The 72,089-nt window shown below is 33.6% G+C and overlaps 4 protein-coding genes across 4 annotated transcripts; 2 read left to right on the forward strand and 2 right to left on the reverse strand.

The window, feature by feature from the left end:
* Positions 1–19,816: 19,816 nt before the first annotated feature.
* LOC132279053 (peroxisomal membrane protein 11A) lies at positions 19,817–20,981 on the reverse strand. Its single transcript, XM_059780975.1, has one exon. It carries the CDS (start codon positions 20,858–20,860, stop codon positions 20,069–20,071), a length of 792 nt encoding a protein of 263 aa, XP_059636958.1. The 5' UTR covers positions 20,861–20,981; the 3' UTR covers positions 19,817–20,068.
* A 6,599-nt stretch (positions 20,982–27,580) lies between these two features.
* Positions 27,581–36,097, forward strand: LOC132278667 (uncharacterized). The gene is made up of 4 exons (XM_059780510.1): positions 27,581–28,153; positions 34,441–34,582; positions 34,664–34,805; positions 35,176–36,097. The coding sequence occupies exons 1-4, from the start codon at positions 27,769–27,771 to the stop codon at positions 35,491–35,493; spliced, it is 987 nt and encodes a 328-aa protein (XP_059636493.1). The 5' UTR covers positions 27,581–27,768; the 3' UTR covers positions 35,494–36,097.
* Positions 36,098–37,653: 1,556 nt separating this feature from the next.
* Positions 37,654–39,805, reverse strand: LOC132278668 (protein BRASSINAZOLE-RESISTANT 1). Its single transcript, XM_059780511.1, has 2 exons — positions 39,291–39,805; positions 37,654–38,671 (listed from the first exon to the last, which is right to left on the reverse strand). The coding sequence occupies exons 1-2, from the start codon at positions 39,546–39,548 to the stop codon at positions 38,000–38,002; spliced, it is 930 nt and encodes a 309-aa protein (XP_059636494.1). The 5' UTR covers positions 39,549–39,805; the 3' UTR covers positions 37,654–37,999.
* Positions 39,806–44,076: 4,271 nt separating this feature from the next.
* LOC132277479 (protein FAR1-RELATED SEQUENCE 5-like) lies at positions 44,077–44,924 on the forward strand. The gene is made up of 2 exons (XM_059779332.1): positions 44,077–44,580; positions 44,706–44,924. The coding sequence occupies exons 1-2, from the start codon at positions 44,077–44,079 to the stop codon at positions 44,922–44,924; spliced, it is 723 nt and encodes a 240-aa protein (XP_059635315.1).
* Positions 44,925–72,089: the final 27,165 nt, after the last annotated feature.

Genomic DNA, 72,089 nt, shown 5'->3' on the forward strand with positions numbered 1-72,089 from the left:
GTCTTCTTTGGACCACACTGATGAGCACTGAATATATGCATATTCGAGCCCCTAAATACATATACGTTAAGGCCTAAAGTGATACTTCTATCCATAATTAGACTAATTTATGTTTAATGTGTGTTTGTAGGTACTTTCCCAGATAAATGGTTAAAACCGGGACTTTATGATGATATCGAAGCTTACAGAATCGTTGCCAGACATTCAGAGCAAGCCAAGAGCTTAAATGGTGAAGTTTGAAGAAATTCAAGCCTTAGAGCTTGAGCCCAAGTGTTGAGGCTCGAGCATCACAACAAAGAAGAGAAGAAAAGTCAACAAGGCCTAATTGCTCGAGCCTTGTACCTTGATGCTCGAGCCTTACCATAAGGTGCTCAAGCCTTAACCAAGGGTGCTCGATCCTTAACCTTCAAGCTCGAGCATGAGGCATCGGAAATAAAATAGTTGATTTAATTGAAAGGCTATGCTCCCAGGTCTCGTGCCTCACCTCCAGGATCAAGCACCATCCACTGATGCTCGAGCCTTGAGCCCCAAATGCTCGAGCCTGGTACTTAGGCTTGGATCGAGCAATGTTAAAAGAGTTCAACCCTAAAAATATTCTAAGTGTTAAAGAAAAAGACACTTCGGAAAATAGTTGAAGAAAATTGGCTAAGTATCAAAGTGAAGATCGAGCACTATTTATTGAAGCTCGAGTAACAATCCAGAGAAACTCGAGCATTGTTCCTTATGCTCGAGCATGAACCCTAAAGCTCAAGCCTCTATTCCTGAAGCTCGAGCCTTCCATGACATGTCAGATTAATATTGCGGGATTACTCTCTTTATCAACTGTATCTCATCCCAGTTGGGCCAGAAGACCTAAAAGTCCACCAAATACTTATTTTCTTCTATAAAAGAAAGCATAAGCCTTGATAAAAGGGGTCCAAAATTTCAATCTCTTTTGACGGTGTTATTCAGAAGGCTGAAGGTGGGGTGGCTTTTAGGGTTCTTACAACCTTAGAAGTGAAGATCCTGAGAAGAGAAGTGTCGTCCGTGACGATGGAGATGAACTCAACACATATGATATTCTGCCTCGTCATGAGTAGCTAATTCCTCTCTTAGGGCATTGATGTAACCGAACCTAATATTATGGTTTGATTGTTTTAACTCTGGGAATTATTTTAATATATAATTATTTTCTTGATTATATGACTATGAGCACTTGAAACAATTCAAGTGGTTTTCACACTTTGATAGATTATAAACTGTTATTCCGTTATCTTAGATTTAATAGTTTATGTTCTATTTTCAACCTATTTTGTTGTGTGGTATCTGGCAGAGCCCTGCCGGACACAAGAATAGAGGTCATATAATGGTACTTCCATATTTTTTACAAAAGAATGTTTTCATAATCTATGCTTAGGAAAGATGGTTCATTCCCAACATAGTTAAAGTAAGTAGAGTAGGTAGGCGGATAGTCCACGCTAACCACAGATAGGTTATAGTTAGCTAATCTTGTAAAACATCTTTCTTTAAAACCCGAATTGAACGAATGTTATTGAGTTCAATTCTTTTCAAAAATATCATTGTTAAATTCCCAGATTTAGTATAATTAATCATAATATGATGGTTGTGGTGAAGTCAAAACCCTAAGACTCTCTCTTTCTGATCATTTAAATTAGTTTAATTCACTCTAGTTAAATATTTTGTTATAATTTTAATTTGTTAAATCGTGACAACCAACAAACTTTCCAAGCAAGTTACTTGTAAACCATAAAACGAAATTAAAGACTAATGCAAAACTCATATCCCTGTGGATTCGACATCCTCTTTACATAGAGCTGTCCTACACGATATCATTCTATTGCGAGCGGGTATTTTATTATTGTGAGATACACGAACACACACCAGCCCTTACAATATTTGAAGAAGATAAATGAAATACAATATAATCTCTCTCAGATCTGTAGTACAAATTTCAGCTCACTCTAGAGTATGTATGATAGATTAAAGCTCAATACATTTTAAGGATATGAAGTGTGTGAATGATGATAAAAAGGTTCTATGATTACAAGGATATGATTTCAATGGTTGTAATATCTTTTTATGAAGACCACAAGTCATTATATAGAGTTTCAGATGTATCTAATGTGTATTCTAGCTGTTAAGCACACATTTGGAGATAAAATAGCCGTTCAAAATATGAATTTGCGCTGGTTCGGTCGACCAACATGAAACACCATTGTGTTTCGGTCGTCCGAAATAGTTTAAGATTGGCTATCATTCTTTATTTCGGTAGACCGAAATGATTTACCCTTTTGTTTCGATTGTCCGAAATACCTTGATCCTTTGATCCAAAACTCTCTGTTAGAATCGGTCATCTGATTCATTTTCTCCTTTATTTTGGTCGTCCGAAATAACTAGAGGTAATCTTTCATTAATTCATTTTGGTAGACCGAAATGATTTGGTCTTTTATTTCGGTAGGCCGAAATAACTAGAAGCTTTGTTCCAAACTCTCTGTTAGGATTGGTCGACTGTTTCAAGTTATCCTTCCATTTCGGTCGACCGAAATGGAACTTATCTTTCAAGGAACACATTCTAAGTTCATAGATGATTTTTATTCTTTATGTTTCTTGATTATCATGCAAGTGATTAATGTATGATCCTAGATATGAGCTTCAAAATGTTCATACAAACTTTGACAATGGTTCCTAAAAGCTCGCCATCTTAGCTACCCCATTTAATAAGATCTTAATGACTTCTCTTTAGATCTTGATTCCTTTTGTGACCTTTTCCCTTATCTCCATGATGCTCATTTTCATTTGTGCTTTTACATGTAATGTCTTGACTTGATGAATGCTTAGATCTGTAATTTGCTCAAGGTAGACATTAGAATACACAGAACATCATTAATGAATTATAATCATCAAAAGCCTAAGATTCAAGGTCAACATTATTTTTCAGGTATTCGTCAGGTGTAGAGATTGTTCGTACTGAGCAGAGACCAGTCTACATTACTCTTCCGATTCTACGTAGGATTTTACTTTATGGTTTCTATTTTTAGTTTAGACATTTGTTTAGATTATTATTTCTGGTTTGGATTTATTTAGGGGTCCACAGTATGGATTCCCGAGTTGTAATCTAGAGGATTATTGGTATTAGAGTATTTGGATATTTAATGGAGAAGTATTATTATTTGAGGATTTAATATTAGTTTATTTTCAGCGTTATTATTTATTCTTTTATTATCTTTTGTATTCCGTGTTTGTTTATTACCTTAATTGTTTGATATTTCCCTCGGTGTCGTGTGCGGACCTGATCGACTCGTGTTCCGGAATCGAGGGGTATCACATATAACATTTAATAATTTGAAATACGAAGAATGGGAAGTTCAAAATGAGGAGTGTTGGTAAATACAACATCTAATAATTTGAAATAGGAAGAATGACAAGCTCAACTGTTGATCATTATGCCTAGATATACGACTCTCGCCACTCATCAACACTAAATAAAATAGCCATTCATCAACATCTAATATAAATCTAATCTTAACCCAATCAAGACAAGATTATCAATATGTTGGGATTTCGGCATGATTTCATTGATTAAATGATACAATTGTGGTAGTCAATTGTATGGTCGTGTGGGTGGCTTAATGCTCAAGCTAAGGGTTTGATAAGGTAATAAGCAAACTTTAAGGAAAGTAATTGATAAGGAATGAATTGCTTTGTGCCAATGACAAGCCAGGTATCCAAAGGCAGAAACTTTGGCCTATAAATTAGGCATAACATGCAGCAAAAGATATAAATCACGGTGAGATCCTTCAGAGATCCCAGAGAGATATTCTGATCAAGAGGGTAGAGTTAGAATAAGTTATAATGGTTTTTTGTGTGAAGAAATCCTTTTGTGTGCAATCTTCAAGAGAGATATATGAAGTTTGTCTTTGGGTGGGTTTTCTTCTTTATATAAACCACATAATTATTAGGAATTTTTCTTGAGAGCATTCGATGAGCTTTTCTTCATTTGGTGGGTGACATTTTGTTGTGAGAATAGTGATTATTGTCTGGAAGAACCAAAACGTTCTTCAATTTGTAATCTTCTTCTATATAGTGATACGCATCATCATCACCTGTGGATGTATCCCTATTTGTGAAGGTGAACCACGTATGAATCTTGTCTTGTGGTGTGTTTATTTTCATCTTTATTCTTATCTTTTTGTTATTTGGATTTACCATCATTGTGTGTATATTTGTTTGGGTCACTTCTACAAAACAGATTGGTAGGAGAGGTTTCCGTTGCTAGCCAACAAATTGATATAAGAAGCTTCCGTTGTGCCCAACACAATAAATATCAATAATAACTCAGCAATCTCAAATGTAGTAATACAATATATATAACTAATAAAATATTAATTTGTTTTGTTCGATTCTGACAAGTATTTCAGTTATTCATATTAGGTGGTGCATGTAGTGTATAAGTTATTAACTTTAACCTTCTTGTTAAAATGATTTTATTTATGTTTTATAATATACAAATGGTGTGTGTCGTGTGTCGTGCCAATGCACCAAAGTTGCAAAAGAAGTGTGTAGTGTGGTCAAGTTTAAATTTAGAAATTGTCACTACCACTTCTAACTAAAAATATAGCTAGAGTGAGTAGGGATCGTCCCAAGGGAAATGAGGTGTATTTGTGCCTAGAAATTAATGTCGGATTAGTAGGTCAAGTGATCAAAGATGGTTGGTGATTGATTAAATAATTAAAATGCAATTAAAAACAATGCGAGTAAATAGCAATCTACAAAATAGGGAAAAGGTATAGAAGAGAGGTCTTGGGGCTTAGAGTTACCACTAAGCTTCACTTCACCAAACACTAGCAATTACACATTAATAGGGAAATTTAAGTTGTAACTTGTGTGTGTGTGACACTAATTAAAGCTAAGCATGGATGGCAAATAAGTATAGATTGTTTAGCCAATTTTAATGAATAGCACAACCTATCAAATGAGACTAATATCCATTCAATTAAACTATAATTAATGCACACACAAATATCTAGAGACATACACTCTTTGCATGCATAAGTATGGAACATCAAGAAACAAGAATAGATTGTCCACCTACTTAAGAAATTAAAGCAATTACACTACAACTAGGCCAAAGACATGAAATTTAAACTAATACTAGAGATGTGGTACAATCCATCAAGAAACAAGTGTAAACCATCAAATAAATCACAAGAGTGTTCAATTAAGCACCATGCCTTTACCATCACTAGATTAACATCATCAACACACATAAACATACATCAATTTTATTAAATCTAAAGACAAAAACATAAACATCAATTCTAGCATACATAGACATATAAATAGAGCCAAATGATCAATTGAAAGCATTAATTCATACAAATCAAGTAGAATTCATAAGATCTATATTTATTCATAGTCAAAACATCTATTACAACTAAAATCCCCAAAAATACACAAAAGCTAGGTTTGAAAAGCAAGTCTATGGGCTATCTCTAGCCCCAAGAGAAGGATTTAGTCACTTATTGTAGTGGTCATGGAACCCTCAAGGGCTAGCTTGGAGGTCAGCATCATTATCTTCATATTTACTTTCTTCCTAAAACCCTAGTTCTAAAGAAAGGAAATATTTTTTTCTATATTTGGTAATCTCTATCTATCTTCCTATGATACCATATTGTTCAATAAATCAATTACATACTCCTTTGAGTAAGGACTAAGTCAGAATTACAGCCTATGATTGGAGGAAATTCGTTAGGTAGAAATCGGCACACTCGGGAATTGGACAGCTCACTATCAGCAGGCATTTCGATCGATTAAAGATTCTCGATCGATCCAACACTTACCTTCGATCGATCAAAGCTGACGTGGCTTCAAAATATCTTCCAGACCTTATCTAATTTGTTGAGCTGGCTCTGCCTTATCTCGATCGATTGTAGACCTCTTCGATCGATCAGGACTTCCCTTCGATCGATCGAAGCTCCTCCAATGCATTTTCTTAGCTTCTTTCCAATTTTGCTCCTTCTCCAAAATTGAGTTAAATGGCTCTTGTTAGCTTATTTGAACTTTATTAACCTGAAATAGGCAAAAACATAAATAAGTATCTAAGACATGAAAGTAAGATAGATGAATGGATTAAAATATTCTAACTTAGGTGTTAAAATGCGTCACATTTGAGCACTTATTACACCCCCAAACTTAGATATTGCTAGTCCCTAGCAGTGAACTACAAGGAAAATAAAGAGATAAGCAACTAAGCAATTATGACTAGAAAGCAATAAAAAGATAGCGCCACTTTCATAGGGAACATGATTGCATTTAGTGCATGCAACAAACCTTTTAAACCCCTAGGTTACCCCTAGTGGACGAGTGAAGTCTCGTGAGGGTTTCCATAAATGCTACCCACAAGCATTGAGATCTTTCTCACTAAAGAGGTACCAATATACAAAACAAGTATTGGGAGAAAACTTCCTCAAGTATGCAATTTTTCAACCATTTCCAAGCAATCTCCCAAAATCTCAACATCAAACAAGGAAGTATGGTCCTCCACACATCAAGAAAATGATCATGCAAATCAAAACAATTCTAGAATCCTTTTTGAGTGAACCGGCATCAAATATGTTACTGTCTAAGCCAACTAAAGAAATGATCACATCCTTACCCTCAAATTAGCACACAAATCTAGTACCGATCATCAAAACAAAGAGTGGACCTTTTATTAAAGTTTATTCAACTAGGTGAGCTTTTTTTTTTTTTTTAAAAAAAAAAAAAAAAACTATTTTAGAGGATCAAAGATGGAAGCATGGTACAATGTGGTGATCTATTAAGCTTTCTAATGATCCATGAGGTCGAGCGTTAGGTCAATGACTCCCAAACCAGACAGCTTTAGGGCATTAGGTGTTTAAACAACACTAAGGACTTACAAGCTCAAATCAACTAGGCTATAAGTTAAAATCACCTCCATCTAATCATTTCCCACTTCTTACCTTTTGGGAGAAATCCTTACTTTTTTATTTGTTTTTGCAACTTTTTTTTTTTTTTTTTTCAATTATTAACCTAGAGTTTGGCCCTCCACCTTTCAGCACGAGAAATTCAGTGCTTGATGAGGCTAGAATCCCGACTACTCAATGAAAAGGGATTGTTATCCATTTTTGTCAAGATGAAAGCTTTCAATGCATTACTAGCTCAATTGGGATATAACCAAATCAATAATCAACAAAGCATGTACTCCACAAATGAATGCTAGTGTGCGCCTGTGCTTGTGTAGAACTCTAGAGTGAACTCAAAACATTCACAAAATCAGGATGATATGGACCACAAATGCAAGCAAGATATCAATCTTTCGAAAAATTTATTCCTAAATAGCATCCACAAAGCATACAAGGAGTATTGGACTCTCAAGTCAAGCAATTTTTAAATTCTAAGTATCATGGTCCTCAAAAGATCAAAATCATAGCTCAAATGGATCCCAAATCTCAATTATGCAATTAAGTCTCAAACTTAAGTAGAATGCAACAAAGTCACCTTATCCCCAAACTTAAACCACACATTGTCCTCAATGTACAATGAGAACAATGGAAAAGATGGAAAGAATATACCATGGTGGTAAAGACATGAAGCCCGATAGTGATCCATTGGAAAAGAGTGCACCCCCAAACTTGGAATCAACAACCTACTTGAATAACCACACTAGCAAATTCACATCAAATATCAAATGGGATAAGATAAGTAAATCAAGCATTCTAAGGTAATATAGCACAAGATGAAATAGAGATATGAGATCAAGCCCAATAGAAAATATGAAAGTAGCATGACTACACATAAGGGCACAATGGTGAATTTTTTATATTTTTCATTTAATGAAAGCAAGTATATACAAAATGCAAGAAAATCAAAGAATAAAATGCATGAACAAAATACAAAAAGAAAAATAAAGAAGGTAAAATGCAATGAAAGAATATGTACAATGAAAGAAATGAAAAATAAAAAGTAAGAAAGGATGCAAGAATTAAATAAAGGAAAATGAAAATAAAAACTCTTTTTTTTATTTTTACTTTTTAGACATAACAAGTATGTACACACACAAAAAATAAAACAAATAAACACGCAAGGAATGAAAATGTAAGGAAATAAAGAATACAACAAATTTTTTTTTTCTTTTTTTTATGAACAGTGCTCGATCGATCAAAAAGGGGCTCGATCGATCAAAAAGCTTGTAGAATGATGCCCTAGGAACAAAAATTTCCGACGCAATTCTGATTGATCGAAAGTATTTTTTATCGATTGAGACCATTTTCGATCGATCGGAATAAGCATTGATCGATCGAAAAAGTCTCCGATCGATTGAACTAGGCGCAGCCTGGGCACAAAATGCTGAATTTTGAAAAAATTTCAAAGGCAGAAATTTTTCTAAGGCCGCAAAATACATGAATATGGTCTAAAAACCTGATTTTTTTACAATGAAATGGAATGGAACATATCTAGACGACGCAAGAAATGAAAAACAAAAAGAAATGTGGAAAGAATAGAGTTGTGAAACTCTACGAATGCTAGTGTTTAACTTTTCTAGCAAGACATTGGGTCGACTCACTAGTCGAACGAATCAAAAACCGGATATGAAACATCCTTTTTGACCCTCTTTTCCATTTTCTCATTTAATGTCTCACTTACAACAATATACACATCCTCTAAAAGAATAACTTGAAAAGAAATTATGAAAGATGCAATTTATTTCTTTTCATCCACGGCCTTGAAAATAAAATCAATAATGAGTGGCCTTACACTTGGCAAGGCAAAGTCTTTCAAAGACTCAATTGGATTAATAGGAATTGCACTCTCTTCATCCCTTTTTTCTTCCTTAATAATCACTATCTCTTCACCTTCCAAGTTAGTTAAGGAGTCCATTAGAGAGTTCACTTCACTTTTGGAGCTTTCAAGGTCAAAACCACAATTTTTATACATTTCAAAAAGGCATGTCTCAAGAGGGTCTTTAGAGATAATAGAAGGAAAGCCCTCTTCAACAAGTTCCTCCTCCTCATCTTCGACCTCTATAGTGGTCAACATCTCCTCACTCTCTAAAGTATCAAAAGCTGGGATAAAATCATAATCAAAATAAGGAAAGTCCTCATTAATCATGTTGTGCTCTATTGAATTAGCCATTGGTGAATCATTAACTCCTCAAATTGCTCACTTGCTACTTCTTCCTCTTCACTCTCATCATCCTTATCAACAAAATTGAAGTTCTTGCCATTTTTCCATTTGCCTCTTCCTCCTCCTCTTGACGAGAAAGAGTACTTGCAATTTGCTCAACTTGAGCTTCAAGCTTGGGTAAGATTTGAGAATGAGAATTAATATCTTTAATTTGTGAATTAAGCCCATCAAGTAGAGCTAACATTTTTTCTTAAAACTGGGGTGAATAAGGTGATGGAGGTGGTTCTTCATAAAATGGTGGGGGAGGGTAATAGTCACAAGGAGGATTAAAAGAGTGATTAAGTCCGTAATAAGATGATGCATGAAATGAATTGGACTCAATCTCATAAGGATAAAAATATGATGGAGGAGCATAAGGTAAAGGAATGTAATTTCCCCCCAAACTTGGATCAAACAATTCCTTCATTCACAATTAAAATCCAAATGCAAGAAAATATTGGCCTCCACAAGGGCCGATGCTTGGACTTAAAATAAAGCAATGAAATTAGCCTCAACAAGGGCTATCACAAGCATGTAAAGAAGTGCATAATTAAAATACAAGAGTTCCAAGAATTGCTGACAAAGGTCCTTAAGCAATTTCAAATTTTAATGTTAACTTTAAGCTCCAATAATTGGTTCAAATTCCAAAGTTTGCCTTTCTTGTAGTCAAGTACCTAGTTGACAAATAATATCAAGAATGAGAAACGAATATACAATGAAAAATAAAATAAAAATAGAAGCAATCAAATGAACACTATTGTCTAATCTAATTTTAACAAAACCATTAATCCCTGGCAACAGCGCCAAAACTTAGTGTGTGTCGTGCCAATGCACCAAAGTTGCAAAAAAAGTGTGTAATAAATTTAGAAATTGCCACTACCACTTTAACTAAAAATATAGCTAGAGTGTGTAGGGATCGTCCCAACGGAAAGGAGGTGTATTTGTGTTTGAAAATTAATGTCGGATTAGTAGGTCAAGTGATCAAAGATGGTTGGTGATTGATTTAGTAACTAAAATGCAATTAAAAACAATGCGAGTAAATAGCAATCTAGAAAATAGGAAAAAGATATAAGAGAGAGCTGTTGCGGCTTAGAGTCACCACTAAGCTTCACTTCACCAAACACTAATAATTGCACATTAATAGGGAAATTTAAGTTGTAACTTGTGTGTGTGTGACAGTAATTAAAACTAAGCATGGATGGCAAATAAGTATAGATTGTCTAGCCAATTTTAATGAATAGCACAACCTATCAAATGAGACCAATATCTATTCAATTAAACCACAATTAATGCACACATAAATATCTAGAGACATACACTCTTTACATTCACAAGTATGAAACATCAAGAAACAAAAATGGATTGTCCACCTACCTAAGAAATTAAAGCAATTACACTACAACTAGGCTAGAGACATGAAATTTAAACTAATTAAATTAGAGAAGTGGTACAATCCATCAAGAAACAAGTGTGAACCATCAAATAAATCACAAGAGTGTTCAATTAAGTACCATGCCTTGCCCATCACTAGATTAACATTATCAACACACATAGACATGCATCAATTTTATTAAATCTAGGGACAAAAACATGAACATCAATTCTAGCATACATAGACATATGAATAGAGCCAAATGATCAATTGAAAGTATTAATCCATACAAATCAAGTAGAAATCACAAGATCTATATTTATTTATAGTCAAAACATTTATTACAACTAAAATCCCCAAAAATACACAAAAGCTAGGTTTGAAAAGCAAGCCTATGGGCTATCTCTAGCCCCAAGAGAAGGATTTAGCCACTTCTTGTAGTGGTCATGGAACCCTCAATGGCTAGCTTAGAGGTTGGCATCATCATCTTCATCCTTACTTTCTTCCCAAAACCCTAGTTCTAGAGAGAGGAAATATTTTTTTTTATATTTGGTAATCTCTATCTATCTTCCTATGATACCATATTGTTCAATAAATCAATTACATACTCCTTTGAGTAAGGACCAAGTCAGAATTACAGCCTATGATTGGAGGAAATTCGTTAGGTAGAAATCGATGCGCTCGGGAATTAGACAGCTCACTGTCTGCAGGCATTTCGATCGATTGAAGATTCTCGATCGATTCAACACTTAACTTCGATCGATCGAAGCTGATGTGGCTTCAAAATATCTTTCAGGCCTTATCCACTTTGCTGAGCTGGCATCGCCTTATCTCGATCGACATCAATTTTATTAAATCTAGAGATAAAAACATGAACATCAATGCTAGCTATATAAACATATAAATAGAACCAAATGATCAATGGAAAGCATTAATTCATACAAATCAAGTAGAAATCACAACATCTATATTTTTTCATGGTCAAAACATCTATTACAACTAAAATTCCAAAAATACACAAAAGCTAGGTTTGAGAAACAAACCTAGGGACTATCTCTAGCCCCAAGAGAAGGATTTAGCCATTCATTGCAGTGGTCATGGAACCTTCAAGGGCTAGCTTGGTTCATCCTTGTTTTCTTCCCAAAACCCTAGTTTTAGAGAAAGGAAACATTTTTTCTATATTTGGTAATCTCTATCTATCTTTCTATGATACCATATTGTTCAATAAATCAATTACATACTCCTTTGAGTACGGACCAAGTCAGAATTACAGCTTACGATTAGAGGAAATTCACAGCTACACAAGTTAGGTAGAAATCAGCGCGCTCGAAAATTAGACAGCTCACTACCAACAGGCATTTTGATCGATCGAAGATTTTCGATCGATCCAACACTTAACTTCGATCGATCGAAGCTAACGTGGCTTCAAAGTATCTTCCAGGCCTTATCCAATTGGCTGAGCTGGCATCACCTTATGTCAATCGATTGTAGACCTCTTCGATAGATCGGGACTTCCCTTCGATTGATCGAAGCTCCTCTGGTGCATTTTCTTGGTTTCTTTCCAACTTTACTCCTTAGCTCCAAAATTGAGTTAAATGGCTCTTGTTAGCCTGTTTGAACCTTGTTAACCTGAAATAGGTAAAAACACAAATAAGTATCTAAGACATAAAAGTAAGATAGATGAATGAACTAAAATACCCTATCTTAGGTGCTAAAATGCGTCACATTTGAGCACTTATCAACAAATGTTGCAAAAAATTTCAAAATTAAAATGGCAAAACACATGGTGATGTACAAATACATAACCAGATGTTGTTAAAAAAAGGTTAGTTAGTATTTAATAAGATAAGATTAAACACCAAACATATGATAAAATGGTTTACTACTTGATTATATATATATATATAACTTAATCACACTCAATCATCTTTCTTTTAGATTGAGACAAGAGACCATGGTTACGTCAAGCGAAATCAAGTAGATTTTTACCAACAAATCAAAAAAATATAATTTGTATAACCAAGTACATTAAAACTTGTTTTGAGTAGGGGTGGCAATTTAAGCCCAAACCTATTAAACAGTTCAAGTACGTTCACTAAAATTAAATCATTTGGGTATTCAAATTTAAGTGTGTGGGTCAATAATAGGTAAAAAGTGGGTACCCATTGAGGTCCGACTACCAATCTACTAGTTCACCCATATGGCGGAAGAATTCGGTAAATACTAAATACTAATTGTAACAGGTCGATTGCTTATTTTTCAACCCATAAGTTAAGCTAGTACTACCTACTCACTCTTATAAGTTCAAGATTCTCCCTAGCCATATATGATGCAGGACAAGATCTCGTTACATAAGAAGATCATCTCCAAGTACTTCATGCATAACTCGTAACAAATAAAACATAAAATCACAATCTTGTTTCTATTATCCTTATCGTCCTCCTACTCTATCAAAATAATAAAATCACATTAACTTTCCTTATTCTAAATCTATCCATATTCCTCTACATCAACAATTATCGTCCTCATTCTCAATCTCAGGTCCTTCTGACGTCTACTAAGGGTGTGTTTGATTGCATGGAATTAGAGTTTTAGAATTGAAATTTGTGAAATTTTAGAAAAATAATTAAGAAAATTGAACCAACATTTTATTAAATTTCATCAATTTTAATTCCAAAATTTCAATTCCATGCAACCGAACACAAACTAAATTTTTTGATCCGTCTAATCTACACACAATCATACCATGTAAAAGAAATGCTAATCAACAATTGATGAACTTGATGTTAGTGTGACCATCAGTTACAAGAATGAAACAAGTATCAAATGATCAAATACTTTGAGGTAGAGAACCAACACATTAATCATGGTAATTATTTTCTCATTACTTTTAGTCCACACCATAATTACTGTGAGATATATATATATATATATATATATATATATATATATATATATATTGGGGAGATTGTGAAAAATATATATTTTGTAATTGGCTAATTTCATTGTCAAAACAAGTCCGTTCGAGTTGTAATATTTTGGTTCAAAATTTTAATATTGAAGATCAGATGTGGATTTGAAGAAGTTCAAATGTCCATACTTTAATACACTCCAGGATAATGAGAACAATGTTTTAGAAAGGTATTTGAGTGTGTGAGAACACTTAGGAAGTTTTGAAAGTTTAAAATAGGAAGTTCACATTCTGTCCATTGGAACTGTTAGCCAAATCAAGGAACAGGTAACCAAATAGAAGAATTCTCTTCTGACCATTGGGAACCAGTAGCCAAATCTAGTACTGGTAGCCAACTTCTAATCACGAAGAGAATTCTTTTCTGCCCATTTTGAACCAGTAGCTAAAATCTAGTACCGGTTCAAGGCTTCAGATCTGCTTAAGTAACTTCAGTTTCCTGATCTGTTTTGATTCCTTTTTGGTCTAGGCTTCCTTCCAAAATCCTATGCACGAAATTAACTTGTTTTCTAAGTATAATTAGGTTTTTAAAAGTCTATAAAAACATGTTTTCTCAATTAGGATTTCACGGCTTTTTGCATACAAAATTCAGATTTAATTGAGAGCCATCTTTGTGAGATTTTATTCAGAAAAATCAATGTGATTTTTCTGATTTTATTTTTTAGAACACACACATAAACACAAGAGCGATTTAGTAGTGTTGTTCTCTATCTCATCAGAATTGAAGCATAATTGAAGATTCAGAAATTTCGAAAAGCATAATTCATTCATTCTTCATCAAATTCAGATCTTAAAGAAAATGAGTGAAGCAATTACACTTTAAAAGAGTCAAAGCATTCGTAGAGTGTTGTTTGATCTACCTGCAACTCTTCTACATAGATCAAGAGTAAGCTTGAGGTCTAGAGGTTTTTGGACGGGAGAGTAGCAAAGCCAGGGATTGTCAGCGAATGGTTTTTGGTAGAACGATAGGGTGTAAGTCTGAATCAAAGTTCAGTGTACTTTGCTTCAAACATAGTTGATCGTTTGGCTCTAGACTGCACAGTCCACTAGGTTTTCCCACAACAATTGGTCTATTTTACCAATTGAGGTTTTCTCGCTAAAAATCCTAGTGTCATCTCTCAAACTTAATTTACTTTAATTGCATTTATTTTTGCTTTGTGGTTTGATTTTAGTTTTATTTCGATAAAATTAAAATAAGTAAAAATTGAATAAAGGAGTAAGTAAAATTCATTCACCACTCATCTAGATTATTTATCCATATTATATTCCACAACATTCTGCTGCGTACAAATTCACAGTTTCATCCAACAAAACTAACGATAGAAGCTCAAATACATTATATTCAAGTGGATTCTTGTCTAATGCATGAGTTAATTATGAAATTGCAGCATAAAAAAAGCATTAATCATGATTACAATCAATAATGAAAAACACCAATGTAATCAACAATGTTCTTTTCAAGTACAATTTACTAACTTTTAAAGAACTATAGATAACCAAGGATGCAAAAATGCATGGGATATAACATCGTTCTTTTGGGTACAATGTTATGCCAGCTTGTTTGCGGGGAGGTTGCGACATGCGACACGTAAGTACTCTATACTACGATCAATACTCTGCATGGTGTCTCACGAGTGCAGTTGAGTTCTAAAGTCTTCCGCATTTGTATAGGGAAGTATGGTGTGTTATAGAGACATGAAAGATTCTAAAATATTGGAGAGTTCGTATAGATTTGTAGAGTGTAGATATTTTCTTTTAAAAGTAGGAAGTTATCTATGATTATAGATATGTAAGATATTTATGTAGCAGTTTTAGAGGGTAGATCTTAGTCACTAATTGTAATGCATCTTAACCTTAACCATCCACTAGAAGAGGATAACCATATATATGAGTGAAAGTTTTATTGGTAATATCAACCTCTTAATGAATTATTAAGAAAATAAGAACAGAAATACAAATATAGAGTATTACAAATATCCAAAGAGGAACTCGATATGAACACTGATAAGGCAAGTCGCCATTAAGAAATGAACATGTGTTCCCAGTTATTTTATTTATTTTCTTTAATGCCATGAAGTCTCCTAGACTTATTTGATAATCAATAAATCACAAAATTTATTTATTGAATTACAATTAGTTGAATATAAGAACTCTAATTTTTCTTCTCATATACAATTGTGAAGTATACAAAATATTCCTAAATTTTTTTGTTTCTATTCTATGTTATAATCAATGTCAAATATATTTATTTTTTACTTTTTAAATTAAGAACTGAGTAGAGGAATAAAGCTCTTGTAGGATGCAAATCTAATTCCTTCAATTCCTTATACCCAAATCTCTATATGACTTGAAGAAAAGTCCCTATAGCTTCAGCGTTGTGATATTCTTTTACAGATTATCTCAATTTTTTTTTTTTTTTTTTTTTTTTTCGAACGGAGGTTTGTCTTTCATATTGTCTTTGTTTCAACTCTTTCATATTTGGGTGGATGTTTTGCATGGTGCTAGAAATGAGGAAGAGCACGGAGATGAAGAAGTTGAATTTATTATTGTAAACCTAAGACCTCGACATCGAAGTGTTTTTTTTTTTTTTTTTTTTTTTTTCGAATTTTTAGTGCTTATATGACTCCAACTCTGGTTTTGTAAATATTGACTTGCTTGAAGGCGAGAAAGTTTGGTGTACTTCAACTAATATGTAGTGCTGGTTTGCTGATCTTGCTTTGTGGATAACTTCTATTTATTATTTATTTTACTTCAATTCATATATATTGTCAGAGAATGAACACGTAAGTGTGAAGCATGAATTTTTTTCTTCTATTTAATAATTTAATATGCATTACTAAACATGTTTTTTACTTTTTTTTTTAATAATTTGGTTTTTAGCATTAGATTTTTTTTATTAAAAAAAAAAAGTTCAAAATTAAGGAAAAAGTTAAAGGGACAGCATGTAAAATAAAAACTCTACCTTCGTCTACATTTATTTTCCTTACTATTTTTCAGGGCAGTCAAACAAGGGGGAAAAAAATTGATTTTCTTTATTTGTGTTGTTCCTTCTCTTTTTTTTTTTTTTTTTTTTTTTTCAATGCATTATTAAGTTGAATTATCCACCTGAACATTTTGTAAGCCTGCTAACCTTGACACGGTTCCCGACATCTATAATCTCGTGAATATACATTTTGATGTTGGGAACCGTGTCAAGGTTAGGAGGTTGACATATCTCAATTATGCTAAAGACAATCTCAAGCCAATATTACTTTTACTAATGCTAAATTTAATTCATTAGAATCCAAATAATTATGACATTTGCAGAACAAACGAAGTAGGACAAAAAAACACAAAAACTTTCAACCCAAAGACAACTGTTGTAAAATTTCTAGCCCCCAGTTAATTTTATATATATATATATATATAACTTTGAACCCAAAGACAACTGAGACAACTGTTGTAAAATTTCTAGCCCCCAGTTAATTATATATATATATATATATATATATATATATATATAACTTTCAACCCAAAGATAACTGTTGTAAAATGCTAATATATATATATATATATATATATAATTAAGATCAATACTTGCCTCCCACAGGTGAGGAGGAACCTCCTCCAAACCACTGTAGGTTGTTTATTCCAAAACCTAGCTCTCTAGTGTATAAACAATACTATAAAACAAGATGAATATAAAGAGAGAACAAAATTTTGAACTATAATGTAGCAGATATCCGTGACAGTTGTGAACAACAAGAACGAGCATAGAGAAACAATCCTTAGCTTCTTTGTTGATACTGCAGCACATAAATGAGACACGCATGGAATTTCGTTTTTTCATAGCATTTTTGTTGAGACTGCAGAAAATAAATAGGAAATGCTTGGAACTTAGAAAATGAATTATCCAAGTTCCACTAAGCTGAGAAATGGCTTCCCGTGCTTCTTAGGAGGACCTTCCTGCAGAACCTAGAGAGGATTGCCTTCCACCTGAAGCTCTTCGGAAGGCCACATCTCTTTGCATCGAGGGATGCAAACACTGTCAGATGTGGCTTTTGGGCTGAAAAAGCTGAAAGCGGCTTTCTGAAAACTTTCCTAACAGGCATGAACTCCATTAAAGGTTGTCGTGCCAGGAGGGGAAGAACCACACACATGCATGCGCAAAAGTATGATCCATGAGGATTTTTTTTTTTTTTTTTCATTTTCAAGGATGGCATATTACTCTTTCTTTGATCGATATGTGATGCCTACAAGATTTATACATCGTTGCTCTACATAATTTTTTTCCTTTCCCAGATGAATATTTCTCCCCCTTTCCCCTCCTTTCCCTCATTTTCCCTCCGCTCTGGGTAAAAAGAATTAATCCGGGTTTAGTCTGACCCAAACTGCCAACTACAAAACAGAAGAAAGCAGTAAAACCAGCAATTTCTATCATTGCTTTAAAAATGGCAATTTCTATTGTGACATGTTATCTGTGTTTCTCTTCATAACACTAACATTGTTTAATCTCTAATTTGATGTAGCTGTACATCTAATTCTTCTGGAAATAGAATGGCACAATAAGGTCTAAGGTTGGCGACTAACATAAGAGAAGTTGTAAATCTATATCAATTCTAGTCTTGAAGAATGCTTCCGAAGCTTTGATCAGATTCCAGAGGGAAATGTCTACATAATGAAGGCTTTTGCTGGCCAAACACAAAAGTGAAGAAATGTAAGCTTAGCTCCATATGAAGATACACGCTATGCCGTGTTCAGATTGAAATGTTTCCAAAACCAGAAACCAACAGTTTAGTAAACAGGTGTCCAACGAGTCAGAAGTATGCTTTTGCTACTTCAACATGTAGATTTTAAGTCAGTCACCTGCATGAGTGTGGAAATGGTTATCCATAAGGAAAGTTCATTAGGTCCTACTTCTTCTACATTGATAATTTGATACTGATATTTCCTCTCTAGTTTAGTGACTCTTACTGTCTACATTTGGTCTTTAACATAGAGTCTGCAAAGATGAACATCCAAATTCTGACTGGTATAAAACGTGTCATTTTTTAATGCATTGTGCAGCAAGATGCCTCACAAACTTAGTAAGGAATGCTACATGATACACAATATTAGACCGTTGAGGAAGTCCAGGCAACACGGAAGCCCAAGGGTCTGGATAAGCTACAAGGTGGTGGAGATAATGACTACCACTCTTCCTGGTATCTCTCTCCCAGTTGGTGATGGAGAAGGCAAGGGAAGCAGTCCCATGACAGGACACTACTACCACTAAATCTCCTATAAAAAAGGAGGTCAGGCAACTCAAATGGTATGCCAAAAATTAAATACAAAGTCCTTTCTTTGATGTAGAATCGTTCAAGTACTAACTTAATCATTGGAGTGTACCCGGGTGGCACCACACCGATGCTAGTCTCGGTCACCACTTTTCTTTTTTTGCAGGAAAGGCGTTTGGGGATAGTGCAAAATTTTCTGTCTTTTTTTCTTTTCTTTTTGTGTGTATGTATTTTCTGTGAATTAAATGAAAACATAACACCTGCGATGAAATTTTTGTTTCTTGAAGGTTGTCCACATTAAGCAATGGCCAAGTCATTGCTTAATTTAAGATGTTAAAGGAGGCCTAAACTAATATGAGATTGAATGAAAAACACAAAAATGGAAGAGCTCTCTTTTGTGAAGAGAAAATTGAGCAGCTAGTAATTATAATTTCTACAATAACCACTTGACCTGACCTACTTGGTATGATCTCCCAAATAGGAGGTCAAATGTTTAAGTCCCAATTACCAAGTAGTGTAAAATGGGTGTGTGTTGCTTACTTACCAAAATAAATAAAAAACAAATCTACAATAAATACTTAAAACTATCCTTGAATAATACCAATCTTTATATATTTAAATAACCATCTCAGGGAAACAAAATAAAACAAAATGTAAACATCTCCTCATGTTTGCTCCACTCAGTGAGTAACCATAAAAAGGAACAGACAAAAATGAGACTGTATCGTGTTAAAACTTATATCTGCTTGTCAAAAGTTGGAGAAATTGAAAAGTGTTGAAATAATAACTCTAATTGCTTTATCATTGTATTCCTATTTTTCCAAAACATCAAGAACAGCACTACCAAATTTTGTTCACATTCTTCGCCTCCTCTAATATTCTCTCTTCATCCCCTGCTATTGGTCCCACTAAAAACACAATTTCTCTCAGTCAAATCCACTGATATGTAATTAGTTTTATTTTAAAAGAATTGCTATGATCTAACCAGAACTACACCATCAGTAACAATATTATGCAACAAATTGCTACAATACTAAATTTTAAATTCTTCAAATGAAAGGGGCATATTTATTAATTATTCATGAGAAATGTCACAAGGAAAGAAGCAAAGAACATATCACTATAATTTACAACCCCTTAATTGACAGTATGAGAGCTTCAACGCTCTCCCTTCTTCCCATTTGATTCCGGAATCAGCATAAAAATTGCATAATCAAAACTTCTCCTATAATCTAAAATAAACCCTAATTCATAATTCAAACGAGCAGAGAAGTACCTCGTCGATCAAAATCAGCAAGACAACCAATTCTTGTGAGTACTGATGACCGCCGATAAAAGCCCCGCGCATGACAGCAACAGAGGCCCCGAGAGCTGCCCCTTCCCGTCTCGAATGTCGGCCAACGCCATCAACCCATCAGCCACATCCTGCACAATCGATAGCTTCTTCATCAACTTCTTCTTCCTCAAGTCCCCCATCTTCCGCTCTTCCTCACTACACCCAACCCCTCTCGTGGTCGAAATTTCGATACTCGATTTCAAACAAGCTTCCTCCTCCAAAATCATCCTCAAATCCCTAATTTTCAAACCAATACTCCCTATATAACCGATAAATTCAGCCCAAGCACTGATCTTCTGCAAATTACGCGAGTGTTTAGGATCGATCAAGCCCGATTTGGCCAACCAGACGAATTGTTCAACGAAGTAGTAAAATCCCTCTCCTCCGTAGGCGATAATGGAGAGAATGATTTCTTCTTTGGAGCTAAAGCATGTGTTTCGTAGAGCGTTCAAATCTTGGACGAACTTGCCGAGCCTGAAGGCTTTGCGACTGAGGCCGACGCTGGACTCGAAGCTCTTGAGACGGGGAGTTAGGGTTAGGGTTTCCGGGAGGACGGCGGAGGCGAGGATGATCTTGGTGGCGTAGCGTGAGATCTTGAGAAGCTTGTCGACGCCGTCGCGCTTTGCGAGGTAGGCTTCGAGGTGGTTCAAGAAATCTCTGTTCTTCTTCGTTGTTGTTGTTGATTTTGGGACGACAGCGTCTTTGTGGGTCAGCGAAGAAGAGAGGTTTGACGCTTTGGGTTCCATGGAGTTGCAGAGAGAAAGGAGAGAGAAAGGAGAGAGAAAGTCTAATGTTCAAGTACATGATTTCATTTTGGTAAGAGAAAATGGATGAAGACAGGTTGATGAAATGAAGCGACGTCGTATTGTTGGTCATGGATGCAGAGAAACTTCGAAATCAGTTACGGGGTTCAGTTATCTAGGAAAGGAGGTGTACTCGTTTGAGTGTACAAAAGTATCATACTCGCTTTCTAGGATCGGACTTTGGTCTGGACAACCCGTATTTGGCAGTCCGACCCTGATTATATCAATGGGCGAAAAGCCATGATTCTAAGAGCATAAGCCTCAACCCGACCTTTAAATATTGTTGGGTTCAATTTAAGATTAATATAAATTATAATCCAAGGTTCAAAGTTAAATCAGATTCAAGCAGCATAGTGTTTTGAGTGTGAGATGTTAGTTTGTTCAAAGTTACTTGGACCGTAAACCTACTCAATAACAAATGATGATAGGATTCATGTGCTAGTGTTTGAGCTAGTTTCGAATTAAAAATTGAAATGTTTTTAAGTTAAATTTATAATAAATGAAAAAAAAATTAAAAATAAAACGAATACAATTAATTTTATGCGACACCATTCATCACTCACTTATATGTAATTGATATTGTATGATTGTTAGATATTTGATCATATATCTTAATTTATTTGATGTAACAATATTTAAATAAAAATTCTAATATAGCATTTGGAAGCTCATGATTAATGTTTTAAATTAAAATTTTTAAAAAAAATTAATTTTGAATTAAAACTTTTCTAATATCAAATTTAAATCACGAATACGGTATTGCCAAACATAGGATAAATGATCGAAATTCAATTGCTGAACTAAATTGCAAATCGAGTAGTAATAGGCGCGTGAAAGGATACAGTATGGAACTAGTGAAACAAAACGCATGCTTGTGTAACTTTCACTATCTATTATTGTTGTGCGTGCCTTTTGCCGATACGCAAACCCTGATTTTGTCCACATAATCCACATTCCACATCAACAGTGAAACCAGCAGGGGCCAGCTGGAATTGCTATCCTTCTTTGGAAATTTTCTAGCCAATTTAGTCATTTAGACAAGGACAACTCAATCCTATTTATTTTATGGGTAAAGAACAGCTACATTTCCTTATATTTGATAAAAGGAAACAAAAATAAAAATTACTCATTTTTTAGATATCGATATCCCTCGTTTGAAATTTTATTTTTAAGCCTTATAAAAAGATAAAATTACCTCTCAATATTAAATTTAAATATATTACAAAAATATCAGACCTTGCAAAATTACGTTATAACCCTTTATACATATACACACGCACGGAAATTGGTTGCTATAGCCCCTTAGCTATAGAACCAGATGGAAGGGGAAGCCTGGTAAAGCCGTGAAATTGGTTATCGCCGCCGTTGTTAGTGGCGGCTGCGGTGGCGGAGGGTGGTTGGAGGTTGAGTTTTTTGGAGGTCGGTTGTTCTTAAAGAGACGACACCGCCGCACACCTCCCACACAACGAAGAGATCTAATCAGAGAGGGTTAGGAGGTGAATCGAAGAAATCGGGTGTTGGGAGGAGAATCGAAGAGGGTTGGGAGGTCGGCGAGTTGTGTGTTGCCACCTGCACCTCGTCAGCTGAGTTGGTGTCGCCACCGCAAACAACATTGGGCTTCGATATGACGGTGGATAGACCACTGTCGGTGAGAAGAGGGTTTGTGGGTCCTCTAACACGGACCGGGCGTTGTCGCTGGACTCATTGGCGAAGGTGACCGCACTTGGAGCAGACAGTGTCTCCGGCCGAGTGATCTATTGATAGAACCGGCGGGAAAGAAGATGGGTTGTGACCTTGCGGCGCGGCACCGACAGGAAAGAAAAAGCTCTTCTGTGAGCTTCTCGGCTGATCGCGGCGTGATGGCATCAATAGCAACAACGGACTCGGCTGTGATGAGGAACCGCGGTGGTGAGCTCGATTGTGAAGAAGACCTTGTTTGGCTTATATGGGTGTAATTTTGAGGAGTTGGGTTTCGTGTGGTGGTGGTCGGTGAATTGGTGATGATGATGGCGGCGGCGGCTGCGGCGGCTGAGGGGTTCGTCCGCGGTGATTATGTAGGGTGTGTGTGTATATATATATATACACGCACATATACAAAGAGAAAGGTTTGGATTTGGGTTTGGTTTTAATCCAAGATATTTAAGTCAATTAAATTACCAATTTTATATCAAAGAATAATAAAGTTAATTCATTATTATCAAGATCTCTTGTTCATTTTTCAAACTTAAAAGGGTATTATTATTTAAAAAATGAATAACTTTTATCTGTATATCTGGTTGTCAATCCTCAAAAGGTGCGGCTATACTTTTTTTTCTTTTGTCTGACAAAAAATAAGGGAAAGTATACTTCTAAGAGAGACTCTCACCATCACACAAAAAAAAACAAAAGAAAAATGTTGACTTGTTGTCTCAAAATAATTATTCCAATTCAAATTTTTATGTTACTGTTTTTTAACATTCTTAATTTATCCTCAGAAATTATAAAAGCAATTAAAATATGTGAACTTACCACTACAATTAAAAAAAATGATCAATTGCATTAAAAAAACAGATGTGCATCAATGACTTTTTTAATGGTTTTAAATGTCATATTTGCCCCTTATTATCTAATTCAATTAATTTACAAAATATTAACTTTATTAATTGACAAAACTACCTCATCATTATGCCTATTTCTATACCATAATCTTAAATTTTTTTTTTTTTTTTTATTATTATTTTTTTTTATCATTTTAGTACTTAGCTGTCAACACTCCCTCTCTCTTCTCGATCTCAGATATGGTTGCTTTATTTTTTTTGTCCCTGATGTGTTGGGTCTGGGCTGGCCATGACTGTTTTTTTTTTTTCCCCCTACTTTGGTGGTGGTTGTTGTGGTATTGTTTGGGTGTAGTTATGGTGGTGTCTATGTTATCAGGGTGTTTTAAAAAATATATATATATATTTTCTATTGTGAGGGTGGTGGTGGTTCTGGTAAAGTCTGGGTGTGTTGGTGGTGATGTTATCTTGGTGTGGTGGTGGTTTTGGTAGTGTTTGGGACATATAAGTATGGGTTGACCATAGTTGTATTCAAAAAAAAAAATTCTACTGTGATATTTGGATGTGATGGTGGTGGTTATGGTGATGTACAATTATCTGGCTATTTAAAAAAAAAAAAATTTATTTTTTATATTTATGTTGTGGTTGTGGTTGTGGTTATGGTGGTATAAGTATTATTATATATAAACTATATTTATATGTATAGAAGAGATGAAAAAATTAGTTTGGTCCATTAAATTTAGTTATGAAGTTAAATTTGTAATTTCATGATTTAAATAGAGTTGTTCACAAGTCAAATGATTAAAAGGTAATTTTATATAGTTTTAGAGGTCTGAAGGGGGGTGTCAATGCACAATTTTGAAACTTCAGGGGATATCAATGTAAAAAAAGTCATTTATCGTTTGTTCTCTCATAACAGTTTCTGTTTTCTGAGTTCTTTAGAACTGTTTTCAGAGTTACAAACTAAGCACGCTAAGTTCCAAAAAGAAACTTTTTTTTGGTGAGACCGAGAAAGTATTATAATTTTTGTCTCACATTATATTCGGATGCCATGAAAAAATAATAATAATAATAATAACTACTCCGTATATACTTATTTGACAAGAGTGAAAGTTCAGTCATAGACTTGCGCAGCGAAAGGAATTCAAACACATACTCAATATATTGAAAACGATTCAGCCCATCCCAATTTTTCATAGAACCGCCATACTGCATCATGGACCTGAAGTTCCAATCGTATTGAGTTCAGAAGTCTTCATGTTTAAGCCCATAGGGTCCGGCCCATTTGTAGCTGTCATAGACCAGGTCATATACTCATATAGCCGTTAGTTACCCACTAACATTTGCCTTTTGCGGGTCACTTGGATGTTGTATATGGATTCTTTCTCGTAACGGTAAGGAACATCCCCACCGAATCCATGCACCAACCGACTCACATTCCCACAGTACCAACTGAATGCGACCCATTGCCTAAGGTTGTTCACTTGGTCCCTCACTATATGAAATACCGCTTTTACCCTCCTTCCACTATTGCTAAATAACTCCACCAAAGTTCATTAAGACCATTTTAATTTACATACCTACCGACACATATACACAAAGTGGATTAAAGAACACAAAACAAAAATAATCAATAAAGACCATTCATGTGGATTCGCATCAAAATGTTTTTATCGATTTTATGAATATTTATTGCTTATTTTTATATACATATATTCGCATAAATATTGATATATATATGGCATGTTTGGAAATCATAATTATTTTGTGTTTTTGCTTTTATCACAAATAGAAGTAATGTTTCTGTTTGTAATGTGTTCATTAATACTATTAAGAAGGATGTTTGGTGAAGTATATTTGTTGTAAGATTTTTGGTAGCAAAAATATGAAAATATATCCAGTAAAAAAATATTACAAGTTTGAAAAATACAATAAATAGTTAAGATTTTTTATTTATTTATTTTTTTACACTATTTGTGCTATAGTGCTTTTGCGACGGTGCGGAAACAACTCAGAGTTTCAATTTGGTGTTTTTGACTTTGATCTATTTTTCAAAAGCAGTTTGGTACTATTCAAATCGCAGCAAACGTTGGCCTCGTTTGACAAACGTTTTGTTTCTGCTGTTTTTTCGTTTGACAAACGTTTTGTTTCTACTATTTTTGTTTTTGGGTTGCTACAATATCGATTTTGACAACAAAAGCATGTTAAGTGCAGTCTTAATTGTTTTATTTTACACAGTGCTAAAACATTTCGTGAACAGTGGCCCAAAACCAAAATACTAAAAAGTTAAATTTTTTCTTATTTTGACAACTGTTCATGACTCAAAAATCATAACAGTAGCGCAACACGAGTCAAAAATAAAACACCTAAAACATTGTTCCCAAACGTGCTTCCAATTTAACACTCTTACCGCAAAAATATTGTTTCTGTTTCAGCTAAAAATAAAACGCCTAAAACAAAATGCATGTCAAACGGACCAATGTAAAAACAGCTGCAAAATAAATTCATAACCATCAAGCTTTTGTTAGATTGATAAAGTTGATAACGTAAGGTGATTGCAACTTTATAAGTAATATTACGTCGATTTGAAAGTAGGTGTAATCATATTTGCATTAACATTCTTTTCACTTTAGTTGTTATGTTGCCTTCATTTTATTTTTCAAGTAGTGTATATTAGGCCGGTCGGCTATAAAAATGTAATGACTTCAAAATTAAGAATGCATTGGTATGATTAAGGGCATGGAAATTAAGATATTTGCGAAGTGGACACTGGGCACACACACAAATATATAATTATATATAAATATATTAATCTTATCCTCTTTTGAATGGGACAGATATGATATTTAACAAATTTACTAGCACTTTAAAAAAGAAAAATCATTACTAACTCAATTAAGAATGATAACTAAAAGTAGTTAATGATCATTTTCCTTTAAGTTGCAAATCATGATGACGTTTGAAATCTAACATTTTTAGTCGGTCATGCAATATAAATGTTTTAGAGTCACATCGCCATTAATTTTTCTAAGGGAAAGATAATTGAATGCTATAATTATTTCTTCTTTTTTTTTTAATTAAGAAATTTTGGAAAAAAAAAAGTTTAGTTATTGTTAATAATAACTATGCACCAAGGGCTAAAAGAATGGTACAAAATTTTCCAAATAACTTAAAACTAATCCTATATCATTGACATTCCGTGTAGCAGTTGAATTTAAATTCTCGGAATTAAAAAAATGATACTACAAGAATATATTCATATATTATAAAAATATCTTAACATGAGCTTTCATTGAATTAATTAGCCTACCACATATTAAATGGATCAAGATCATCTAATAATTTTTATTATATCCTCTTCTTTTTTATATGAAGCTGAAATGTTTAGTCCCTGTAACGTAATAATTGTAGTCTAAGTCACACAATCTTTCTCAACAGGTATCACTTTCGCACTCCGAGCACATTCCTGCTCTCATGCTCTGCGCGAGCTTTCGCTCAAATTTTTTCAATTTATGACTTAATTTTGCTACTCTCACATTTTTGCTCCCACTTCTGCTTATTGTAACTTAAATTGTGACTATGAGCGAGTATTTTATTTATTTGGTTTAGTTTTTTAAAAATAAATTTTAAGAATTTAAAATATATATATATATATATATATATATATATATATATAGAAAATTATTAAAAATAACGAGACTTTTTAAAAATAATTTTAAGAAACTGTCATCCAAATAAATTTTGTAGGAATTTTCTGATTTTCAATAATAAAAAAATTAAACCAAACAAACCTTAATATTTTAATCCTACTAAATAACGCTCCAAACATTACACGATAAAGTTTGTTAAACTCTCTTTATCATTTTCTGTCTCTTTTCTTTTTTATATTGTTTTCTAGTTAAACAATACTACTATGTAAAATTTGGATAAGACTATTTTGCTGAAAATAATCTAAGGCCAATATCGTCATTTCGCTCAACCTCCTATCCCTTTGGGAAGCCAAAAACAGTAGTAGCAACCGGACACGCACGCTCTCTCACCGGCTGAAACCGGTTACCATATCCAACAGTGTTCCCTGTTTTAAAACCTCCAAACCGGCCAGTCCGTTTTCCCATCGTTTTCCGCCCTCTCCCCACTCTCTCTCTCTCAAACACCAAACTTCGTTCACACTCTGTTTTTAAACCCCAACTCTCTTTCACATTTTCACATCCAATTCGAACCAATCGCAGAGACAATACATATAATTTGTTTATAGAGCATTTAATCGAACCCAAAAGGCCTCAAATTTGGAAAAAAAATCATTGGATTTGCGTAGCAATGTCAGTGGCTACTGAGCTCCGGTCACCAGTGAAACTGAGTTCCGAGACCAGAACTGTACTCGGCGTGGCCGGGAACAGAGTTAGGGTTTTGGAAGAGTCGCGAAGGAAGAAAGAGGTGGTGAAGAAGGCGCAGAAGCCGAGTAGTAGGTTGGTCTCGGAGACTCCGCAGTCGGTTGTTCGGAGCAATGTGTCTGTGGACAGTGCGTGCTCGTCGGACTCGTCTTCGAGCGGTTCTTTTGTGAAGAAAGTGAGTTCTAAGCGGAGAGTGAGATGTAATGGTTTGAAGCCTATGAAGGTTGTTCCGGACTTGGTCGAAGTTGTGACGCTGTCGTCGGTTGTGTCTGGTCCGGTGAAGCGGTGCGACTGGATAACACCAAATTCTGGTGAGTCTCTCTCTTACTTTATTCTTTTATTTTTAATTTTTTTATTTTTATGCATAGCTAAAATCACTTAACTGTGGATTTATTTGGTTTAGATCAGAAAACTGCCAAAAATAAATAAATAAAACCTTGTTTAGTTCTATTTTTAAATTGTTTTGAAAACTCAGGAATTGTTTTTGTAACAATTTTATGTTTTCTTTGTTCTTTATAATGAATAATACTTACCTGCTTATGAGTAGATACTGCTCACGGTCGTTCAATCACAAATGCTCATTTATCCTTTAATTACAAAATTAAGAAAAGTAGACTTCCATTTTTTTTGTTCTTTTTCTTTTCAACCTTTAAAATTAATAACTTAAGGTGATGTATGCATTTCTTATTGGACCATATCAGACATCAGTAGAGAGTATCTATTCACCTGTTATGTATATACCAATTTATGTGAGTTTCTTTTTTCTCTTTCTCTTTTGTTTTGTGCACCTGAAATTGGCCTTTGGACGGAAGGTAAGTCTAGGCTGAGGACCAAGTCTATGCTCAGATACCAAAATTAGTCTTCTCAATCAATCCATTTTTGTCATCTCTTGGATGTTTACACACGAATTTGTATTTTGTTAAGTCCTGTTTTTGATACTTTTTTAACATCAGTTCTAAATCCAACCATCTTTTATTTTATTTTAAATGCCCTGACTGAATTAGAACTAAGATTTTGTAGCTATAAGTTTTATAATATATATATATATATATAAAATACTAAAAAATATAAAATAAATGATATTTTTAACTGATTGTTTTCATGGTACTTCTATGTATTTTTGGCAAAAGTTTTGAAATCATAACATAATTTCTACACAAGATTTTTTTAGTTGAATTGAAACTAAAGTAGTTAGAATTCCAAGAAGCTATTTATGAAAGGAAAAATTGCCTTTTGAAAAAAGAATAAAAAATTAAATATATTTTAAACAAAAAACTATCAATGAACTAAAATTGAAAAATATATAAATTATATTCACAAACTACAATGGGTGGTCGGCATAATCATCCCTAATTTAATTCCACGTGAATGGGTCATATGGGTCGACTACATGCTCGAGTCTTTTCTAGTATATGCCATTCACTTACTATATTTAACTTTGTAAAGTTATTTTTAGTTGCCCCATCCCATGTTATGTTTGGTCGCCCTCTTTGTCTCTTGCCTTATATTTCAATTAGCCTTCCTCATTTGACCGGCGTGTCTCTAGGTCTCCGATGTTTGTCCAAAGCAGCTAAGTCTACTCTCTCTAATTTTCTCACCAATGGGTGCTACACCTAATCTTTCTCTCACACTTTCATTAGGGATCCTATCTCTTTTAGGTACTCCAGTCATGCATGTTGACATTCTCATTTCTGCAACATGAAGGCGTTGTTCTTGTTTCTCTTTTAGGGCTCAACGCTCCATACAATATAGTTGGTTTAATGACAGTTCTGTAAAATTTTTGTTTTAGCTTATGTATTATTCTTTTATTACACAGTATTTCTCTAACTTGCCTCCATTTTGTCCAAACAGCTCCAATTCTACTAGTTATATTACTATCTATCTCTCCATCATTTTGTATTATCGATCCTAGATAACGAAAATGGTTGTTTTGAGTGATCATTTGGTTTTGAAGTGCTATCATTAAATTACCAATGCCCGAATCTTTATTAAACTTATGCTCCATATACTTGGTTTTAGTTCGCAATCCTTTCGATTCTAGAACATTTCTACAAAGGGTAAAACTAAAAATTTGAGAAATTGAGAACTAATTTGTATGTATTTATCAAAAAGTAAGAATGTCTTCGTCAAGTGGTGGCCAAATAAGGAGGCTAGCATTAAATGATGGATATTAAAAGCCAGCCCTCATTTTTGTTGATCCAACGTTATATAGAAATAGAGGAACAATATCAAGAGGTCTCTCTATTGACAAGAGTCGTGAACTCGTCAAATAAAATTCTTTTTAACTTTGTTTTATCATTCACAGACCTTAAACACCTTTTCGTTTATTTGGTTAATAAAGAGAGCTTAGGGCTCTTGTTATGAGAACAACCCTTTTAACAACACTATTCTATAGAAATGTGTGTGTTAGAGCAGAGCAGATAGTTTTTAATGCTTAAAGGAAAAATTGACCGCTTGTCAAATGGCCCACTGTTTGCTTCCTCTTCAACTAGTTTCCTCTCAGCTTTGTGTGGCAAATTTGGACTTCCATTGCAATGTCTTATTGCCTTCAACTAGCTGTCAAATTTTCAATCTTGATTTTTTCAATTGAGTCTTCACTAGAGCAAAGAACACTATTTTGATCTCTACGCTCAATGCAATGATCAATGGACAAAGAGCTCAATAGCCACTGTCATAGCTATCCACACCAGACCATAAACTTTAAACAACCACTCTGTCCATCTAGTCTCATGCATGACCATGATCCCTAGTTGGTTAGTGCTTTTGTTTGGTTAGCAACTTGTCTCCTAAAGCGATATGAGATCCCATTCACAGGTGTCCACCACACTCCCGCACACAGGTGTCCTCACGACAGTCAAGAGGTTGCTCCACGTGTATGGGTCAAGTTTGCAAACTTCCAGTGGGGCATTGGCTCTGATTCCATTTGTCAGGACCTATCGCATTGGCTTTGGATCACATCGCATGGATGATAGAAGTTGCTGAGAGTACAAGGTTGAATTGTACACCATATGTTTTAAACCGTTTCAAAGCCATGAGGGGGAACCGAAAGAGGATGAATATGTTGATTATGGTGGTAGGTCCTCACACCTCCCCTATGATTTTTAAGTCTAGTGCCATCATTCGTTTAATATGAAGAGTTGTGTAGCCTAGTGGTATCTCCTCTACCTCCCAAAGTGGGAGGTTGAAGGTTCAAGTCTACAATGGGGCCTGTGGGTATGTGAGTTTCTTGCAAGGATGAAAAAAGAAAGACACAACTATCACATTTGATTCTTCTAAAATGACACAACTACCCTTTTCTCAAATCTCTTAAAAGAAATTCTAATCTCTCTTTATCTCTCTTTCTCTATCCTCTCCATCCCTTTATTTTCTCTCTTCACCACCATAATCGCCTCTGCCCTTCTCTCCAAATCCTCAACTCATCTTGACAACAACATAACGGAAGGCCTCCATCCCTCTTCACCACCCTTTTTTCCCTGACTTAATTGCAGCAATCCTAACCCCGCTACCCTTTATTAGCCAACCTCCCTCACACTTAGAAAATCGAGCGTCTCTTTATCAGCACCATCATGAGATCACTCACCGTATATTATGTTAACAACCCTCCTCTATCATTTCTTCCAATTCCACACTCTCTAAATTCTCTCTCAAATCTCTCCTACACTAAAATTCTTTCATTGCAACATGTCTGAATACAAATTATGTATTTATGTATATATACTCTAACACTAGAATATATGACAAGAACACATTGTATTAAATGGCTTATAGTGATCTTTGGCTTTATTTTCTTTTGTGTAGTTGTTCCTCGGGAACGCTCCCCTTTCAGCATTTTTTAATGATTTTTTTTTTTCTTTGTCAAGAAACTCACACAACCATTTTCTCTTATGGGGACTTGAAGTCTCATATTCTACTTTGGGAGTGCTTTTTATTGAAATCTTACTTATAAAAAATATTATAATTTTATATTCGTGTCCATTTTTGTGTGGAGAGAGGAAGAGAGAATATAAGATGATTTACAATGCCGTTCATGGCAATGGTCACTCAAAAAGGAGGGGTTTTGAAGACGACTATTGTAGGGAAAGAGAGGGGAGATTACGGGGTATAGGGATGTGAGAGAGAGGTGGTTTGAAGATAAGAGAGGATGAGAAAAAAAAAAAAACAATCTGGGTCTGTTTAGAAGGAATGTGATGGTGGAGTTATAGTGTTTTGGGCTCTTGAATTTGAGTATGTTATGTTTTAATATAGTGTAATAAAGGGTACGACGGTATGTACTCTAAGTAATGGTTTAAGAATGGTTTAAGTCTGAAAAGACATCATAATTGATGCATAAGACTCTACCAACCAATAAATAAATAGTCCAATAAAATGACAATAATTTGGAACAATTGAGGGAATTGTGTAATTAATGTTTCAAATAATTGTTTGAATTATTAAATTAATGAAGTCTTAACTCTAACTTTATAAATGCTTAGTGAAATTTTATGCATGATGTAATTAATCTAATTCATTTAGTATGGTATTTATGTATAAATCAAGTTTAAGTTCATTAAATGTTAAGTTAATTGGACATAGATGAATACATGCGTTCATGAAGAGATTTTAGCATTAAAGTTCTAAGGAAGAGATTTTGCACTCTGAGTTTGAAGTGTGATTAATTATACTTTGAGATGATCGGACGGAAATGAATACATGAGTTGATGAAGAGTGGTGCAACGTTCATAAAGATATTGATTTGATATCTAGGCTTAGTTGAATTCTGAAGATAATGCACGTGGGGGAGACTTTAACTATATTTATAAAATGATTACTCACCTTTTGAGTCTCGAAGAGCACCATTTCAATAGATTTCTTCTAATATCTGTTCAGCCCAAGACTGGATATGAAGATAAATTGGCTTAAATATGCCTATTAACTAGATGGTTTTATTTCAAGTGCTACAGTGTCCTGAATTTATAGCACAGATTTAATTTCCTTAAGCTACCCGATTAGGACGAATTTTTATTTGCACCCTTATGACGCATATCAAGTAGTTTTTCAGGATGATTTTGGGATTTTTTTTCTTAAAAACCGTAGAATTAAGTTGCAAGCATTTCCATGGAAGAACATATCCAGAGCAATGACCATCTCATTCCCAAGTCATTTTAAGTTTCATTATCTTAGCATTATCTTTGTCTTATATGCTGGTTTGTGAATATAAATTATTCTTTTTGAAGTATTTTCTGCTTTAGGGATGTTTGTTGTGTTGGTTTGGTGTGAGTTTACTGACATTTGCTGCAAGTGCCATGCACTTCTTGAGATATGGTTTGTGATTTTGAGTTGAAAAAAAGGATTATCATATTTACAATAGATATGCAAATGATGCCCCCGCATAATTTATTTCTCCTTAGTTATGTGAAGAAGTAGTGAGACAATTATTGGGAAACTTGAACATAAATACGCTAATGCACACATATGGTTGGCAACTGTGATTCAACTCTAATTTGAGGTCAGAGGCAATTATGTTGCTAAAAGTAAATTTGAATCTTGAAAGCAAGGGTGTTAAAATAGATTTTAAAATGAGGGAGGTTGTCTGGTTGGATAAATTGATTTCCTCATGTTTTTATAACAATATTACAAGGCATCAAATGAACACATCGTGTACTCCCTCTTTCTCCCTCCCCCTTTCCATTCCCTTTCTCTTCCTTCCTCTAAGGAAATAAGCCATCCTAACACAGTTCCTTAGACATGGTTTAATGTCTATAAATTGATCTGTTAGTTTGAGAACTCATATCACAGGTTCCCAATTAGATCAACTTAACACTACTTAATCAACATTAATCCCAACTATTTGCTGCTACATGAATCTTTCTTCTCCAATTGAAGCCAAAATCTCAGGTAAGTTCCAGACATTATGTCCTTTTTCACAGCCTCAAACCTCCTTTTGGCCTTTCTCTTGTTATTTTGGCACCTTTTAACTCCCATTCAAACATTCCTTTGCACTAGTGTGTTAGTTGGTATGTTGCACATGACCAAAACATCTCAGAGGACTATCCCTCATTTTATTAGCAATATACGGTTTGAAATGTTCAAATATGATGGGTTTTCTATGAATTATATGGTTCTCATATGACATGCGCTTTTATTAAATAGTAGTTTGAATTTTTTTTCAATCACAATTAGTGAAAAGTGGCAGTCAAGTGGATTTTACATAAGCACAAGCTTTTAGGCTTTGTTTAAATGGTTTCGCTACTTAATTGGTCACATACCATATAAGGCTGGTCACTTTGTGGGAATATAAACATTAATTGGGAAAATCACTCCTTTGTGCATTGATATCCTTAAATTTCATCTATTTCCTCCCCCTTTTCTCTATAAACTTTGCAAAACTGTCAATTTAGAATTTTGTTGAATAATCTGACTTCTATATGTGATTCATATGATATGATGATTCTTATGACAAGTCCAATCCCTATAGCAAACTTGTGAATTAAAATGCTAGAAATTCAGAAATGAACTTCATTAAGTTGTCGTCCAGATGACCTTGTTTAATTTATGTTAGTGAACCAAGTAAGTTATTACTTCACCAGAACTGACCTCTGCTTCCCCCCACTCTTTTTAGACCCGCTTTATACTTCTTTCCACGACGAAGAATGGGGAGTTCCGGTATATGATGATAGGAAGCTATTTGAGCTACTTGTTTTATCTCAAGCATTGGCAGAATTCACCTGGCCAGCGATTCTCAAGAAGAGAGAGATATTCAGGTATTTTTTATCTTTCATCCTCTATACATTTTGCTTCAACTTAAAATGCATATTTGACGTTTTGTTAAAACTCTTTGGCAGGAAGCTATTTGACAATTTCGACCCATCATTGATTGCGAAGTTTGACGAGAAGAAGATGCTGTCACTGAAAGCAAATTGCAGCACATTGCTGTCTGAACCAAAGCTCCGTGCAGTAGTGGAGAATGCTAACCAGGTGCTTAAGGTAATAATAGAATTTAGGTCAAGACATCAATCCTTCCAACCTATGCTCATGATAAGTGCGCGGCTAAGCATAAGATTTTCAAGTTCAAGCTTGAATTCATGAATAATGTATTGATTTTCATGACTGCACATACTTGTAGGCATAGAAAGGGGAAACTCCCATCTTTATTGATTAGGGTTGAATTTTGTTTCGAGTATCTATTTCAGAAATAAACAATTTTGGTTTGAACCTAATATATGATTATTTTGTATTAGAACAGAAGGGGGTTAAACTCAAAAGATTTGTCCGAAATTAGAGTGTTGTGGTCTGATTTGCCGAATGGGTTCTCAAATTTTTTGTTGTTGCCACTTGATTTTCTATTCCTTTGCAGGTTCAGCAGGAATTTGGCTCCTTCAGCAGCTACTGCTGGGGATTTGTAAACAACAAGCCACTAAGAAATGGCTTCCGCTATGCACGTCAAGTTCCTGCTCGGACACCAAAAGCAGAACTCATAAGCAAGGATCTGATGCAGAGAGGCTTCCGTTGCGTGGGACCTATTATCGTTTATTCATTCATGCAGGTAGCAGGGTTGGTTAATGATCATCTTGTTACATGCTTCAGATACCAAGAATGCAATAGCACTGTCAAGCCGGAGGCGAAAGAGGTACCAACTACAGCTGTGGAGAATGCTATCCTTTCTGATGCCTGAATCGCCATGCAATATATGAGACCTCACTAATCATAGGAATCAAATAGTGAAAAGATACTACTAGCATGAGATGTGAAAAGCTGAGATAGATTATAGATGGTGTTTGTTCTAGCTGTTTACTTAGCATACTTTCTACATTTGTCTGTTCATCCACAAGACCTATCTTTACTCTTTTGATTCCGCATAGTGCATGCATGTTTTGCTTCTCTTCGATGTTGGAAGCCCGCGGGCATAGCGCAGTTGGATGATAGGACGGACCTTCAGTATGTTTTGTTTGTCTTCGATGTTGGAAGGCCCTACGGGTATAATGCAGTTGGATGGTAGGACAGACCTTTGGTAATAATTTGGACGGACTCACCTGTGTCATGGGGTTGGTACGGGTGGGGGTACTCCAATTAGATTTTATTTTTTTATTTTTAAAATAATGATGGAAGAACAGATGCTAATCAAGTTCCTAGAGATTTCTCATTACAGGTCTCAGCCTATGTAAATCTTTTTGTACTCAAGACTGAACTTTCTTTAACTGTAATAAAATTCTCACTGTCACAAAAAAAAAAAAAAATACAATATTTTTTTTCTTGTTAACGAAGTTTTGACTTGCCTATTGGCTACATTGTCATAAATCATGCTGGAGAGAGCTTTTGGCATTATTTTCTATATGGCAGCATCCCACCAGTTTATTTATTTTTATTTTTATTTTTATTTTTTTCGATTATGTTTATGTTTTTTTCGTTTTCTTTTTCGAAAGTTAAAGCAAGCAGATTCCTTTGGAAGGATAGATCATATCATTTAGACTAAATGATTGGTGGTGTGTAGAACCTTTTATTATTAACAAGTTCTACCATCTATCAACAAATATCCTTGATATTATTATCTTGGCCCCTTTTTTTAAGCCAATATTCTCGAGTCAATTAAGTAAATATTCCTCAACATTTTTTTTTTCTTTAAAAAAAAAAAAAAAAAAAAAGCCATATTCTTGACTCCTATATGCACAAGGCATGATTTTCATGTCACTAGTACAAAATATTGTTTCACAGATTATGTATCAAAAACAAAAAAATAAAAAAATTCATAAACATATACCATAGAGAGATTTTACTGGACACTTATTGGGTCAGTTATATGAAATAGAAAGTAAAAACATTAAAAATAAAAAAAAAAGAAAAAAAAACGAAAAGAAAACATCAATGTAGTTGAAATAAAAATGCTAAGGTGGGATGATAAGAAAAATTAAGAGAGAAAATCAACATATTATGCAAAAATTTAAAACAGTACTACTTGTTATTGATAAAATAAGTGAAAATAAACCTCTTTGGATGGACATACAAACACCAAGAAGAGAAGGAAGAATAAATTGTTCAAATAAAAAATTAATTAACAAAAAAAAAAAAAATTACTTCTAAGGATGAAGTAATAAGAAAATACCTTAATAAATCTCAAGAGAAATTAGTTTACAATAAAAAATAAATAAAAAAAAGAAGAATGGCCTTATGGTACCAAGCTCCTACTTTTCAAAGGGAAATCAGGAATTCGAGCCTCAGTAGAGGCATGTGTGTGAGTACCAATTAAGGAAAAAAAAAAAAAAAAATACTTGTTATAAATAAACAAAAGACTAGTATTTTTTCAAGCAATCAATAAGATGATGATTGATGAGGATGATACCAGGAACAATCTGTTGAAGGTGTTTGGATACATTGAAAGAATGAGAAAGTTCTAAAATTGACAGGTTGACAGAAGCCACATGCCCCCATATAACTACAAGAATGAAAAGCCCTGGTTGTTAGAGGTGTGGATAAGAGCAGGTCCCTCCATCAAGACAACAAAGAATGGCCTTACTACACAAAACACAACCACCCTAAAAAAGTTCATGACACTCAATTGTTTTTTCCCTCTTTGTTTAATACATGAAAAAGATAGTATGTGCATGAATATAAGACATATCAAAAGCCAGCTACCCTTAGTGGGCCCCACCCGACTAGAGGGGCCAAAAAGTCCAAAAGATGAAAACTTTAACTTGCAAGCCACAATCATAGAAATCAAGTTCACACACCATCAGACTTCTCAATCCTTTTAAAATCCAGTTCAATCTGTTCAATGATCACTTCAACAACAACAACAACAACAATAACACCACCACCACCACACCCACACACACAAAAGTTTGCTAAATACTAAAGAAGATGCATCTATTAATTTAAAAATATTGTCAACTGGTTCAATTTTGTGGGTTCATCCCACAAAGTCTACAATGGGCAATCAACTCTTGATCCCAATGAAAAACAGAACACAGTATCTACAAACACCCTAAACAATTTAGGGAGGGTACCATAATAATTGAATGAAGAGAAAATGTAAGGGAGAGAAACATATGAAAATTCAATTCCTCAATGGAAAGCAAATTTTGGTTCAAGACCTGCATTTGTGCAACTACTATCTTATACCTCTAAAACCAATGCCTCCAGAACTGCAAATGCACTTCCACACCTAGTTGAATAAATTTGGAAGCTTAAATTTGAGTCTTCCCATTTCCAAGTGTGAGTTCCAAATCGTCCAATCCCACCTCATGAATCCTCTCTCCTTCCCACGCCTTCACTGGAACGCTCTCAAACACGAATTCAGGACCTCTCCCCTTCTCTGTGATCGCATCCTCGGGGGAGATTCGCTGAGCCACAGGTTTCACAAGATTAAAGGTTGGGGAAGTCGGAACCATGGCAGGCGCAAGTGTTTGGAAGGTCACCCATCGGCAGGAATCAACAGTGGAGGTGTCGGACTCGTCGCATTCAGGTATTGTGGGCGGAGTAGTGCGCTGACACCGAGTTGGGCTTGCTGGGGCAGACGCGGCAAAGTATGGGTAATTCAAGGAGGCCATAGATTGTTTGGCAATGGACTCCCAGTTGAAGGTCTGCTTAGGAAGTCTAGAATTTGGGGAAGAGAGGGGTGGGGTTACAGGGGCACTGTTTGAGATTCGGAGAGGTGGAAAAGATGAAGGAATAGAGTTGCGGAGGAAAGCAAATGCCTGAGATGATGCATTGGCATCGAGTCGGGATGGGCTCGGGAAGGAAGAGGATGAGGGACTTGGTTGGTAAGAAGGAATTGGGCTAGGGAAATATGAAGATGGTGGACTTGGGGTTATGTTGGTTGAAGTGCCTCCCATCTCATGTGGAGGTGGCTTGCTTCCCTGTTTTACAAGAAATTAAATCAAATGCATTTAGATGGTGAAAGTAAGTGAATACACAAACACATATAAAATTCTCCTTGAATTAGCTGCAAATTGATCACAATTATGTTCACAACACACTTTCAGCCAATCATAAATTGAGATTTAAGACATGAAATTGAAAAGGAAATTATTGGGAAAACTTTGATTCCCATATGAGTTTCAGCAACATTTCCCATTTTGGGAACCAACAAGGAAAATTCACAAACTATTCACTTTAACATGCCAATTGAACTAAGAACTCATTTTGAATTAGGAGAAAGTAACTTAATAAATTATTCACTAAATTGCTAAAATTGTGCCTGATAACAGTGCATTTAACCTTTTTTTTAATCACAGTTAAAAACACATACAGAGTTCATCAATAATTTCCCAGCCCCTTAAAATAGATAAGAAAATTACAATTTTGATCCAAATTAAAAAAAACCCATCTCCCAATTCTTCAGATCTAAACGAGATCAAGCAGAAACCACGTAATTCAGATCACAAAGAACACATAGATGCATGCAGAACATATATATATATTTATAGAGAGAGAAATTTGAAAAAACGCAGACGAGGAGAGAGAAGAAAAGGGTACCTTGCGATAGGTGGTGCCATCAGGTTCGACGACCCAACCAGCTTCAACGCAGAGAGCTTTCAAGACCTCGTTGTTGTCACAGTGTTTGGGAAGATTGAAGTTGCCCTGAGCCCTCAGGCCCGCGTATATATTGGCAGCTATGGCTCTCCTCCTCCTCTCTCTCCTCCTGTTGTTCTCTCTCTCCCTCCAAGACGGTTTCCTCCTCCCTGCTTCAGCTGCTGCAGCTGATGACGATGATCCAGCTCCATCCCACACCATTTCTCTCCCTCTCTCTCTCTCTCTCTCTCTCTCTCTCTCTCTCTCTAAAACTTACACGCTTTCTCTTTCTCTCTCTATATATAACAGTACAGACCAGGGTCTCAGGTGCAGAGAGAAGGGGGTGTGGGTATTGCGTTGCAGGGAAAGTAGTATTCACGAGGAATACGCTTCCCCTCGTTGGAAGTGTAGAAGAATCTCCCCTCTCTCTCCTTTCTTTTTCTCTCTCTGTAATCTCTCTCTCACTCTCTCTGATGTAAATAGACAGTAGTAGACACAGATAAAGCTTATTCTGGGGAATGTTACTGTGTATATGGACACAGACACTTCAAACTGTTAGGAATACATGATTGATTGACTGATTGTCTTAACTTTGATAGCGGTAGATCTGATAACAAGGAGTGAAAGATAAAGGAAAATTTACCCTTCAGTCCTAATTTTTATTTTATTATATATATTTACCCTTGTTAAGGAGAGGAGATTTTTATTTATTTTTTATTTTTTTTATCCTTGCAAATTAGGGGAGGGGTATTCGAACATGCTTACACTTGTTTGAGGAATTGAATGCTCTACCAATTAAGTTATTATTGACTATTGAGTAATTCCTTAATCCTAATTTTTATTGAAAGACAAATTTTTAGTCCTATAAATTTATTTTATGATCAATAAATTTTAATTTTGAAAATTTTTATTTCTAAATGAATCTTTCATTTATACCGTACTAAAATTTTGTAATTATAAATTTAAAAGTGATATACAATTTTTTTTTATAGATGTATTCCTTAATGTAAATTTTTAGTTAATTAATGAATGTGGAATTATGAGTTTAAATGATTACGGCGATCAAATTAGTACTTAGATTAAAAAAAAAATTGAGACTTTGAAAGGAATCTCTTGGTTTCCGTAACTGTCATAGTTTGCTAATTAGCAGCATGAGATTTATCCACTCCAACCATGAAAATAGTTGAATAATAACTACATTTTTTAGACTTTAATTATGTCACATGACTATAATGCTTGGTCTGAACTAAGTCACATAAAGCGAAAGTAAGAGCGAGATTGAATTTAAGAACAGAAGTATGAGAATGGCAAAATTAAGTCATAAATAGTGAGAATTTAAGCCAGAATGCACTCAGAACGTGAGAGCGACACCAATTGAGAATGATTGTGTGACTTGGAGTCTGAGTAAATTTCATGCTCGTGAAATCGGTGCCATAAACTTACATACATACATACATACACACACACACACACACATATATATATATATGTATATATATATATACATAACGCCCATGCCCTAAATATAATTCAAAATATTTTGTGTAGGATTCACGGCTACTTTAATACACAAAAATAATATTTTATAAAGCGTCAATAAAATATATTTTACTTTTTATTTAAATTATATAAATTAATTTTATAAGTTAATATTTATTTTAAAATTTTAGAATTTAGTTAAAAAAAAAATTGAAATATAAAATTTGGTGGTAATTTTTGAAAGACAAGGCCATCTGATTAGTACTTAGTTTGTATGAAAGCAAGGGCATAGATGGTTTGGCACATTGGGAGACCAAATTGTTGACAACGAGGAAAGCTTGCCGCGTGTATCTCTCCATATATAATAAGGCAAGTAATTTGTCGTCTAAGGAATTGCTAAATCAACGGTCAAATTTACTACTTCCAGTCTCTTGACTGATGCATGAGTGGGAACACGCGCGATCAGTAGAACTGTTTAAATCATGATGTTGCTGTTAACAAAATGTGATATATACAGGCATAATGTGATTTTTGTTTTTTTATAAAAAAAAATTACTATTAAAAGTTGGATATAAAAAAAGTGTAATTATTCACACCCTTCCAATATAAATGTCCCATTTTGGAAATTTGGTTTTTAAAACTATCTCTGTCTCCTACCATTCCAATTTAAATATCTACCCTTTAATTTTTGATTATTTTAAAATAAATATCTCATTTAAAAAATCAAAATATTATTTTTTTGTAACATTATTAATTTATACCGTCTTGTATTGAACATATAAAAAGTAAACTATCTAGACCCACTATGGATATATAAAAAAACTATTTGGACCCTTATGGATATATTTGATAATTCATTCACTTATAATACAATAAAAAATTATTAAAATTCATCATTTTAAAAAGTTAAATCTTGAAAAGATACGTTTAATTCAGGGGATTAGGATCCTCGGTAGTAAACCGGTCAGGATCCTTTATAGTAAATGGGTCATGTTGTACCTATGTTGTAGTGCAAAAAGAAATATTTTTAAAATGGTTAAAAAAAAAAAAAAAAAGTCCTCTTCTGCTTCAGTGCCTCCCTCGTCGCCGTCCCGTTAGCCATCTCTGTCATCACTTCATTGTTGTCTCACTATTGTATTTTCAGGTCCTCATCCTTTCTTTCTCTCTCTCTCTCCTTTTCTTTTCATTGTTATAGGATAACCCCAGAATTATTCACGAGGGCATAATCAATTAGAATGACTAATGATTTTACAGTAAAATTAGTTTTAAAATTATTTTTAGAATCACAAATGGGTAAAATCCTAGTTTTAAAATTATTTTACAGTAAAATCCTTGAAGCAGTATAGAGGAGACCAAAACCAAAGATGATCGCGAGTAATCCGTTTGTGTAAAGCCACCGGAATTGATACTTTTCTATTGCCGGATCCTCACCTTTGGGGGATATAAACTCACTTACAGCTCCCTATGATTCAAAAGTCCACCTAATGTTTAGAATCACATATGATAATCATTTGTCACAATCTATAATTTGATCTGTTTTCTGTCTTTAAAATACCTCGATAGCCTCTTGGATGAAGAGAACAACAATTAACATGCCAAAAAGTTCTCTGGCAATTCTTGTGAATCTATTTATAACAGTACAAGCATTGCATGTAGCAAGAAAAAACAGCAAGAATGCGTATTCAATGATATGCAAAAAGCAATAGTTGAAAACATAAGAAGGTTTGATTCATAGTACCATCCAGCCCAAGCCAAGAACAAAGTCTTTCCCAAATATTCGCTCCCTTTTGCGAAGTTATACAAATAGGTGTACATGATAACAGTGGGCTCTGCAACTCCTAATATCAAAAGAGGTTGTCCCCCGACTAACGAGTGTTTGATACCACATAAAGCAGTAGAAGTTAAAGTTTTGCATAGAGAAAACATGACTCTTAAACCCGTCAATTAAAATACCAACTCAAAAACGTAAGTGAGGGCATTGACAGTAAATTATCTTTTCATTTGTGCTCCATTTCATTGCCAATAAAGGAAGGCAAGAAAACACATTTGCTAGTTATTTTCAAAAACAAAGATAGTAGTTAGAGATTTTAGCTTTACTTATAAGTTTAAAGGGAACCAAATAGAGCATAAAAATCTGGAAGGTTTTATAATTGTTCGATGTCAGGAAGTTCATCAAATAGATCACTTAAAAATATGTTCACCAACAGGGATAATATATGGACAACAGGTACTGTCAGATTTTCTAAAAATTATTTGTTGGTCCAAAAATTATGAAATTTGGCAGAGAGTAATTAGACATGCAGAGGAACCTGTGGTAAAATTTTCGTAGGGATCGGAACATTACAGCCCCTTGGAGAAAATATTGAATTTCAGCACATTTTAAAATCCTTGTTTATCCCCAAACACCTACTTCAAACTGAAAATCAATATTTTCTCTAAGGGGCTTTAGAGATCCAAATGCTTTCAAATTTTTATCAAAACTTCATTTATGCATCTAGTATTTCTTCGTAAACTTTTGCAATTTTTAGATCAACAGATATTTTTCTAAAAATTTGAGAGTACTTGCTGTCCGTCTTTTATCGCTGCTAGAAAACGAAATTTCAATAATTTTTGTTTGACCAACTTCTTGACACTGAAAAATTATCAAAATTTCCATATTTATACCTCCATTAGTATATGTTCTAAAAACCAAAGCTCGAAATGTTCTCAGCTACCTACATTTTTCAAATGAACAAAGTTTGCCAAACGCTCAATTTTCAGTTCATTCTTTGACTACTGTATGTCCTCTAAGAAACTGATTTCAATGGCTAAGATCAAACTTCTGGGATTGGCTCATATATGTTACCCTCTGAGTCTAGTTTCCAAATCATTTTTGTTTGCTCCATTTCGATTTAAAATTAAATTTTTACGAATTCTTAAGTAATTGCTGAGCAGATTTTGTTTTGAGGTTTTTTGTGACGTGTTTAAGTTGGCAATTTCACACAAGTAGACATAATTTTATTTTGGGTGATACACAGCCCTTTGTTCTAATGGCTGACATTATCTAATATTTTTTCATAAGAACGATTATTGTATTCCTTAGGCATAATAATATCATGATTTGAGCTTTTTGTACTAAGATATTGAGCATGAACTTGAATATCACTTGCATGATTGAAAAATCATATATAAGTTATTGGTTACTATTATGAATATTTACAATAGTCAATGTTTGCTGAGAAATTGCATTCTGTAAGACACTTTGTTATCTTCTTATAGGTGGTGGTTTTAAATGGATAGTTCATTAGGTGAACGAAGCCATAAACCCAAATTTGGAATGATGTTCAAGTCTGCTGAAAATGCATATGACTTTTACAATGCATACGGACGTGAAGTTGGATTTAGTGTGAGAAGGGATTATTCCAATAAAAACTATAAAACTGAAGAAATTAGTTCTGCCCAATTTGTATGTTGCAAGGAGGGTTATAGAGGAAACGATAAAAGGGACCATCTTACAAAAGAAGCTAAGGCAGAAACAAAGGTCGAATGTGGTGCATTCATGTATATAAATTTTGAAAGGGAGGAAGGAATATATTTCGTAGACAGAATTGAAGAGAAGTACAATCATAAACTTATTAGAAAAGATTGCACTCATTTGATGCCTTCCCAACAGAACATCTTTGTACCTCAAGCAATTGACATCGAGTTGGCAAATGATTCTGGACTACCAGTTGGTTCTTCATATGAACTAATGGGACGACAATCCGGGGCAAGAGAAGCGTTTGGGTTTACAAAAGTAGACCAAAAAATTATTTGAGAACCAAAAGATAAAAGCAATTACAATCTAGAGAGGCTGGATCCATATTTGAGTATTTTCAATCCTAAATGTTGCAAAATCCCTCATTTTTTCATGCGGTTCAGTTGGACAAAGATGACTTGATAACCAATAAATTTTGGGCCGATGTAAGGATGATTATTGACTATGGTCATTTTGGAGATATTGTGTCATTCGACACAACATACACGGTGAATAATGTGAATCGACCATTTGCTGTTTTTGTTGGTTTGAATCATCACAAAGAAACAGTTACATTTGGAGGTGTTTTGATGTATGATGAGACAGCGGATTCATTTGTGTAGTTGTTTGAGACATTTTTGAAGGCAATGTCTCATAAATTTCCGAAGACAATTATAAGTGACCAAGATGCGGCTAATACAAAAGCATTAGTATTGGTGATGCCCGAGACATACCACCATCTTTGTATATGGCATATTATGCAAAATCGTACGAAGCATTTAGGCAATGTTATTAAGGGTCCAGTGGGTATAACAGGCATTTTATCTGAGTTTATGAAAAAACATGAGGACGAAGATGATTTTAAAATATGTTGGGAGTCCATGCTAACCGAGTGTGGTGTTCGTGACAACAAATGGTTGTCTGAAACGTATAATTTAAGGACCAAATGGGCAAAAGTATTTGTGAAAAATCATTGGTCTACTAGTATGCATAGCACTCAACTTAGTGAAAGCTTCAATTTCAGATTGAAAAAATTCGCTAAATCTGACCATAATATTCCCAATTTTTTCAAACACTTTGATAGGATGGTCACTGAGAAAATGTATACTGAACTAAAGGCGGAGTACGATTTGACTCACCAAGAGCCGAATGTTAAACTTTCGTGCACGATGGTAGTCAAAGCTGGTGAGATTTACACAAAAAAAATGTTTTAGTTATTTCAAAAAGAAATTCAAACTACAGTTGGATTCTCTTTCAAAGAATCAATTTAGCAGGATGGAGAAGTTATATACAAAGTGGTCTCGCTTGAAAAGCATAATCAAGAATGGCGTGTAAAAAAGAAAACAGATGACTAGCTATTTGACATGCAGTTGTTGGATGTTTGAAATAGATGGTATTCCGCGTTCACACATGTTAAAGGTCATGAGAGAAGTGCTACACAAAACTGAATTACCAAGGAATACATACTGAAACGGTGGACGCAAGAGGCAAGAGATGGGGCAATGTTGGATTTCATTGGTCGTGAAGTGCAAACGGATCCTGAATTGCAATAACGACAAAGATATAGAGACATGTATTATCTATTCACTCGCGTTAGTTCATTTGCATTAGAGGGTGAATATTTTATTAATTTATCCATTATCCACGAGGAACATTTGCTTAAGCTTCTTGAAGAAATGAGAATGCAAAAACAGGTGCAACGTAATGATGAATACCCGTCCAAGGCTGGCAATGGGCGTCAAATTCATGTCACTAATGAGCAAAGTGGCCATGACATTACTGTAAACGGTTTTAAAAAACGGGACACATCAAGAGGGCAGAAAAAAAGACTCAAACCAACATTTGAAATTGCTACAAAAAGGGGAAAGAAATCTTTGAAACAACCTGTTCAATCACACATGAAGCATAAGGTGAGTAGCACTCTAACATGTTACAAATGTTTAAAACATACCGGTTTGACTACCATTGGATTTTCTTTTAAATTTTCTTTTTTTTTTAGGGTGCTGAAATTCCAAGCGAGTATGCATGGATGTCTATACCACTTAGTCCACCCCCAAACCCTAACTTGCGAAGGAGTTACGACTACCAGAGGCTTCAATTTCTTAATCGGTGTGATATAGATAGTGTAACAAGTGCAGAAATATTGAACTACGATTTGTCACAAGCCACCACAGAAGTGAATATTGCTTCTCAATCATCTTATTGTCCATTTCTTAAGCAGGTTATTACCTATTTCATATATTGTTATATTGTAATTTTTTTGTTTATTTAAACAATTATTTATACAACACGCTTGTTGCTAGGTCAATGAGACAACCAATCATGCTAAAGATACAACATTAGCAAATCTAAGCGGTGATTGGGTAAGTCTATTCTTTTATTTATTTATTTTTTATAATCATAATTGGCTATTTATTGATGGTAATACATATTTTATTTTTATTTATTGTATATTTTTTTAAATGCAGCCCTTGGATCTAAACTCTTGAAGTTGTAGTTGAGAAGACATATATGGCGTTGTTTTGTATCTGCCAGGGCTTTGCTCACCCCTAATAATTTTTTAGATGAAGTAAATGGTACCAGAAATAATTAGCTTGATTGAAGATGACTGTTTTACTTCACTTCCCTTGGGAATTCTTGCCTAGTTGAGTTTCATTATTTGGTTCTTGTTGATGTTTAACTTGCCTAGTTACTTTTACTTTACTTATAGGAATTATTGTTATTGTTTTGTTGAATCATACTTGATCTGGTTCAGAATACTCATACTTTGTGAGAGGCATACCAAAAGTTGTGATCCTGTTGAATTATTCCAATTATTCGCCTGTACCGAGTAAGTTTTTATCTAGAAACTCATGCATGCTGCTCATATGTACTATTTTGCTTGCATTTGTCATGATGATTTATTAGGCAATTATTTCCTGTGCGTTAAAATTTCTTATGCATTTGCCAAAGAGAAATCTACTGTATTATCAGTTTTGGCATTTCAAATTCCAATTCAGCTTAGAATAGAAGGAGTTGTGGAATAAATAGTCAAATTCCAAAGTAATTTTGTGAAAGGACTTGTGTAGGGAATTAGAAATGAAAACTTAGAAAAAATGTGAGAATTTCGTGGGGCTATTCTTCATATTTGTAATGGACCAAACATTCCATCTTTTCTCTTTTAAGGGATTCTGTAAGTTAGGATTTGTGATGCTTTTATTTTTTTGAGTGGACGATGGTGATTTCGAGCTCCTCAATGAACATCAACACTAACCAAATAAAACAACTGCATGTACAATGACAAACCACTTATAAATTAATGCAATTGATAGTTGAAATTAAATTTAATTACACTTGGGTCATGCATATCTTTTAAAAAAGTAGACTTACAACCTTTTTGTTTATATGTCTTCAATTTATTAACCCATTTTACCAAATCATTAAGCGCACACTTTGCCCAATTTTATTGGTTGATTTTCTTTACATCATCAATGTACCATTCCAAAAAAGTCTTTCCACACCTCATGAGTAGTGTTTGGAAACAATATGCATCCTCACGCATATAGTATAAAAAGTCACTTAAAATCATCATCAACGAGTCGATCACCCCAATTTCGAAGCATCTCACCAATTTTGGCAACCTTTAAACTCTTTTTTTTTTTTTTTTTTTTTCATGAAACTATCTTCTTTTACCCAACTCCAGTTGGTCATACCCTTGTCTCCTTCTGAGTTCACCATTACTAAGTGACCATTGGGTATCTCAAGAATGTGCTTGACATCTGTCATTGTTATCGGAATGAGTTTATCAAAAAGCCTCAAACCGCTTCTGCGCTCGTCAAAATTTTCTATCAGGTACTGACAAAGATATTGGTTCAAGTGAGTACACTTCAACTCAAGAAGATTTCCAAAACCTATATCCCAGACAACAAAAATCTGGTCTTCTTTAAAACTAGATATTGTTTCAAAAGAAACTTCACCGGTATTGAGGTCACTCTTTTGTTCTGTAACAAATTACAAAATAATAAGTAAAAAAATTGTATCTTCATAAATGTGTTACTTAATAAATTTATAAAATTAATGATCAATGATGAGAGAAAACAAAATATAACACTGCAAAACAGTCTTCAAAGAATTGTAAAACGGGACGTTATTCTATTTTTCAGAGTGTTAAAAGGCTTCACATTGTAAAAATACATAACAGTTTTCAAAGAATTGTAATCAACTAAAACTCCTTGAATATTACTATCAACTATCCCTAGAATGTAAAATTTCTTACCTTAGGCTTTTTCTACTTTTTCTTTTTCCTAGTGTAAGACACTAATTTTTTTTATTGATCTCTAAAAGGCTTTTTTATCAATTTCCGACATCGAATTCCATTCTTTTGAATACTCTTTGTTTTGCCCCACCACATGTGTACCAGTTTTTTAATTTTGTTTTCTAATAACATGACATAAAACTATAATTTTTTTTTTTTTTAAAAAAAAAAATGTTCGTAATGTTGGCCTTAGTCCCAATCAAGATGGTGGATGTATGAAAAGTTCTTCAGCTTAAAGTCAGAATCAGAAAGTTAACTTACATAGTGTAGTCCAAGCTACTACATATTTCAGAAGTTCCCGAACTAATAATGTTCTTAACAGTAGTAAAAGTTAGATCAGGTTAAGCGAACCCAATATACCCCATGTCTCATGTTGCCTGAATTGAGTTAATTTCACTTTCATCACTTTGGTTGACCCAATATAGTAGGCAACATATACTGTAAAACATAATGTGTAATTTCAAAATGTAAGCTTGAGATGCAGGACCTTGGCTTTGATCCTGACCTCCGTGACCATTTAATTTTTGCTAATTGTCAACTTTTTATACAAAGTAGACCGGAAATGTTACAAGTGTTCTGTTTGAAGTTTGTTGAATGGCATGGATGAAATTGAATTTGAGAATTTGGGCAGGATGTTTTTGAATTAAATTGGTTACAGGTTTCAGAAGTTGGAAATTCTGGCAGTGAATTTTTAAGTGTCATAATGTTCTCGATGAAAGCAACTTAAACTGAAATTTTATAATAATATACTCTCTGTTGTTTACATGTATGTGTAAAAGACAAAAGCAAAACGTCTAATTCTATCATATATGTAAATGATTATCCCAAAAGTGATACTGGTCATTTAATCCCAACTATCAAAATGATTTGGTTGGAATTTTTTCCGTCAAATTTCATGTTCTCAATTGATGGCGCAAATTATAAAGATTTTTGGTCTCTGTGGTGGATGGTGAATTCTTATTTTTAATGAACTTCTTGATATCAAACAATTGATTTTTGGTCAAGTGATTTATTTGATATCGAACAATTATAAAACCTTCCAGATTTTTATCCCATCATGTCTACTTTCGAAAAACCAAAGCCTTGGAAATTTCTCAATTCTTTACCATTTTCATCCTACCTCATCGTGCTCGCTCTCATAAAGCACTGAAAAAAGACCCCGGGGAAAAAAACATGGGGTGTCTCATCAGATTAAGCCACAGAAAGAAACAGAGAACTAAAAGGGTAAATAAATGTTAAAGGCCAAATTACAAGCCTGAAAAAATAAATAAGTTGTGAGAAAATAGAAAAAAATTTTAGGCCAGTCAAAACTCAGACAGCAGGTACTCTCGAATTTGGTACAATTGCGACACTTTCATACCCAATGGGATACAACCTTTTCTTCTTCAATACTTTGTTGCTCTTGCCAAACAGGTGAAAAACCTAGATATATACCCAAATTACAAACTTCTCGAAGGAAAAAGAATGAGCGCCTCAATAGATTTATGCCTAAAAGATCAAATCTAGAGCAGAATATAGGAATGCAACATAAACTAACTATATCATATACATAACACACACATATATTAATATATACGCATTGAATGTAAACTGGGGGAGGGGTGCCTAGACGAATTGATTATAGAAAGATGGGTTGGGTTTCATTAGTAGATTCCAATTGTCATTCTCAAGTATACTTGTTTACTCAAAACAACAAATTTCTTGCAAACCGGAGAAGCCTAGCTTATAACAATCAAGCAATGAGAATACAACAGATGCATGCGAGATTTCCTTTGAGACATGGGAAATTTATTATGCGAGTCATGAATAATTAATTCCTTATCATACCAGTCAGAAATTAGGGTTATCCTATAAGGCTATAACAATGAGAAAGGGAAAGAGAGAGAGAGAGAAAGGGTGAGTACCTGAAATTACAGCCGTGAGACAATGACGAGGAGATGCCGGAATAACCCAGTAGAAGTATACTAGCTTGAGGTAGACCATGACGAGGGAGGGAGATGGACCCTTTGTTCACCCAACACATTTTGAGCACGTTCTTCAAGCCAGGATACAACAATAAGATGTAGAGTCGGATTGATTATTTGGTAGAAAAGGGTTCACCAGGCACACTGCAAACAAGGAGTTCTTTATTATGAGATGATCGACCCTTTCTTTCTCTTTTGCCCTTGGCTCCGCCACGAAAACAGGGATTTGGAACAAGCCACTATCTCGTTCACTTGGTCCAAACGAAGTTCCCCCCATCCAACGGCTTTAGGAGAACACCCATGTAATTAGGCCGGCGACGTCAACTTGCGCCCTTACTGCAAGCTGCTTGACTGTGATCGACGAGGGAGGCGTTGAAGTAGAAGAAGATATTTTGTTTTTTGTTTTGTTTTGTTTTGTTTGTTTGTTTGTTTGTTTTTGTTTTTATTTATTTATTTATTTGTTTGGCAGTTTTTTTTTTTTTTTTTTTTATTTTTTTTATTTTTATTGTAATATTTTTACCATAACGTTGTTCCCTTTTAAAAATATTTCTTTTTGCACTAATTGAGTACAACAGGACCTATTTACAGTAGAGGATCCTTGTCCTTAATAAATTTAGGACGGATGGAGTATTAGGAGTCCACCTTTCTTTATTGGAATGTACCAAATTAGTTGTCCTTTTACTTTTTCAAAACAAACTAAAGGCCATCTTTTCATAATTACCCTTTAACTTTTACAAAAATCTCTTAACTTAATAATACACTTATTTAAATTTAAAAGGAAGGCTTGGTAATTTTATAAGAGAATAATGCAATAATTGCATATTCCCTTCAAGTGTTATACTCCCTAAAATGAACAACTAAGGATGATTTGTTTTTATGAGTTCAATGCAAGAAGGGTAAAATAACAAATTGACTTTTTGATTTGTAACAATTATTTTGGAACAACAAAATAAGGAAACATGGACACTTATTTAAATTTAAAAGGATGACTTGGTAATTTTATAAGGGAATCATGCAATAATTGCACGTTCCCTTAAAATGTTTTACTTCCTAAATGAACAACTAAGGATGATTTGTTTTTATGAGTTCAATGCAAGAAGGGTAAAATAACACATTGACTTTTTGATTTGTAACAATTATTTTGGAACAACCAAATAAGGAAACGTGTCATCTCTAAAATCTGGCAATCTAGATTTACTAGGTACATACTTGTCTCTTCTGAGATATGAGTTGAATAAACATTTTTGGTGAATACTATTTTTGATTTATTTTTAAAAATTAAAAATATATTGATACAATTATTATTTATATATAACAGTCCATTTTTTTATATGATTTGAGAAATTTTCTACACATGAATTTTTTTTTTTTTTTTTTATGGAAAAGTTAATTAGTTTCTTAAAAGTATCATGTGAGTTTTTAGTAACTATGATGCAAATATTATACTGAAACTGGTATAACCCCACCGAAAAAGAACAACGGAAAAAAAATGGTTAACATCCTCCACATCCAACTCATATTTCTGGTAAACCGGACTTTCCAAGCAACCTCGACAAGTAAGAGCAAATCCTATTCGGATTATCCAGTAACAACATTTCCAAATAAAAATAACACGGTCACAATCGGAAGACTTGTATGTAAAAGCACAAGTCTAGTCCACTCCAAACAGCTACATATGACAATAAGCATTGTAGTGTTCTACGGATGAAAATACATTCCTTTTATAAAGCTCAGTTGAAATATTCAAAAAATCAACTCAAAGTCAATCCCAATATGGCAGTTATAGTACACAGCAACAATCACATGCATAGAGCAGCAGAATAACATTACCCAAATGCCTATAACATATGACAATATATAAGTAATGCAGTATTCTAAGGATGAAAAATGCATTCCCTTTTTTACAGCTCAGTTGGAAATTTCAGAAAATCAACCCAAAATGAATCCCAACACAACAGTTGTAGTACACAGTAACAATCATATGCAGAGAATAGCACTCGCACAGTACCCAAGTGTACATAACACATGACAATGAGCAATATGTATGAAATATTTGGTGTAAGTGTATAACACGTGCTGGAGCTCAACAAAAAAGGTACCACAAACACATGCACGAGGGTACGTACTAGTTTTAATATATTTTATTATTATTAGTTATTTCAATTTTTTTTTTTTTGTCATTTCCTTTTACTTTCTTTGCTTTGGTTTTCATGTGGGCTGTACTTGTGATTCGGTGGATGCATAGCTTGTGGAGAGGGCGCGAATCACCTGCAGTATAATTCTCATGTTGTTTTCTACAGTGAACAGTAAGTGACCTTAGTTTGGTCACGTTTTACTCCACTTAATAGACACTAACACTGTATTTGGCAATTGCACCGCTATTTATAAGTAATATTTCACCACCATTTTTAAGTAACGTCACAGAAGTCTAAAAGTAATATCACATAATCTAAAAAGTAGTATCACCACCATTTATAAGTATATTTCACCTTTAAAACGTGGTAATATTACTTTTTAAATTATGTGATATTACTTTTAGACTTCTGTGATGTTACTTATAAATGGTGGTGATGTTACTTTTTAGACTATTTTTACATTTCATCACTATTTATAAGTAACATCACAGAGTCTAAAATGTAACATCACCGTTTGTAAAAGAAAACATCACCACTTTTAATTTCAAATAATGACATAAATGATATATTGAATTGAGTTATGTTTATATGTGACATTATTTTTTAGATTATGTGATGTTACTTATAAATGGTGGTGAAATGTTACTTATAAAAATTGGTGTAATTGGCCAAACACGGTTTTAGTGTCCGTTAGCTGAAGAATGATGTGGCCAAATATGGACCACTTAAAAGTTACATCAGGAAATTGCATGGGAGCCTCACTGCAGGTGATTCGCGCCCGTATGGAGGAATTATTAAAGAGAAATGATGCATATGCCGACTTAATCCTCCGATTTATCCTCCGAATTCTAGGTGGCCAGGCCAAATCAGTAACAAAAAAACACTACTCTCTCTCTCTCTCTTCATTCCTTCTCCACTATTCCCCCTGTTTCTACCATCGTTGACTTTCTCCACCGGTACAGGGAGATAGAGCATGAGAAAGAGATCAAATTCCAATCATCATCCAACCAATAATTTCATCCTTGAGTTGCTTGGAGGCGTCGCCGGAAACTTTGCCGCATCAAATAACCGTTCCCGATGACAATACCGCACAACAAATCCGACCCAATTTTGCCTGATCCGAAGCTTTAAACCCCAAGACCACAACGTCGGTCCCAAGTGATCTCTTTTTCCTTTGTCGTCGACTTCACGGGCCAAGCCGTCGCCAGATTGGAGCTCCATCTAGAAGAAGTTGATGGAGAATGCTGATGGTCCCATCTAGAAGAAGTCGATGGAGACTGATGATGGCCCGATCGAGTTCCTCCACCGTCTGCTCACTGCCATCGCCACCGCCAGGCTGAACCCCTTCGCCCACCGCGAGCCCCTCCTCACCACCGTCCAAGCTGTCCATCTGAGCCATCGTAAGCTCACTGCCGAGTCTCCACGGCCAAGCCACCCCTCCTCAAGTGTGGCGGCTTACCCCCAGAAACTGACCCACTTGCCGGCGATCAGCCCCAAACTGGTTTTTCCGGCGAAGAGCTCTCACCGATTGCACGCACTCTTCGACTTAGTTTTTCCGAGTTCGAGACCGTCACAACCAACCCATCTCTACCTCGATGTGCACAAGCCGTAGTCTCCAAAGCAGGATTCGTCTCGCCGAGAAGTGCCACAGCCATCTCGGAGTCATGCACGGCGATTCAGTTCTACCGCCGTTCCAAGCCACCGCTGCATTTCTTTCCCACCGCCGCAGTTCACTACCGAGAGTCCTTTTGCTCGCCGGCCGCTAAACCATCCCGCCTAGCTTGAGAGGGGAATCGTGGAGAGAGAAAGAACTGTGATTTTTTTGTGTCGCCGACGAATCGTCCTGCCTAGCTTGAGATGAGAGCTTGAGAGGGGAATCGTGAAGAGAGAAAGAGCTGTGATTTTTTTGTGTCTGATGTGGCCTAGCCACCTAGGATTCGGAGGATAAATTGGAGGATTAGGTCCCTAGATGTATCATTTCTCATTATTAAATGCGTCAGCACGCGATTGGCCCGAGGACCATGAAATAATAATTTTTCTAGTGTACGTGTGTTTTGAAAAATGAGTCTACTATGTGGTGGAACGTTATACAAAGTAGTAAAGAAAATGTGTGTTAATTAATTTAAATAGATTTATATATTTCTTGTGTTTTAACCCTATTTACAAATGAAAACTAAGAAAAAGCAGCCACATTTTATTATTATTCTTAGGATTTTTTTTTTTTTTTTTTTTTTTTTTTTTTTTTCCGGGTTACCTTTAAAATTCTTTTCTTTTTTATATATAATTTATTTTTATTTCTGAAAAAATATGTATGATTTTTATTTATTTGCATTTTGCATTTTTATTTTTTACTTTTAAATTTATCAACAAATATTCGAGAAACAAAAAATTCAAAAATAATATTTTATTTATCACAAACAATATAAAAAATTACATTTTATTCGATATTATCATCAAACTTCTTCAATACCAAATTTCTTCCACAAACTTTTTCATTACCAAATCGCATTTTATTTGATATGTTTTTTTTAAAAATATTTTTACAAAAAATAAAAAATAAAATAAAATATATAAAAATAATAAAATAATAAAAAAATTTCTTTGCTTTTATCTTTTTGTTCAGTTTTACTTATTTTTCAAAATTAAAGTCAATTTTTATTCTATTTTAAGATAAAATAAATAAGGTACCAATGGGCTTTCAGATAAAAAAGAAAAAGAAAAAGAAAATTCCTCTGCCGGGACTCGAACCCGGGATTCTCTTGAGAGAATTGAATTTTCCATTGATTTTAGTTACAGCGGATTCATGTTACTTCTTTCCAGTTTATATATATATATATATATATATATATATATATATATATATATATATATATATATAAAATTTGGTCAAATAAGTGGTGTTTTTTTAACCTTCTCAAATAAGAGGTTCTCCATCTGACAACCCTCTTATAGCAACTGGCTTCTCATGAATGCATCATCTTGATTTCTTGTTTTCTTGTTGAAACATAGGCCATGCTTGGAATGCATTTCAAAAAATAGTTCTCAAGAACAGTTCTCTAGAATAGTTTTCATAGAACAGTTTTCAGTTTTTTAAGATTTCAAACCTGCTTGGTTTAGAGAATTTACAAAACAGTTTCCGAAAAACAAAAACTCATAAAACTACTTGGTTGTATAAATTTTTGAAAATAGTTTTCTTAACTAAGAAAATAAATAAAAATATCATTATACACTCTTTTATTTCTTTAATTTATGATATTAACTATTAATGTGTGTGTATATATATATATATATATATATATATATATATATATATATATTTAAATAATTGTTGAAGGTGAATTCATTTTAATTGGTATTCTTAACTTGATAAAAGTAACTTTATTTAGCATTGCCTCTGAATGATGCATACATTTGATTCATCGGATTTGGTTCATTAGATCAGTTCTAAGGGCTCCCATTTGTACTGCACCATTATCAGATAAATTAAGTGCATTCAGTACACCAATATTTAGTATTAAGACGTGTGTATCATGCATGGATTGGGATAAAGACATTTAATAAGATGTGTGTATCAAAAGACCCATTCATTCATAAATTACATCCATTAAAATAAAATAAAATAAAAACTTTATACAAAAGAAATTGAATCCAATATCCTGATATTCAAATACAATTTTTTTTTTCATTAATGGAGATGTTATATTGAACCAAAAGATCAAGCGTTTAGTATATACTTAAAGAGGGCATACCCTCTATGAAAATTCAACATGGACTGCCTAACAGACCACTCAAAACGGCAAGGAAGCTTGGACACACACTCTTCACTAATCACTTCTCTTGTTTACAATAAATCACCAAGAACAACCCCCCTGTTTACAAGATAAAATGTTTAAGAGGACAATATAATTTAGCTCACATGCATACACAATGAATAGACATTTGACTATTGTACATGCTTTTGAAATCAACTGACCGATACTTGTGAGGAAATTGTGAAGTTGAAGAATGTTGAAATGAGATCCTGCTTTAGTGTTGAGAATGAGACAATTGTAGAAGGCTTTTGGCCTAAAAGTTCTTCTCTTGATGATGTATGGTGTTCCTTCTTTTAGATCTTTTACTGAAGCTGAAGAATTTCTCAAACAACTTATGAAATCATCTAGCCTCTCAATCATGATTTGAGTGTATATCAGTGTTGCCTTTGATCTTCACAGATGGAGCACCAACTAGCTCTCTATTCAAGCTTCAGGTTAAGAGAGTGGGCTTGATCTTCCAAGTCTTACAAAATTCTTCAAGCGTGGGGTCTCTTTATTTTCAAACTTTATAGAAGAAGGCTTTGTCAGTAGTTTATTTTTTGGTCTATTTCCTCGTATAATTTAAACATCAGTACTCAGTATGGCATGTGGATTTTAACTAACATACAACGCATTCTTGGAAATAATTGATTTCTAGTATGGTACCTTCCACAAGTTTTAAATTGTAGACAGGGATGCAGAATTTACACAAATTTGTTTTTATAATTTTACAGTATAAAGAAGAGGGTAAGCAAATTGGTGATGAGATATGTGTTTGGTACTGTGAATTCTTTTGAAGCATTCTAGAATCCAATTCTGTTTTCTAGTGATAAGTAGCTCTTAAAGTTTTAAGATACTAAGAGATTTATATATAATTTTTAAATTTAATCAATAACCTATTGCTCTCTCTGTTTCCTAAACCTAATTATCATATAATTTATTGTTATCACATTTGGAAGATTGTTTAGTGTCCTTAACAAATCAAATGACTAAAATCTATACACATATCACCCGTTTAGGAGTATTCTAAAATTGGATCCTAGAATGCTTCAAAAGATGTTATGATTGTTTAAGCAAGTTGTCAGACCTCACTTCATTGGAATTGATCTCTTAGCAGAGCTTCATTTTCCAGATTCAGGCTAAAAATCTAAATTGTAGAATCTATCATCCTTTCTCTATTTATCTGTAATATGCTCTCACATTTTGTAAACATCAAAGTGGAGGGTAGGTATAGTATATAGCATTATATGTGCACAATACATAACACAAATAAGCTTTTTATCTTACCCAAATTCAAGCAATTATTTTATATCATATACTTCAATCGTTTCAGCAGATTTATAGAAAGAAACTAATACATAATTAAGAAAAAAAAAATGGTAAGATAATACACACTACAGAGACTGTTAGAAAGAGAGAGAACGTGAGAGAGACACAATTTTCTTCCATTTTATCAGGTCCTGATTCTTTTATTATAGGAGTACGTACATAATAAAATATAAATGAATTAGGTAGGGGAATAATTTGTCTCTACTATGGACAGTTCACAAACATGTCAAAGAAAGTAAAAAATCTTGATGGAAGATACTATAAATCAACTGCAACTAATTTTTAAACACACTATATTCTCTCATCTCCAATATTATGCACCAAAATCTTTTCTTTAACAACCTCATGATTAACACAATGATCTATTCCTTTTTTTTTTTTTTTCCCGCAATTGTTAATTTGACAGGTATATGGTACAGGTATATGGTACGCCAGAGATAAGGGTTTAATCTTTGCCCTTCTTTATATATATATATATATATATATATATATTTCTTTGCAAAAATGACACAACCAATTCTATCCAATTAACCAAAAATAAAGCAAAAATGACGCATAAGAGATCCATTTGCAGAAAACTAAATCCATAATTTATATAAAAAATCACGCAACCAATTTCATCCAATCAACCAAATCGACACAACTAACAAAGAAATTCACAACCAAAATATTGGGGCTGAAAGTGATCTCGATGGATTACCTAAATAGAAAGTCTTCTAAGCAGTAGATCTGGAGCCTAACACGTACGTGAGTGAGAAATCTAGAGAATACCAAGCAAATCAAAACCTTTACCCAAATTAGATATGCCAGAAAACCGCAGTAGATCTGGAGCCCAACACATACGTGAGTGAGAAATCTAGAGAATCTCATGCAAATCAAAACCTTTACCCAAATTAGATATGCCAGAAAACCTCAAAACCCCATGAATCGTAGAGAGAGAAAGGGTGAGAGAGAACAGGTTGCAGAGAGATGTTGGAGAGACCAAATCAAAACCTTAACCCAAATTATCGTAATCAAAATAGAGTTCCTCTGCACATGGATAGAGATAGAGGAGCAGCAGAGGTCGTAGAGAGGAAAAGGAGATAGGGTTAGAAACGAAGGATGACTGTACGGTTATAAACGACGCCTCTCAACGTCATTTTTTTTTAAGCGCAAGTTGTTCTCCATGTTTCCAATAAAATGAGAATTGCATCTCAAAAACAAGGAAAACAACTTTTAGTTGTTCTAAAAAAAGTGATACTATGAGAACTGTTCTTTGAAAATGGTTCCAAGCAGAGAAAAAAAGTTGTTTTGAGTTTTTTGTAAACAGTTCTGGGAGATACAATCCAAGCAGAGCCATAATTATTTTGTATATTTTGAGTAATTCATATTAAATATTTTATTTAAAAAGGAAAAGGCAAAAAAGTTGGAAATAATTATTTGTTGAATTGTTGGGACAAAAACATGAGAGCTTATGTTAAGGGCTTAATGAACATAATGGTGATAGTATAACATAATTTTTATTTATTAGTGAGGTATATCCGCGTTAAGAATCAAGTTAAAAAAATGTACTATTTATAAAAACAAAATGAAAAAAGATAATACCGAAAATACTATAAAATTTAGGTCCACTCTTAAAATATTCAACCAAATTTTAATAAGGCATAAAGTAAATTAGAAAATCTATAAAATAAAAAAATTCTAGAGTTAAAATAAAAGACTACTTACCCATATCTTATGTCTTTCTTTGAAACAATAATATATATATATATATATATATATATATATATATATATATATATATATATATATATATAAAAGATAATATAATATAAATAATCTTCTATGTACCATGAAAATATTCTAGCATTGGATCAAATTCTAGTGGAGGATTAAATTACGAAAATCAATAAAGATTTTTGTCTATAATTAAGAAAATTGTGGACTTAAAAAGTTAAATGGTGAATTGCATTAAACTATTATTTTTCTATATATATATATATATATTTTTAACCAAAAAATCCCTCTTAACTAGGGTGGTGACTTAGACCCTAGCAGAAAGGGAGTTGTTTTGACATTAAGTTTTCTCACATATTTTTTAAAGGACAATACTTAACTACTCATTGGTGAGTAGGGTGAAGTTACTCACTCTTATGTGGTTCAATAACAAAATAACACATTACCTTTAATAATAAAATAATTCGCAAATTTCTCTGTTTTTTCTGATCAACCATTGAATAAACGTATATAGTGTTTTTAGGTGTGAATTATTTTATTATTAAATGTGATATGTTATTTTATTATTATGCCACATAGGGGTGAATAGTTTCACTTTACTCACCAGTAAGTAGTTAAGTATTATTTTTTTTCAAATAAAAATACCCTGTACCTAATTTTTTTATTTTTTATTTTTTATTTTTTTATATTCCTCATATATGGGCACGGACCTGGTGAAGGCCTAGTGGGGGCAAGTGCCCCCTACCTATTATATATCTATTAATTTCTTTTTTTTTTTTTTGAATTAGATACCTCTAAAAATTTTAAATTGTCTCCACTAAAATTATAAAATCCCATTATTGCCCCCATTTTATGATTTGGTTTCTTTTTTTCTTCTTATTGTTAAAGGTTCGCCCCCTCTCACATAATTTTCTGAATGTGTACCTATCCATATATATCTACTCTATTGTCACTCTTATCCAAATGTCATCCACCATTGTAGCAGCACATGTTATTCTTCTTGCTTCTTTTGTTTACCCATATATATACTATTATGATATTATATATAATACCTACCATTAAATATTATTATTCACATTATATTTGCATTTGCAACCAACATTCAGAACCACATGAATCTAGGTATTTCTTTGAAATTTACCTACCAATTTTTTTGTTTGAAAATTATAATGTGTATTCATTTCTTTAGTTTTTATTGATTTTCATTTTATACAGATTTATTAAATGAAATTATCTTCTACGGGAAATAATGCCTATCTGTTTTTTTTTTTATAAATATATTTATTTAAATTTTTTTTTTCCTATAAGATATTCTTATAATATAAACTGTTAGCTTACAATCTATATTTTCCATGTGACTAATCATGACATTATTCTAGAATTGTTTAGCTCACACTTATTGCTTTCCAAAAAAATTTAAAATTTTTAATTTTTTAATTTTTTATCCATATGGTGAGGGTTTTTTCTTCTTTGCTTCATATAGTATATGGGAGCCCGTGGTCTAAAGATTGTTCAAGAATTACATGGATTTGAATTTTCTCTATTATTTATTTATTTTTACAAGAAAGTTAAGAAACACACGTTCACAAATCCACCCACATACATGTTTTTTTTTTTTTTTTTTTTTTTTTTTTTTTTTTTTTTTTTTGGAGGAGCTCACGCACTTTTTGCCTACTACACCTAGGCTCGAATACCTTCCCTACTCTTTAGGGAGGAAATGTTACATTCCATTAGACTAGATGCCATTTGATATTTATGAATCTTTGATCATTTAAAGCTTTGGCACTTTTTTTTTTTCTTTATTTGTTTTATTTTATTTCATTTTGAAGTTTCAAAATTTTGATTTGAAAAAAAAAAAACAAAAAGACACACACACAAGAAGACAAATTCCGCTGCCGGGACTAGAACCCGAGATTCTCATGAGAGAACCGAGTTTTACCAAAGGTTTTAGCTACAACAGATTGTTATGATATCTTTTCCATATTATATTATATATATAATAGATAATTTGTTCCATGGACTATTGTTGAATGTGACATAATTATTTCTTATATTCATTATGTAATTCATATTTAAGAAAAAGAAAAGGAAAAAAAAAAAGGTTGGAAACAATTACTTTTTGAATTGTCAATATTATGACAAAATTTTTATTTACTAATGAGGTAGATCTACGCTAAGAATCAAGCGAAAAAAATATATCATTCATAAAAATAAAATAAAAAAAAAGATAATATCGGAAGCTGCATAATGTAAAATTTTAGGTCCCCCCTTGAAATATTCAACCAAATTTTGATGAGGAATAATTTAATTTAATTTAATTATAATTTTAGGCCTTTTTTTTATATGCAATTTTTTTTTTTATTTCTGAAAAAATATGTATGATTTTTATTTCTTTGCATTTTGAATTTTTATTTTCTACTTTTAAATTTATCAACAAATATTCGAGAAACAAAAAGATTCAAAAATAATATTTTATTCATCACAAATAATATAAAAAATTACATTTTATTTGATATTATCATCAACCTTCTTTAATACCAAATTTATTCCACAAAGTTTTTCATTATCAAATCACATTTTATTTGATATGTTTATTTTTATTTTTTATTTTTAAATTTTTTTAGAAAAAAAAAAAAAAATTAAATATATAAAATAAATTTCTTTGCTTTTCTCTTTTGGTTAGGTTTTACTTATTATTCAAAATTTATTTTAAGATATAGAAATAAAAAGGGTACCAATGGGCTTTTGGTTATTGAGCAAGAAAAGTATGGGCTCACTCACCACCGATGGATTTCAAAAAAACCAAAAGGAAACTTCCTCTGCTGGGGCTCTAACCCGGGATTCTCCAGAGAGAATCGAATTTTCCATTAATTTTAGCTACAACGGATTCATTTTACTTCTTTCCAGTTATATATATATATATATATATATATCATATAAAATTTGCTCATGCATCATCTTGATTTCTTGTTGAATGTGACATAATTATTTTTTATATTCTGGGTAATTCATATTAAATATTTTATTTAAAAAGGAAAATGAAAAAATGTTGGAAACAATTATTTTTTGAATTATCAGGACACAAATGTGAGAGTTTATGTTAAACGCTTAATGAACATAATGTTAACAACGGGCCAGTGGCCTAGCAGTATTAACGGTTAGGGGTTCAAGTTTCAGAAGAGGCAAATGTGTGTGAGTACTAATTAAGAAAAAAAAAAAATATAATGTCAATATTATAACATAATTTTTATTTATTAGTGAGGTACATCGGTGTTAAAAGGATGTACTATTTATAAAAACAAAATGAAAAAAGATAATATCGAAAGCTACATAATATAAAATTTAGGTCCGTTCTTAAAATATTCAACCAAATTTTAATAAGGCATAAATATAATTAGAAAATCTATAAAATAAAATAGTTCTAGAGTTAAAATAAAAGATTACTTACCCATATCTTATTTCTTTCTTTGAAACAATAATATAATATATATATATATATATATATATATATATATATATATAAAAGTTTCTATGTACCATGGAAATATAATAGCATTGGATCAAATTCTAGTGGAGGATTAAATTACATTTGAAAATCAATAAAACTTTTTGTCTATAACTAAGAAAATTGTAGACTTAAAAAGTTAAATGGTGAATGAATTAAACACTTTATTTTTTTTTTTTTGGTCCTAAACTCTCTTTTTTCTATTATTTTTTTATTTTTTATTATGAAAAAACTCCTCTCAACTATTTGCGGGTGGTGACTTAGCAAATAGACACTAGTAGAAAGGGAGTTGTTTCAACATTAAGTTTTCTCACATATTTTTTAGAAGAAAATACCCCTATACATTTTTTTTTTTTTTTTTTATTTTTTATATTCCCTATATATAGGCAAGGACCTAATGAAGGTGTAATGACCCGGTCATTTTCCTTCCTTTTTTTTTTCTCAAATTTTACGGATAAATTTTTTTCCGTTGAATTTTCTTTTTCGAGTTCGGTTTTTCGTTACTTAATGTCGTCTCGAGTGTTCGGGAATGGTTTCCGAAACTCTTTCCTTTGGATCGACAACTTCTTTAAAAGACCGCGTCATTTCCACATTTTCATTTTTTCGACACTATTCACTTTTCATCTTTTTTCCCGTTTGTAACTTTTTGGCACAACCTCACTTTTCGTGCTTGGAGTTAATTTCCGACTTCACGTACCTTCATTCTAAGTGGTTTCCACGAAATACGTATCTTTATTTTTGTAAAAAAGTACTCTGATTGCTCCCGTTGTCCATAGGGGCATAGATGCAAAGTTTTTCAGAAAAATTTTATTTTCTTGGGGTGTTTTTCATAAATATCTTTTGGAGATATTTTATTTCAGAGGTTTTTAAGAAAATATTTTTGGAAGATATTTTCATTCTGGGTTATTAATGTAGTTAACCCTTTTTGGAGGGGCCATTGTGTAATTAAAGAAAGTTATTACAAAAATGTCTCGTTTTGAGCCTGGATCCTCGTACGGGGTTCATTTTCACTTTTTGTTAAGTTGTGAACTCTTAGAATTTCCTCTTGGACGTTTTTCACAGTTTTAGGGATTTTTGACCTCGGTTGTCGCTGAATTTGTTTGGGGCATATCTTCCTGCATGGGACTCGGTTTTCGACGCCATTTATTTTGTTATTCATTTTTTTCCATTTTAATTCTTTTTTGTTCACAGTGTTTTATCGTTTGAGCGCATCTGCACAAATTTCACTTTTCCAGACCCGGCGGGACCCTTTTAGGGTTTTACTATAAATAGAATGACTTAAAGTGAAAAATCACTTTTTTAGCCATCTTCTCCCTCTCTTGGCCGGCAGCCATGGCAGCCCATGGGCTGCCACCATTCTTTCTTCTTCCCCACTCTCTTTCCTTGGTTATTTGTTTCGAGCCTTAACGTTTATCATAGGCCTTGACGTGCTCTACCTTTCTCCTTTATTAGAATCCATTTTCGACCACTTTTGAGTTCAGGTTTCGAGTTCGGGTTTGGATTTTCATGGTACCTCAAAGGTTAAAGTTGTTCGTCTTGTTGTCCCCGACATAACCTAGAAGTATCGTCGGATTCGGAATACTTTTCTTTCGGTAGGGATTTGAAATTTCATCTCAAATTGAGGTAGGGGATATCATAGGGTTATATTTGAGTTGTATTGATTGTTTTATAAGCATATGTAACTTGTGAGCATGTCTTTGTTCAAATTTTAGAATTTAATTTAATTATTTTTTATGTTTAAGATTTAATTCTCATAATGGTATACAACTTAGAATTAAATTGTGGCATGCTAGTAAATTAGGCCTTGGTATGTTTATCAACATATATTAAATTGGGAGCATTTAAATAAGAATTGCAACTTTTATTTAATAATTTTGTTTTGTGAAAGATTAATTCATTTTCGATTAATTATTATAATCCATTTTTGACCATTTTTGAGTTCGTGTTTCGAGTTCAAGTTTGAATTTTTATGGTACATCAAAGGTTAAAGTTGTTCATCTTGTTGTCCCCGATATAACGTAGGAGTATCATCAGATTCAGAGCACTTTTCCTTTGGTAGGGATTTGAGATTTCATCTCAAATTGAGGTAGGGGATGTCATAGGGTTATATTTGAGTTGTATTGATTGTTTTATAAGCATATGTAACTTGTAAGCATGTCTTTATTCAAGTTTTAGAATTTAATTTAATTATTTTCTATGTTTAAGATTTAATTCTCATGATAGTATACAAATTAGAATTAAATTGTAGCATGCTAATAAATTAGGCCTTGGTATGTTTATCAACATATATTAAATTGGGAGCATTTGAATAAGAATTGCAACTTTTATTTAATAATTTTCTTTTGTGAAAGATTAATTCACATAGTTGTAACAAGCATGCAATCAACTAGAAATGTGATATTAAAATAGGCATTGGCATGTTCTCTAACCTATGTTAATTTGGGAGCATTTGGATGAGTTTAAAAATCTAGAGATTTTGATTAAAAGAATTAATTAAAATCTATTTAATGGTTCCATTGGCTTAATTAAGTTTTTAACTTGATATTTGTAATGACTAGGACTTGTTTACTAGCATATTGGTGTGTGTCGTAGGGCAACCAGTTAAAACGTGTTAAAGAGTGGCCAAGTTTGAATTTATAAAGTGCCACTACTACCTCTAATTACTAATATAGCTAGGGTAAATAGGGATCGTCCCAAGGGATTGGAAGCAATATTGATATAGAAACAAGGTCGGATTAGTAGGTTGAGTGATCAAAAGGTGGTTTGATTGGTTAATTAAACTACAATATAAACAAATTCAATACAAAACAATTAAAGTAAATAAAGGGTAGAGAAATAAGAGAGAGGGATCTTGGGACTTAGAGGTCACCACTAAACATCACTTTTCTAGACACTCAATGTGTAATGAATGAGGGGAAATATATATTGCAATACTAATATGTGTGATTGATTGAATCAACAAGCATGAACGACTAATTAAGTATACATTGTCTAGACAACCTAATGAATAGCACAATATATCAAACTAAGCTATTATTCCTTCCTTTAAACTCACAATCAAAACACATTAACAAGCTAGAGAATTATACTATTTGCATTCATAAGTATAGAACATCAAACAACAAGCATGGATTGTCCTCCCATCTAAGAAAGTAAGGCAACTACACTACAACTAAACTAGGGGCATGAAAATTAAACTAATTAAACTAAGGTAGAGGCACAATCCATCAAGAAATGAGTATGAACCATCAAACAAACCACAAGAGTATTCCATTAAAGTACCATTCCTTGACAATCTCTAGATTCATAGCATCAACACACATCAACATACATCAATAACACAAAACCTAGAGATAAATACATGAACATCTAATTCTAGCATACATAGACATATGAGTAGAATGAAATGGACAATTGGAAGTATTAAATAACAAAAATCATTGTAAAAATAAGATTCATAAATAAATCAAATGTCAAGACAAGAATTGCAACACAAATCCCCTCAAAATACAAAACATCAAGATCTAGAAGGCATGCTTAGGGCTAACTCTAGCCCCAAGAAGTTGTTTAGCCACTCATTGATGTAGTCATCCAACCTTCAAGGGCCATCTCCATGGTAGGAATGATCTTCTAAAACCCTAGATGAATGGAAGAACTCCCAAATGGTGTGTATCTCTCTAATCTCTAGACTCATCTAGCCTCTCTCTCTAAGATTGTAATGACCTGGTCATTTTCCTTCCCTTCCCTTTTCTCAGATTTTTATGGATATTTTTTTGTCCGTTGATATTTTCTTTCTGAGTTCGGTTTCTCATCACTTAGTGTCTTCTCGAGTGCTCTGGAAGGGTTTCCGAGACTCTTTTCCTTGGATTGACAACTTCCTTTGAAGACCACGTCAATTTCACATTTTCATTTTTTCGACACTATTCATTTTTTGTTTTTTTCCCGTTTATTGTTTTTCTTTGCATAACCTCACTTTTTGAGCTTGAATTTGATTCCGGCTTTGCATGCATCCACAATACTGGAATTCCATGACATTTGTATTTTTACTTTTGTAGAAAATACATTCTAGTTGTTTACTTTTCGTAAAGGGCATTGATGCATACTTTATTGTAATTATTCTTGATTTTGGGGTTTTAGTGTAATTATGTAAAATAATTATTTTTTGTCTTGGGGACCATCTTGCAATTTTATTCAAAAGATATTTTGAAAAAGGACCATTTTGTAATTTTTGGAAAGTGTGACAAGTGTCACACTCTCATGGAGCCACTTGTTGGCATTTGGGTGGGGAAATTTGGAAGCATAATCTTGTGACATTTGGAGGATGAAGATTCACCTATTTGTTTACCTAGGATTGGTTCACTTGTTGGTTTAGATGGTTGACAATTATAGGCTTAGGATTAAGCCTAGGAAGAAACCTTGGAATTGTGACAAGTGTAGGGATCAAAATAAGTCTTGCATTAGTGTGTGTGTGAGAGGTGGTGTAAGAGCACATAGTGAGTGGAGGAATACTAGATCCTCCACTCACCATTTTCATTTCATCTTTTTCATTACACTTGTTCTTCAAACCTTAACCTAGCCACTATTGGAGGGAAAGCTTGGTTAATAGCTTATTTCTTCATTTTGGCTTCCTTCCATTCACTTTAGACCATTAACATTCGGAGACAAAAGTTTCCCTTCACTCTCCTCTTCAAAACCCTTGTTTTGTTTTCCATTTTTGAGCTTGGTTGCTTGGGATTATAGAGATTCAATTCTCTATTGAGGTAGGGGGTGTTATAGTTTACATTTTTGTTATCTCGCATGCTATTGATACTTTTACAACTTGTATGCATGCTTTTGTTCAAGTTCTAGACATTAATTTAATTTAATTTAAATTCTACTTAATAGTACCTTGCTTGTATTCCATTTTAGACTTAATATATGGCATGATCATCATGTAATTCTTATTATATATTAATTTGGGGTCATTTGAGTAACTTTTGAAATCTAGAGGAAAATTGATTAATTAGTTTAATTAATTTTATTTTAAGTGTTTCATTCACTTAATTGGATTTTCAACTTGATATTATTGATGGCCATGTTATGTTCTTTAATATATATTAAATTGAGGCTATTTGGAATTATTTTGAAATCTAGAGATTTTAATTAAATGAATTAATTAAAAATCTATTTAATGGTCCCCTTGATTTAATCATGTATTTGAGTAGATATAACTTATGTAGAAAAGTTATTTAATTTAGAAGATTACTAAATTCTTGTGATTTCATAGTATTGTGCATCATTGGAAGTTAAATTGTTAACTTGTTATTATGTAGTAGTAATATGAGATTCTTGTGAATTATCGATATTTTTAGCCTTGTAAACTTCTTGCTACAATGTCATAGAATTAGTGTTTAAAGTTTACCATGGAGGCATGACTTAAATTGTTAAGTAGATGGTATGTATTGTACATTGTATCATAGTAAAGACTTGACATTATATATGTCATTTTAGAATTGAAACTCTAAGGCATGGATTGTGTGGTTTTAACCTACTTGTGCATGGAAGGTGATTTCATGCATCATATAAATTATGTATAAATTGTGAACTTATTTGGTTTATTTTGGAGTCTTGGGACATTGTTACAAGTGATATGGCTAGAGTTTGGCTCTAGTGCAGGAGGTATGAGTTCTCCCCAGTTGAGATAGTGCGCACTAGGGTGGTCTTCCCAGTGGGTTAATGCCCGGAATAACCATAGGTCTCGGCTTTATCTGAGATTTGATATCTAAGTTTTCCGCTATTTGATTTCGCATTCAACTCCAAGTTGACAATCATGTTTAATTGTGACTTGTGGTTTTGGTTATTGGCAATTTTGATGTTGTTAAGTACATCTATGCATTATGATTTTGAATGAATCACAGTATGCTTTTAATATTGTTAAGTACATTTATGTTTTATGATTTTTAATGAATCATTGCGAATTTTGAAGTTGTTAAGTACATCTATGCTATAATGTTCAAATGTAGTTTATGAATGATCCTATAGATTTATTTGGAATATAGACGCTAGGTGGCATGACCCACTTTTGTTATTTTCGTACTTTAGATTTGAAGTTGAAGACTTTGAGAATCTATATTGTGTTGCTTCATATAACATGCTTCTATGTGGTTTAAATTGCATAAATGATGTGTTTTATGCTAGAAATGATTTAAGGTAGCTTAAGATGCTCCTTGAATCTCACCTTTGACATAGACGGTAGGTGGCATGACCCTTTTGAATTGCTTCATGTAAATGTAAAAATCTATAATTAATCGAGTCGATGCATGCTCATTCCCTACGAGTAGCTTTATGTTACTCACCCCGAAGTTACTAGGGGTATTGTTCAGGTACAGGATTCAAGATTCAGAGATTTGCGCTTACCTTGGGTGGTTTGGAGATTTGAAGCTTCGTTTAAAGTGTTCTTGTTAACATGCATGTGTTAGGTATGCTTTACTTTTGATGTCATACTTTTGTATACCATGGATATATGGTATTTTAGAAGCTAAGATGGCTTCCTTCTTGTAATGTGTATCTAAGTAAATTTGGAAGTGTTCATTTTGCATGTATGATATGAGGCCAAGGGCCATTAACTTTAAAGATTACAAGGATGCTTTCCTTAAAACTCAAGTATTGCCACTGTAGCTTATTTGTGAGAATTTGGGGCTTAGTATGTCAAAACTTGTAAATGTATTGTGATGAGGCCATAGGCCATTGTAGCACATCTATTTTATCATATTACATATACTTACATGTTCACTTTGGCAAATAATACCCTTCTTGATGAAACAAAAACTTAATGTTGCATTTTTTTGAGTTTTTACCCTATTCTGTTCTAGGGGCATTTCGGGTACTTCATAATGTATTTTTTTTTTTTTCCACTTTATCGGGTAGAAAACTCGATTTTGGAGGGGGTTTCTTCTTTGTGTTTTTCTAGAAAACGTCATCTTGGCCCTCAAAATTTTTTTTCCCAAAAAATCCTTGCTGGTAGGTTTTTGTTGATTTTTAATACAAGTGTACATGGTACTATTCATCGACTTATTTTTGAAAAGTGTGATGACCGACCCAAAACTTCTGGGGGTCTTGTGGGTGTATTTTAAGATTGTATTTTCAATTTAGACAATTTAAAAACCTCCCGAAGCCCCATTTTCTTTCCTTGGGCAGTAGTTAGGAATGATTTTTACCCTCTGGACCTGATTTTCTTGGAGGCATTCTAGTTATTTTGCAATGTAATTTTTTTTTTCATCGGCATTTCTGGGTAGAAAACTCAATTTTAGGGTAGGTTTCTTCTTTAAGTTTTTCCAAAAAAGTCCGTTTAGATGCCCGTTTTTACTTTCAGTTGCAGCAGTAGTGGGTCGGCAGCATTGTAGCTGTCATAACCCTCTTTTTGTTTTTGACCTTTCTCCCTCGTCCGGTCTCCAAATCGAGTAAACTTTTTTTTGAGCTTGACTTTTTTTTTTTTTTGCTATCTTTCCAACAGTGTGCTCGGTTGCACCTGGATCTTCTTGGATAATTACCAGTTTACCCTTTTTGCTTTGTATGTCCGTTTTTTGTTATTTTATCGTTTCTCCTTAGTCCGGACTCTGAATCATGCGATTGTTGAGTCCATCTTGATTAGTTTTTCATTGTCTTTCCATTGGTGTGCTCTGTAGCACCGGAATCTATATTTTTAGAAAAGACTATTTTGCCCTTGGAGGCATACTTGGTCTATTTTTGATCTTTTTTTTCTGCGTTAGTTCTTTTTGAGTTTCATGGCCTCTTGGAAGGTCACTTTGGTTTCTTAGAGATGTATTGTATCTCTAGAGACTTGGGTTCTATTTTTTTTTTGCTTTCGCTTTCTGGATTCATTATCGAATCTACGTTCGGTTCATCACAGGACATACTGGCTTAAAAAGCAGGACTGTCACAGGTGGTATCAGAGCTCCTAGGTTCAAAAACCTTAGGACGATGGGTTTTGGGTGCATATCATGCCTGTGTTGCCATGCTTATGTGTTTATGTGCTTCCCCATAACATATTTATGTGCTTATGTGCTATATATGGTATGCCATTGTTTAACATGATTTTATTCTAATGTAAAGAGCATGACATATGATGTATGCTAGATTTGATTTATATATGCATAATTATTTTGCATATTTGGCAGGACTTGGGATTAGTCATTGGATGTTTGAGTTAAGGTTGGGTCGTTTGGTGAGTTTTCACTTAGTGCAATGGTTGGTGTATTTGGTTTTATTTAGGCACTCTTCCTTGAGTTTGTTGGTGATTGTCCACATGGTTTTACAGTAGTATAGGTTGTGGTTGACCTAGCTTTGGTTTTAAGGTAGGTGGAGAGACATCTTTTGTTTAGACTCTCATAAGGTGAGTCATTAGGCATTGCCGTAGTGCTGGATTTGTTGGTTTTGGGCCATGATGAGGTTATGGACCTTTTAGGATCCTTGGTTGTTCGGGATGATTCCTCTGGGATTGTGATTTTTGTGGGTGGGTATGTTTGTGGGCGGGTGTTTGGCACTGTCATGCTACCGTACTGGCTAGTTACAAGTGCAGCTCGGATGGAATCAATGTTGGTCTTGTCATAATGATTAAGTCATAATAATTGATTTGGTTGTTGTTGGTATGGCAATAGTTGCCATTTTCTTTGAGTTTTCCTTGGGTGATGACGCTTTTGGGATCAAGTCGATTAATTGATGTTTTGGGTAGAGAGAGCATTGCACTGTTAGTGTCACTTGTAGTGTCACCTCTAGATTCGGAGATGGATTATTAGAGTCTTACCATTGTGGTGAGGGCTCACATTTGTTATGAGACAAGTTGTTGTCACATTGGTTTTTGGAGTTAGTTTATGGCTAAGACTGGTCATTCCTTTTACCTAGACACTCTAGGACACGATGTCCATAGGGTCTATTGTTGCATCATTTTTATCTTCTACAGTTTCATTTTCTACCATGTTAGTAGTATGATTTATGATGTTGCAATGCATGAGTAGGTGGAAGTGTGTCCACATTTGCTTTCTTGTTGTGTGGCATTAGCATACCTTCCTTATATGC

Source organism: Cornus florida, unplaced genomic scaffold (genome assembly GCF_030987335.1).
Source record: "Cornus florida cultivar Cherokee Brave unplaced genomic scaffold, ASM3098733v1 CherokeeBrave_3.0.0_Hap2_Chr10, whole genome shotgun sequence".
NCBI classification, from domain to species: domain Eukaryota; kingdom Viridiplantae; phylum Streptophyta; class Magnoliopsida; order Cornales; family Cornaceae; genus Cornus; species Cornus florida.

Coding starts and splice junctions, on each gene's coding strand:
- LOC132278667 (XM_059780510.1), top strand. CDS start 27,769: ATGTCAGTGGCTACTGAGCTCCGGTCACCAGTGAAACTGAGTTCCGAG. Junction 34,583..34,663: donor AAGAAGAGAGAGATATTCAG/GTATTTTTTATC, acceptor ACTCTTTGGCAG/GAAGCTATTTGACAATTTCG. Junction 34,806..35,175: donor ATGCTAACCAGGTGCTTAAG/GTAATAATAGAA, acceptor ATTCCTTTGCAG/GTTCAGCAGGAATTTGGCTC.
- LOC132279053 (XM_059780975.1), bottom strand. CDS start 20,860: ATGGAACCCAAAGCGTCAAACCTCTCTTCTTCGCTGACCCACAAAGAC.
- LOC132277479 (XM_059779332.1), top strand. CDS start 44,077: ATGGATAGTTCATTAGGTGAACGAAGCCATAAACCCAAATTTGGAATG. Junction 44,581..44,705: donor AAGCGTTTGGGTTTACAAAA/GTAGACCAAAAA, acceptor CATGCGGTTCAG/TTGGACAAAGATGACTTGAT.
- LOC132278668 (XM_059780511.1), bottom strand. CDS start 39,548: ATGGTGTGGGATGGAGCTGGATCATCGTCATCAGCTGCAGCAGCTGAA. Junction 38,672..39,290: donor ATGGCACCACCTATCGCAAG/GTACCCTTTTCT, acceptor CTTGTAAAACAG/GGAAGCAAGCCACCTCCACA.